Source organism: Nilaparvata lugens, chromosome 4, assembly GCF_014356525.2.
Source record: "Nilaparvata lugens isolate BPH chromosome 4, ASM1435652v1, whole genome shotgun sequence".
Classification (NCBI taxonomy): Eukaryota; Metazoa; Arthropoda; class Insecta; order Hemiptera; family Delphacidae; genus Nilaparvata; species Nilaparvata lugens.
Genome location: NC_052507.1, coordinates 59,860,941 through 59,933,029, shown reverse-complemented (window position 1 = coordinate 59,933,029; position 72,089 = coordinate 59,860,941). Strand labels below are relative to the sequence as shown.

General features: G+C 34.0%; 3 protein-coding genes across 5 annotated transcripts; all 3 read left to right on the top strand.

Annotated features, from left to right (window-relative positions):
• Positions 1 to 24,541: 24,541 nt before the first annotated feature.
• Positions 24,542 to 45,190, top strand: LOC111054584 (glucose dehydrogenase [FAD, quinone]). Of its 3 annotated transcripts, none has more exons than XM_039426043.1 (2): positions 24,542 to 24,815; positions 42,066 to 45,190. In XM_039426043.1, exon 2 carries the CDS (start codon positions 42,121 to 42,123, stop codon positions 43,999 to 44,001), a length of 1,881 nt encoding a protein of 626 aa, XP_039281977.1. In that variant the 5' UTR covers positions 24,542 to 24,815; positions 42,066 to 42,120; the 3' UTR covers positions 44,002 to 45,190. The 3 variants fall into 3 exon arrangements, with proteins under 3 accessions (XP_039281977.1, XP_039281979.1, XP_039281978.1); XM_039426045.1 differs by lacking the exon at positions 24,542 to 24,815 and adding an exon at positions 30,455 to 30,581; XM_039426044.1 differs by lacking the exon at positions 24,542 to 24,815 and adding an exon at positions 34,279 to 34,432.
• A 796-nt stretch (positions 45,191 to 45,986) lies between these two features.
• Positions 45,987 to 51,929, top strand: LOC111054583 (glucose dehydrogenase [FAD, quinone]). Its single transcript, XM_039426046.1, has 4 exons — positions 45,987 to 46,168; positions 47,103 to 47,107; positions 48,476 to 48,958; positions 50,235 to 51,929. Exons 3-4 carry the CDS (start codon positions 48,548 to 48,550, stop codon positions 51,615 to 51,617), a joined length of 1,794 nt encoding a protein of 597 aa, XP_039281980.1. The 5' UTR covers positions 45,987 to 46,168; positions 47,103 to 47,107; positions 48,476 to 48,547; the 3' UTR covers positions 51,618 to 51,929.
• A 3,867-nt stretch (positions 51,930 to 55,796) lies between these two features.
• Positions 55,797 to 60,772, top strand: LOC111064011 (glucose dehydrogenase [FAD, quinone]-like). Its single transcript, XM_039426042.1, has 3 exons — positions 55,797 to 56,022; positions 57,869 to 58,355; positions 59,287 to 60,772. Exons 1-3 carry the CDS (start codon positions 56,005 to 56,007, stop codon positions 60,654 to 60,656), a joined length of 1,875 nt encoding a protein of 624 aa, XP_039281976.1. The 5' UTR covers positions 55,797 to 56,004; the 3' UTR covers positions 60,657 to 60,772.
• The last annotated feature ends 11,317 nt before the right edge of the window (positions 60,773 to 72,089 follow it).

Genomic DNA, 72,089 nt, shown 5'->3' with positions numbered 1-72,089 from the left:
GGATTTATAAAGAAGAGGTACTATTTTTATCGTCACCAATATATAAAAAAAATCATTCTCACAGGAAAAAGAATAGAAAAATCTATGAACTGAATATTTTTGTAAAATAAAACAAATGAATGAAAACCAAGCATTGAGTTTGAGTGAAATAGAGACTACAATGAATGAAACCAACACGGAGAACACTCACACATCCACGTCCACATTTCCACTTTCATTGAGATGACAATAAGCAACAGGCTTGATTTGATCGTACACACTTGTTTGCCCGTACAGTGTGTCCAGCCCTGAATCGGTCTTCAGATTTGGTCGGCTTCTCCTCCGACCTACCAACCCTACAGCAGCAGGCTAATTCAATCCAAATCAGATTGATCGCAGATTGCATTGCGCACGGGTCAAGTGGAAGGAATGTGTATTATTGCTGGCCAACGAAGTTCAGTGCTAACTGTCAGCATTGATTAAATTGGAAGCGTTGATGTTACTTATGAGGAATGCTGTCAGTGAATCTGACTAGCAGCAAACAGAACACAGCAAATACCAAATAGGTAACGTGGAAGCAGTAGGTCTAAGTACACACTCACAGATCAAGTCATTCAAGCCATCATAAGCGCCCTCTATTTGCTGCCCAGCTATGATCTCAGTATTCCGAGCTTGCTTGACGGTTAAACTAAGGGTGAAGGGTTGGTCTAGGCTAGGTTCAGTGTCCGTGATGGTTGACCGAACGTTTGACTGTTAAGTCAAACACCGCCAATCCACAAGGCATTGTGGTCGAATGCTTGCTTACCGTGATCAATCTAATCACTGCTGAGTAGTGAGTGAGTATTCCTGCGAAATCATTCGATCTTGATTGAATTGTCGATGTTGTCTACTGTTGACAAGATTGTTCGGATGTGTGGATGTGTAGATGATGATAATTACCGAACACACAAGGCGTTTTTTTCAGACGTATCGGCACAGCACTACAGAAAGGACAAAGCTCTCCCATAGGTTTATTCACGATACGCCAACCCAATCAGCAAATCGGAGAGCTTCCTGTCCAGTCGTGCCGTGTGCCGAATCGTTTATAAAAAACGCCTCGAGGTTTCGACTCTAATGATTCGGCCTCTTCAATATAGGCTACCCACTTCTTGACGTTAATCACTTTACTACTGGAACTTACTATTCACTAATAGGCTACTGTATGAAATAGATGGAAACTTGAGCCTCCAGCCGTCCAAATTATGCCAGCTTTGTCAGATTGTAGGCTATGAAATTACGTCTTATCGGAATACTATCAATGATAGTATGAAAAATGTTATCTTCTATATTCTAGTATAATCAAACAGTTTTTGGGGGTTGGAAGTTGGAAAAAGTAATATCATTACGGAACGTCTAAATAACTAGTTTGTACAAACCTACTGTCTAAAGCGAGCGATTTTGACGTTTTGTGATTTTTGACATTCATTTGTGATTTTAGACATTGTAAAATGCCATCACATTGTCATCTGTGATGAGACAACTCTTTTCTGTGACAGTTGATAGATACGATAGATACTGTAATTTCAAGTTCAAATCGCCTTCTACACTATAAATCAATTTGGTGGAGCTTCATCATTTTTTGTCTGTACATAATCATGTTAGTCTTGTCTGATCTCACAACATTTCATTTGGGTTTATAGATGTCTAGTCTATATTCACGAAGCAAACACTGAACGAAAACACTGACCAACTTCGACGTCTACTACGATTACGAAAGTGGATTTAATCTCCATAAGTGATGGTTATATGCATTTGGCCTACCTACCCTAATATCGTCATTGACAATTAGAAAAGTTGAAGTTGATTTGATTTCGACTTCATTTGATGAACTTTCCACTCAAATTACAGTGTAATTCAAGGTCGTACCTTGAATTAAAACTAGATATTTTATGTTCACTAAAAGTATGTAATTATTATCTGGAAAGTGTCCAGCTAGAATGAAGGCCGCAAACTGAATTTATTGCTATGAAAATTTCTGAATATCAAATTAATTGTCTGATCAGTACTCCTCACTACTATAAGTACAAATTAGTAAAACAGCAATCTCAATGACTCTGTAATAACTGGAATATCTTGCTGATTTCATCATTGCTGCTAAATACAGTGCAGCTCTTGATATGCTTTTAGCAAGAAATCATTGCTTATTATCATCATCATCAACGTAATATTATTATTGTAAGGAATCAGCCGCTTATCACCATTATTATCTGAATTACATATCGATACATACCGTACACATATTATTACAAAAATAAACATATTCTTTCATAATGTTTTTTCAAATCTTTAGTCAAAAAACAGTTGAAAGATTTGAATAAATTTATTAACGTGAAATTGGAAGTATAAATTGACGTAAGAGAATTTGAAATTGGAATTGATATTTGAGCAGCACTCAACACTTCTCTATTTGCGATATATAATTCCCAAATATACTATAATAATGATTTAGAAAATTACTCTCTGTTGTGATTTGAAATCAAATCAATTCATGATTGATTTGAAATTTGTTTTCAATACAAGTATTGGAAAAATAATGTATTTTATAAATTCTGCTACTTCTCTAGGACAAGATCAAACATTGACCCTGGTCTAGAATAAATTAATAAACCTTCGGTCAATCTGACTAGCAGCAAACACAACACAGCAATACCAAATAGGTAACGTGGAAGCAGTAGGTCTAAGTACACACTCACAGATCAAGTCATTCAAGCCATCATAAGCGCCCTCTATTTGCTGCCCAGCTATGATCTCAGTATTCCGAGCTTGCTTGACGGTTAAACTAAGGGTGAAGGGTTGGTCTAGGCTAGGTTCAGTGTCCGTGATGGTTGACCGAACGTTTGACTGTTAAGTCAAACACCGCCAATCCACAAGGCATTGTGGTCGAATGCTTGCTTACCGTGATCAATCTAATCACTGCTGAGTAGTGAGTGAGTATTCCTGCGAAATCATTCGATCTTGATTGATTGTCGATGTTATCTACTGTTGACAAGATTGTTCGGATGTGTGGATGTGTAGATGATGATAATTACCGAACACACAAGGCGTTTTTTCAGACGTATCGGCACAGCACTACAGAAAGGACAAAGCTCTCCCATAGTTTATTCACGATACGCCAACCCAATCAGCAAATCGGAGAGCTTCCTGTCCAGTCGTGCCGTGTGCCGAATCGTTTATAAAAAACGCCTCGAGGTTCGACTCTAATGATTCGGCCTCTTCAATATAGGCTACCCACTTCTTGACGTTAATCACTTTACTACTGGAACTTACTATTCACTAATAGGCTACTGTATGAAATAGATGGAAACTTGAGCCTCCAGCCGTCCAAATTATGCCAGCTTGTCAGATTGTAGGCTATGAAATTACGTCTTATCGGAATACTATCAATGATAGTATGAGAAATGTTATCTTCTATATTCTAGTATAATCCAACAGTTTTTGGGGGTTGGAAGTTGTAAAAGTAATATCATTACGGAACGTCTAAATAAGTAGTTTGTACAAACCTACTGACTAAAGCGAGCGATTTTGACGTTTTGTGATTTTTGACATTCATTTGTGATTTTAGACATTGTAAAATGCCATCACATTGTCATCTGTGATGAGACAACTATTTTCTGTGACAGTTGATAGATACGATAGATACTGTAATTTCAAAGTTCGAATCGCCTTCTACACTATAAATCAATTTGGTGGAGCTTCATCATTTTTGGTCTGTACATAATATTGTAGTTTTGTCTGATCTCACATTTCATCTGGGTTTTAAGATGTCAAGTCTATATTCACGAAGCAAACATTGTGAACGAAAACACTGACCAACTTCGACGTCTACTACGATTACGAAAGTGGATTTAATCTCCATAAGTGATGGTTATATGCATTTGGCCTACCTACCCTAATATCGTCATTGACAATATTAGAAAAGTTGAAGTTGATTTGATTTCGACTTCATTTGATGAACTTTCCACTCAAATTACAGTGTAATTCAAGGTCGTACCTTGAATTAAAACTAGATATTTTATGTTCACTAAAAAGTATGTAATTATTATCTGAAAAGTGTCCAGCTAGAATGAAGGCCGCAAACTGAATTTATTGCTATGAAAATTTCTGAAATATCAAATAATGGTCTGATCAGTAGTCTTTACTACTGTAAGTACAAATTAGTAGAACAGCTATCTCAATGACTCTGTAATAACTGGAATATCTTGCTGATTTCTTCATTGCTTCTAAATATAGTGCAGCTCTTGATATGCTTTTAGCAAGAAATCATTGCTTATTATCATTATCATCAACGTAATATTATTATTGTAAGGAATCAGCCGCTTATCACCATTATTATCTGAATTACATATCGATACATACATACCGTACACATATTATTACAAAAATAAACATATTCTTTCATAATGTTTTTTCAAATCTTTAGTCAAAAAACAGTTGAAAGATTTGAATAAATTTATTAACGTGAATCACTTTACTACTGGAACTTACTATACACTAATAGGCTACTGTATGAAATAGATGGAAACTTGAGCCTCCAGCCGTCCAAATTATGCCAGCTTTGTCAGATTGTAGGCTATGAAATTACGTCTTATCGGAATACTATCAATGATAGTATGAAAAATGTTATCTTCTATATTCTAGTATAATCAAACAGTTTTTGGGGGTTGGAAGTTGGAAAAAGTAATATCATTACGGAACGTCTAAATAACTAGTTTGTACAAACCTACTATCTAAAGCGAGCGATTTTGACGTTTTGTGATTTTTGACATTCATTTGTGATTTTAGACATTGTAAAATGCCATCACATTGTCATCTGTGATGAGACAACTCTTTTCTGTGACAGTTGATAGATACGATAGATACTGTAATTTCAAGTTCAAATCGCCTTCTACACTATAAATCAATTTGGTGGAGCTTCATCATTTTTTGTCTGTACATAATCATGTTAGTCTTGTCTGATCTCACAACATTTCATTTGGGTTTATAGATGTCTAGTCTATATTCACGAAGCAAACACTGAACGAAAACACTGACCAACTTCGACGTCTACTACGATTACGAAAGTGGATTTAATCTCCATAAGTGATGGTTATATGCATTTGGCCTACCTACCCTAATATCGTCATTGACAATTAGAAAAGTTGAAGTTGATTTGATTTCGACTTCATTTGATGAACTTTCCACTCAAATTACAGTGTAATTCAAGGTCGTACCTTGAATTAAAACTAGATATTTTATGTTCACTAAAAAGTATGTAATTATTATCTGGAAAGTGTCCAGCTAGAATGAAGGCCGCAAACTGAATTTATTGCTATGAAAATTTCTGAAATATCAAATTAATTGTCTGATCAGTACTCCTCACTACTATAAGTACAAATTAGTAAAACAGCAATCTCAATGACTCTGTAATAACTGGAATATCTTGCTGATTTCATCATTGCTGCTAAATACAGTGCAGCTCTTGATATGCTTTTAGCAAGAAATCATTGCTTATTATCATCATCATCAACGTAATATTATTATTGTAAGGAATCAGCCGCTTATCACCATTATTATCTGAATTACATATCGATACATACCGTACACATATTATTACAAAAATAAACATATTCTTTCATAATGTTTTTCCAAATCTTTAGTCAAAAAACAGTTGAAAGATTTGAATAAATTTATTAACGTGAAATTGGAAGTATAAATTGACGTAAGAGAATTTGAAAATTGGAATTGATATTTGAGCAGCACTCAACACTTCTCTATTTGCGATATATAATTCCCAAATATACTATAATAATGATTTAGAAAATTACTCTCTGTTGTGATTTGAAATCAAATCAATTCATGATTGATTTGAAATTTGTTTTCAATACAAGTATTGGAAAAATAATGTATTTTATAAATTCTGCTACTTCTCTAGGACAAGATCAAACATTGACCCTGGTCTAGAATAAATTAATAAACCTTCGGTCAATTACAAGCATTCCAAACAACCTTCTCTTAATTATGAAATAACAAATTAAAATAGAGATAGGCATATAGGCCTCACAAATCAAACAGAAATGGTAAACTACTATCACAATAATTCTTCGTCATCGAGATAACATCAAATAAGTTCGACTGCTGAATTGAATAAAAGATAAAAGTAACAAGAGCGGTAAAAACTAAGGTGAACCACATTTTGGAAAACGAGTTTTTGACTCCTCCATTCATTTTCATACGAAAGTTTTATCAATTCAACTATTACTATCTTCTTCTTCTTCTCACAATCAAGGATTACTATTTGATTTGAATTCAAATATCCAATTACTCCTGGAATAATAAAGAAGAAAATCGACTAAGCGATTTAGAATGAATGATATCAATGTAAAATAATTATGATCAACAGTGGATTGGTTCTCATCCAATTCATGATTTCCCAAATCGTCAGAAACAAGAGGTACTGATATGATAAACAATGGAATAACACACTCTGATAATCATGATACAAATTGATAGTGAGCTGATATCATATAAACTATAATATTTTTCAAACTAATATGTTACAAACTATAAGCTGCAAAAACTGTTGACAGATTTGCAATTCACCCACTGCAATAATAGTAAAACTAGGTCGCAGCTTCGTTGTATATCTATATAGATTGACGATCTAGTGATAAAAAATCCACTATCATCAAATAAGAATATAGTTATACCATGGAGTACTGAACAATGATATTGTTTCCTTTTTATGCTGTTATAGGTTGTAAACTAATATGCAGATCTCTATCTTTAATAGATCCATAGTTTAGGCTGTACAATTTCATCTCATATTATATAGTTATAACTGCAGGAAGTTTCAAGTGACAATCTCTTCTCGTTGTCTAATTAAGCACGCTTTGTCTTCAATGGAACTCATTAACTTCGTTTTCCTTTGCCGACAGAAATATTTTGATTACAGTATTTCTCCTTATCAACAATAGTGATCACGTGTTGTATTAGGAGAGTAGATATGAGAACGGGATGTGCTATTGACAATGAAACAATAGATATGGAGGTTACTGTTGCTTAGTATTTTGAGGGCTGTGAAAGTGCTTCATATTGAATCAATAGAAGCTGAGATACTTTCTATAGAAACTTACTTGTCATTTGATGTTGAAAGTTTAAACTACTGTATTATTAGGTACTCTATCAGATACTGTATTATTAGAGTTTGTTAATATGCGCCTATTGAAAAGAAATTTAAAAATGTGTCCTCCAATGTTGTTTTCCATCACGAACTGCTTATTATTAAATCACTTTTTGCTTTTAGAAAAAACGACTAGCAGTCAGATATTTTACAATAAATGAATTAATCATTCACTGTGACGACAAGATCTTTCGGCTGTTCTGCCATCTTCTTGGTACTCATAGACAAGTAGAAGGATAGGTTGGCAATTTTTTAGTGTGCTGTTGGTGTCAATTGGATTAGTGTCTGTTGGTGCTGTTGGTGTCTATTGGTGTCTATTGGGTTTGTTGTGGCTGTGAAGGTAATCAAAGAGGATGTGGGATTTGAAGTTGGGTTGTTCGTTTAATATAAATTGTCTATTGCTTTTAAATTGGGTGCATTTCAAATTGTTCTATTGTGTCTAATTCTGGTCCTTTGTTTTACAAAGGTACAAGTTTTACTGGTACAAATCATACACATAAAAAACAAAGGACCAGAATTAGACACACTAGAACAATTTGAAATATACACCCAATTTAAAAGCAATAGACAATGTATATTAAATGAACAAACCAACTTCAAATCCCACATCCTCTTTGATTACCTTCTTAGCCACAACAAACCCAATAGACACCAATAGACACCAACAGCACCAACAGACACTAATCCAATAGACACCAACAGCACACTAAAAAATTGCCAACCTATCCTTCTACTTGTCTATGAGTACAACCAAGAGGATGGCGGAATTGCCGAAAGATCTCGTTGTCACAGTGAGTGATTAATTCATTTATTGTAAAATATCTGACTGCTAGTCGTTTTTTCTAAAAGCAAAAAGTGATTTAAAAATTTGGTTGAATAATTACACTTTAGATGTAACATAATGTAATTCATTACTAATGTATTGTATTGTTTTAATTCATTCAGTTTTATTTTTGTATGTAAGTTCAGGTTGACTATTCATTATAACACTTTTGAGATTAAAGAGAGCTGAGCCAACAATTAATTAGTTAATATCATGATAATTTTAACTGTTAAGCAATATCCGTAGATAAATGCAAAGTCCGTAAATATCAATCCGAAAAGAATTCAAATTCTTATAAACGTCATAATATTCATAATGGTAGCTACAATAACTATACATATAAATAAAATTGAAAAACATAGACATAAATACATAAACATGAAAATCATAGATCATGCACAATACAATATCATATATGTATTCTTCCAAACTTCTTCTTCTTTCGGTTCTTTCTACTATCTGTAAATCGTCACAGCGATTCTCACTTCACTAATTGCAGTCCAGGAAAGTCAGTTTGTTTTGAGTTGCAACACGGAATAAGGATACCGAAGATTAGTGATAAGAGATGTTCTCCACTCTGTGGTTGCAGCTATATCAAATCTCTCATATTACACAGCCAGGATAGTCCTCTATGTTCTACACTTCTATTACCCTTGAATTTACCCTTGCCCTTCATGATAAGCCGTACTTTCGTAAGTTCGTACTTCTCACCTATCATTATACAATAAATTGAACTGAATCAATAAACTTTCCTCTGTGATGATTACTGGGCCATTCATTGATTGAGAGAAATGTCCATCAACTTTCAAGTTTGAAGTGAATGATCATAACAATTTTTTTTCTTAGGGTGCCTATCCGGTTCGGATGTTGACGACCATCAATGCAATTTTGACCCTGTTGGTTGCGATGCGAAAAAGATCTGCGGATGATTTGTCATACCACTGCCTCAGGTTTGCCAGCCATGATGTTCTTCTTCCTCGGCCTCGCTTGCTGTTAATTTTGCCTTGGAGTATTTGCTGCAGCAGTGTGTATCTCTTCTCATTCCGCATAATGTGACCCAAGTACTGTAACTTGCGACTTTTTACGGTGTTCATGATTTCCGTCTTCTTATCCATGCGACGCAGGACCTCTACATTAGTGACCTTTTCTTTCCAAGAGATCCGCAACATTCTCCTGTACAGCCACATTTCAAAGGCCTCCAGCCTCTTAGAAAGTTCTTGTGTGCCTGTCCTTGCTTCAACTCCATATAGCAACACAGTGAAGACATAACATCTGAATCATAACAATAGACTATCATAATAGGATTGTATAACAATACTAAGACCCGGTTTCTGGGACATTTATTGAATTTAATGAACCATTTAACCTAAAGATTAGTGAAGCTTTTATGAGTTTATCAGATACAATAAGTTTCCTAGAAACCGAGCCTTACAAACTTGAACAACCCTTCAGTATATAAACTAAAAGAAGATTTCTTAGTGAGCACCTAGGGTAAAGGGAAGCTATATTCTAAGTTATGTTTGCAATCATGCTGTAGTTTTGAAGAATCGTGATCAGTGGGTTTAAAAATGCATTGATAAGTGTGACACTATAGTTAGTATACTATATAGATACTATACATAGATGAGTGTGATACTATGAATATGGAATATGAATAGCAGTGATATTTATCTAATAGGATACTAGAGTCGTAAAAACGAATGAATAATCTTCACATAAAAATACCTACCAAAAAGTTATCAAAAGTACTTTTAGATTCAGATAAACTCCGAATGCTACCGTTCCATTAAAACTAATTAATGACATATTTTCATTTGGGTTTTGTTCACCACAACTTTTAACCGTTTATATATTCTACTCTCTCACACACACTCGCACTCTGTATCTTTCCCTCTCATTGTTCACCGTTGACTTCCTCTCTCTCCCTCTCACTCATTCTCTTTCCCTCCCTTTTTTTCTCTCTCTCTCATTTCACTCACTCGTTTTCTTTCTCTATCTCTATCTATCTCGCTCTTCAAACTCTTTTCATTCTCATTTTTTTCTCTAATTAATACGCATTTTTATCTTTGAGCAGCAGATTGTGATGTGACAGAGGATAACATTTTCACGGTTTTCTTCGTGACACGCCCGCGTGACGTCATAATGTGGTGAGGTGTCACCAGCTCATGAAATATTTTATGTTGGTTAACAGATGACGGGCCATCAGATATGCACCGCACTTTGAATTTCGGGTTCCTTTATTATATAGAGAGATTCACTTAAAACCTTCACCATTTCTGAAGTATGAATAATACAAAAAATGATGACCTCTCAACCAATGATGACAGTAAAGAGATGTATTGGAAATTTTCTGCATTTCTTGTAAATAAAATCACTATTGCAATAACATTAAAGTATACATGTATTTAACCTGCATTATTGTTAGTATTGTTATACCTGTTATGCCTTGATAGGTATGATTTTTTATGGATACTAGAATACTAGTTTTCAGTATTCTGTAAACAGAATACTAGGACATATTTGTTAGTTGGTTTTTTTGATGTGTGATAGATAATTATTTGGCTTGTCTATGGTCAACGTTTTGGAAATAAGTGACTTATGACTCGAATGATTTAAATACTCCACTGTATCTCAAGTGAGATTCATGTTATAAAGTCAGCAAATGATCATATTTGTTTGCTATCCTTGTCAGTCGTTGAACAAAGCAGACAGCTCTATCCTTCTCTACCTCCGCATCGTTGCCATTATTTATAGGTTATTAATGAATTCAATAAAGTACCAAAAAATTAAATCTCAAATATAAAAATTTATTATTAAATCATGGAAAAATATATTCTCTCAACGAATAAAATATATTTGATCAATATTATCAAGAAACAACAATACATGATATTATATAAAATATACCGGAATCACTTGAATCAGGACTTCCTATATATTGGACCTGCGCCTACAAAAAAAATGGCCGCTGTATGTGGTGGCCGGCATTGATATTTTAAACGGGAACTAGACGAACTGTGATTTTGACAGACTGAGACGCTCTCTAACGCTCTCTATTAGTGATTTTTTCTCAGTAGGAATTTCTATAAGACCACCACATACGGCGGTCATTTTTTTTCTAGGCTCGGGTCCGGTAGTATATAGGAGGTCCTGCTTGAATCCCATCTACCCACTAATATAGCAGGCGGTGGAAAAAACTTGTCAGATATGCATGCCGTTCATATAATAAATTTCCACTGACTTTGGAACGTGGATCTCCCTAAAGTCAAATTTAGTACTCTGAATTCCTTACCTTGAATCTATGTTATACAATACTTGGCATTTGGGCTAAGTTGCGTGACTACACTAGATAAGCTTGATAGGCTTTTCAAAAATGCACATCTCCATTCAGAGGAAGATTTATCTAGCGATGATCTGGATTGTTAATCTCGAATATTACGTCAAGGACTCGTCTATAGTGAGGTCCACGTTATAATGACAGTATTTGATCAACTTTGGTTTTGCTATCCTTGTCTATCATTTGACAAAGCCGGTGGTACTATCCTTTTCTAGGCCCACAACGATGTCAATTATGTTTTTGACAGTGTAGAAATATAATTAATTAATGCAGAGAATCGGCATCGCTATCTTCTATCTTTATCCACTGCCATTATAACGTAGACCTCACTATATTTATCAACTTGGGCATTTTTAGTAGCCTACTCTTGGTTATTTGAATTGAGAAAAAGCTAATTGTCTGTATCACTCCAAGACTTGAAGAGAAAATACATACGGTACATGTTGAGTCATTCTCAAGATGAATAAATTATTTACACGTATCCGAATTATTTGGGGCCATCACGATGATTTCCCCTCTCAACTCTCATGATGAATCGTACAATTCAGAATATAGTCTTGTATATGTAGTATGAAATGAGCAGCTAATATGTAATATAATTGATAAAAACTCCTTTTCATGAGAGAATTCAATTGTTGTCCATGTCTACCGGTAGGCCTATGTCATTCTTGAGTTTGAAGCTTCTCAAGAAGCAATATTTTTTGTAGACTATACTATTATTGTATGACTATGAAGCTCAATAACTTTTACTCTAACTTAATATTGTCTGTATAAGTTACTTATCATTTCAAGCGAAATTTATAACGGAGACGAATCCAATTTTTCCTGTAGAAATCGTTTCTATCACTTCAAAATACAGTGACTATAATTGATAACCAACGTTCATACAAATAACACTTTACGTCTTGTTTCTATGTTTACATCACGTAAGGCTTCCAGCCAGACAGTGTAAATACAAGGTGACTACTGAAGGACTTCTCGAGTTGGAGAAATAATGATAATGATTTCACTGACAGTCAAAAAATAAGCCATCTGAAAAGTGTGCATGGGATGCTAAATGATGTAATGATATAATGGCTACTGGTTGCTCGACGGGAACCGGTCAGTCAACACTTAAAACGTGAAAGCTGAACTTATCCAAAACATTAACTTATTGGAACAAAGTTGGTGTACTGCACCTTGAACTTTTTGGAGTGTCTACCTCAACAACATGAAAAACTTGTGGCTCCACTTTTTCCATTCAGAAACAGTATTATATGTTAGTTGAGGACAAAAATTTCAACTCGACCAAAAAAGTGGATATTTGACAATTTTATATTCTGGAATTGTTTAATGGCGTAGATACACACGGAGGACCTTGAAAGCTACTTCATGGTTCATATTAATTAACAAACTGGGCTTAATTAGAGGAGCTATGTGTTTCAAGAGTAGATTTTATGCTAAAATTGGGACATCTGAATTTCCTGATGTGAAATGTTTAGGTCAAGAGTAGAATGATGGAATTATAAGAGCACTCATCGTTACTGTGATCCTTCAGTGACTTAATTTGGAAAATGGATTTTATAAGTTGATAATATTGAACTATAATGGAATCAGAACGTTTTGAGCGGTATTGAGCAGCCTCTACCATCTCTATTCTATTCTACCTCTCCTCCATTTCTACCCCAGCCTTCCCTCTTTTAGTGTGAAAACGACGAATAAACTATCATCCACTCCCACTTATTACTATAAAATCAAGAAAATAAATCACTCAATGATTTTCGTAGAACAATTTTCAAGTACCATTTTTGTTAACATTGGTTGATTAAATGATGTGTTTTGTGTTCAATAGAACCTCACTGTGAAATGATAAATTAATCAATCAGAATCAGTCAGAGTATTGTAAATTAGTAGGTATCTGACCTTGAATAGTAAAAGAAAATTGAATTTCCAATGAATCAGAATAACGTTTCTTTAAGAATAATGGCTGAATCTTTGGAATGGAGACTCTCATCTACCAAAGAGAGAAAAGATTACTCTTCGGAAACCCCTCTCAGTTACAGTACAACCCGCACCATAAAACCCATCACAATAATCAAATTAGAGCCGTTTAAATGGGGTGGCCAGTTCATAATAGAATCATGATATCAATTCAAGTCGGGATTTGAGTCGCCGATAAAAAAGAAGATCCAAGTCGGCATAATAATAATCTTCTTGGAAATTTTACTGAGCTCTCGTTAAGTTTTATACTGCACTCCAGGTTGGTGGATAAAGAAATTCTAGAGATATCCTCCTCGGGAGCAATATAATTCCCTTATTCTCTTACATATTCCTTTCAGCTTTTGCTCACTACTTCTCCTTCTACACCTCCTCTTCCTCCTCCTCCTCCTTCTCCTCCTCCTCTTCTTCATCTTCCTCCTCCACGTCCTCGTCCTTTTCCTCTTCTTCTTCACGGTCGTCTTCTCTCGCATCTCCGGGTATTCCCAATTCGACCCTCTGCAGTCAATTTCTGCTCGAGACCCTCTCTTGGATGTACGGTACCTCACTACTGCGACCCCCTTACCCCCTCCTCCACGTGTCCCCCCACCCCATATCACGTGTCCCATCGGGACCTAGCAAGCCGGCGTGACAATTCCGTGCTTATTTTAACATTCATATAAGCTGTTGTACTACAGAATACTGTTTATATAATGCATAATCTGCATATCTTCTGCGTTGTCATAATAATCTGAGTTTCAAATTAACATTTTACTCGACTTGCGCTCCGTTCTCCCTCTTTGTTTCTCTGTATTGTTAGAGTACAGCCCGGCAACTGTCACTGGGTATTTTTTTGTTCTTTCAATTTTTAACTTGATAGAATATTCAGAAAGTTAGTCGGTAGTTATTAGGTGGAATGACATTATTTTTGAGGGAAATTATAAGTAAAGAAGCTACTAAGTTCAAGGGTAGCAATTGATTAGGAATCAGGTTTTGTTCTTTTAATTTTTAACATGATGGAATATTCATATAGTTTTTGGGAAAGATATTCAGGAGCTATTGGGTTAGAATGACATTATTTTTGAGGAAAATTATTAGTAAAGAAACTACTAAGTTTAAGGATACTTGAATACAGAATTTATTCAATATACAATATCATTCACTCAATTATTAATACTCAATATGATTCAATCAAAATATTCACTCAAATTTTATGATAAATTCACGAAATTCATTTCTATGAAGGATGATGAATTTATCCACTCAGATTTGTATCAAATCCATTTAAAATTGAGTGATCATGATTGGCAGGTTATGATGATAGGGGACAGCATCAAAATTATCCCACAAATCTATCAGCTTCGTGAAATCTATAACAATAATATATATTAGGATGGCAATGAACATAATGATGCTTTGATTTTGATTAGAGAAAATCATGTGAAGAATGTTTATAATTATTTTGTTTTAAACGATAATTTCGTAACAAACACCTGAACCTGAACTGAATAGCTTCTAACTCCTAATTACAGTAGCTCTATACCAAGGAACCTTCCAGAACAACCTTATCTTCCCCTCTCAATTCAGTTGCAGATAAAATTAGGCTCATGTACGTCTATGATTATTTCAAGGTCTTGAACTTGAACATGGTTTGAAGTTTACGGCTTTAATGCTAATAGAGGAAGTCTACCACACCAATATCTTGATAATCCAGGTTCAATGTTCTCAGTTTAATAGCGCTTATCGTGCTAATAATAGGAGGCTGAAAATCAGCACCAGAACTCTGTGTTATTATAAAATTAGCATCTGTCTCAATTAAACGAGATATGTTCTCTGAGATCGCGTTCAGACCACTCATAATAATTTATCTTTCAGCCATGGAATTTCGCTGTTTTGCAAAGTTTATTGGTGCTATTATCCACTTAATTTTGGAATTTTGATTCAAGCAAGACATTGACCTTAGTTACAGTGAAATTATGGATGGAACTAACCGTTAGAAATCAAATTTTAAATTTCTTGTATATATCCAGGGGTCGTGAATTTATCTTCAAGAGTATCTTTGTTGTGGAAGTTCATAAGGGAACTAAACAGTTTAATAGGCTAAGCTTATGAAGTTTAAGTTCTTGGAATGAAGAATTATGATATTTTAGAATGATTAGTTTTCGAAAAAGAGCCTGTTTTGTGATGAAGAGGAGAGAAAAGATGAAACAATTGTAACAGGATTTAGAGAAATCCAAGAGTTGAAATGTATATAAATTCAGTTTTAGTTTCATTTGAAATATTTATGACATTGTGCTACAAAAAATACATATCTTCAAGTAGCCTGGAGTTTTTCTTCCAAGATTTTCATTGGATTCCTATAACTGTGGTATTTATTCTTCATTGAGTCTAGAGTTTTCATATAAGATCAGTTCTCTTGTGAATTTTGAAAACATTGAAATACTGTAACTGTAACACAATATTGTGAAGAGAACAATCCTACAAGTGAAATAAGTTATTTTAAAATAGTCAATAATTTGTTATAAAGATTCGATCATATAAATAAAACAAGGCCCAATTCAATAGCTATTAGCGTTGCTAGAGGTGTTTGGAATTTCTAATTAGATAATTAAATCCGTTATTGATAAGTGAAAAAATCAATAAATCACGGTTGACAAGAGCATCAAACCTTGACAATGAAGCCGAAGAATAATTAGTGAGATTTCCTTATTGGCCTAGTTTCTGCTCCCGGTTAATGACCGCTATTTTCCTCATTGAATACCTGGGCTAAAGCTCTTTAACTTATAAGCTCTATGTAATTCAATATCATGACTTGATCAAATGATTAAGCTACATAGGCTTACGTTAGCGACTATCTCAAATTGCTTCAAATTTCTATTAAATTAACATAAGGTAAATCTGTTTCTAAGTAATCCAATATTGTGAATGGATAACAACTGTTACAATGTATCATTTAGTGACTACACGATATGTAGTGAGCAAATAAATATTCGCTCAAATTGTAAACAAATAACACTGTCTGCAGTATTTTCATGGAGTTTAATAGTTTAGTAGTTTTAATAGTTTATGAAGTAGATCATACTTTCGTGAGATTGTAGATTAGTAGGCAATATATCCCACTCTACTCACCATAGTCATCTATATTCATGAGCCATTTTTTATTATAATTAATAAACACCGGATATTGTTTGTATTATAGCTAGCAATAAATTATTGCACCATCATACAATTTTCTCAAGGTATACCAGAAAAAATGCAAATTGACATTCCAGTTGTAAAATCTTAATTAAAACTTCATCCTTGGTATCAGAGCATCATCAAAATTGAGATTGCTTAGTTGAATAGATCGTAGCCAAGTTTTCACTTGACTCGGAAAGATAGTGATAGGTAGTTGATTAAGCTATTCATTCCAAGGTTTTCACACCATCTTTTATTAGTACTATTAAATGAGTGTGTGTTTACAAGTCTTTTAATGATGGATCTGAATGAATATTTCAAAATTGTTTATAGTTTTCCTTCGATGGTTAGTCTCCGACCTGAAACTGAAGTAAGAATGAATAGTAATAATGTTCTTAATTATTTATTACAGACTTCAAAAGTAAAATTTTGTTTCTGTCATTATCAGGTGGTTCAAAATGATAATATCAGAGGCTAGTTTTTTGCATTTTCACTTTCCTTGCCCTATTACCATAGGTAAGGAAAGTATTGCTTTCCGAAAAAAATTAAGGTACCCCAATTTCTAAATTTCTATACGTTTCAAGGTCCCCTGAGTCCAAAAAAGTGGTTTTTGGGTATTGGTCTGTATTGGTGTGTGTGTGTGTGTGTGTGTGTGTGTGTGTGTGTGTGTGTGTGTGTGTGTGTGTGTGTGTGTGTGTGTGTGTTTGTGAACACGAACAATTTCGATTAAATGCGATTCAAGATGGCGGCTAAAATGGCGAAAATGTTGTCAAAAACAGGGTTTTTCGCGATTTTCTCGAAAACGGCTCCAATGATTTCGATTAAAGTTATACCTGCAATAGTCATCGATAAGCTCTATCAACTGCCACAAGTCCCATATCTTAAAAATTTCAGGAGCTCCGCCCCATCTATGCAAAGTTTGATTTTAGATTCTCAATTATCAGGCTTCAGATACAATTTAAACAAAAAATTTTGAGTGGAAAGATTCAGCATGAGAATCTCTACAACTAATGTTCAGTAACATTTCCACCTAAAATTGAAAATAAGCTCAAAATGCGAGAAAATGTGATTATCCAATTGCAAGCTGTTGGCAACTCTTGATTCTATTAAATGATTAACTATGAAGAGATAGCACACCTCGTGTGTCTTCAGCGTTATTGCCCTGTCACCAGCTGACTCAAATTTTTGAATAGTTGACTTGAGATGCGCGGGAACACTAGCGTCAGGTGATCAATTTTCATAACGGCAAGGAAAGTTGTGTGAGTGCGCCACACCAGATTTTTAAAATTATTTCTTGTACAACTTCAGTTACTCTAGTTTAACTAATTTCCATTATTCCTACTACAGATTCAACACTTCTTGTCAACTTTAATAATCAAGGTTGATATAATAATTAAACTTTAATAATAAAATAATTATTATATTACTATTTCTTGCAGTTCGGACTTGTTCGAGCTTGAACCTTCTTAAAGATCACTTCTAGCTTATTCTTAAAATTTTATATTACAAAAGTAACTCGGTAATGATTGTAATTTTCTTCACTTTCAACGGCACCTCAATAGCCAAGAAATGTCTAGGGTCAGTTAAACCTGAGACCTGGAATTTGCATCTTCAAACCTGGCAATCCATCTTCAGGAGAACTGTAGAAACCTGGTTAGTATGCTCTTAGCATATCATATGCTACAACATATAAAACGAGTTTTTCTAGTTAGCAATCGAGTGCTCCTCTGCTGAAATCTGTCCAGGAAGCAGTTTATTCAAATAATAATCGCGTAACACTTGAAATAACTCTGGAAATCTTGTTTTCTGTTGAGCAGTCTTGTGAATAACTCAATATGTGCCAGTACAGAAAAGGAGTTTCAATATGGTATATTTAATAAATAAATGCAAATATGGGGCAGAATATTATTGTTTACTTGTGGTGCGTCATGTCATGATATTAATACGTACAAATAAAATGGAGAGTATAATATTTTTCATCTAGTAACCTCAACTAGGAAATAATTTTATAAATCCTTTTCAGTATGTAGCCTATGTGATCACTGCCCATCAATAATATATTAATCAGAATATTCCTATGTTTGAAGGCGGAAGATGACGACGAGAATATTCCTGAACTTGAATTGAAATTCATGTATTTATAGGTTTTTATTCTCAATGATTATCCTAATGATTATTAGGAAGCTACATACTCTACAAAGCTTAACTACTCATTGATCATTCTTACTGATTATCCCCAATGAAACTTACATACTACTGATAGTTTACAAAGCTTACTGATAATGCTCATATCTACGATAAGTAGATTATGTATAAATTATAATTTTTTGAATTGAAACAAAGTTGTACTGAAGACTGAACAATGTAAACTGAAGAAAGACGATGCGTTTTATGAACAGGAACAGGTGAGTCTTAATAAAATACTCAACAGTTAATTTCATCACCAACATCAAGTTAAGGAATTAAGTTAATAACATGGCTTCAATCACTTAATAATTATTTTGTGTGAACGGTTCTCAACGAAAATAACAAGGAAATGACGGTTCACTGATTCAGCTATCCTCGATGGAAGTAAGCTAAGCAAGTGGCTGCGATAAAACTGAAAGGAAACGGTAAAACAACAGAACACTCTCAAAACCGCATCAGCATTGATGGTCCGGTCAAATCATTATTTCGTCTTAAACCTAATTACCTCCACTTATTCCGAGTGTTATTGAAATAATAAACCTGAAAATATTTGTTAACATTGACCCACTTGCCATTATTTTCATTATCCAACGCGACCAAAAAATGTACTGTGATACGTTACTACAATGTTATTCAGAATTATTTCGATGCTAATAATATATATTCTCATATCTCAATAGTGGGCTTATAATTTGGATGTGAATAGTTGTTGCTTGCAAAGTGCGGTAGTGGGCTCATATCTAATGCGGAAACATGTTATTAGATGTTAGATAGTATCGGAATAAATTACATGAATTGGTTTTATAGCATTGAAGGTTGTGTTAATAAGATCATTGATGAATTAGCGAATTCAATTTCGGTGGTAAAATTGAACTTTAAAGTGGTAGTTCCCTATGGGTAACTTTCCAAAAATGATATTCCATCAGATGATATTGATGTTTTTTGGTAAGATTTCGATGCTCTATTATAAGTTTCTTAATCATATTAATTTGGAAATGAGTTTGTGTATTATTGGTTCCTTTGATTCTATGGAAGCATAGCCAGCCTATCCTGCCCGATACTGAGTTGAGTAGGCTGTTGAGCAATATTGTTCCACTATCATTATGAATTTTGATTCGAGGTCTACCAAATTAATGAAAGATGGAGTGGAATAATGAGTAAAAAGACTCTGACGTCAAGAATGAATAATTATTCTGTTGATTATTATAATATCTTTCTTACTCAGAGGAATATTGATGCAATTATCTTGATTCTTCCTAATTTTTATCAAGAGGATTAAAATTTTATAGCTCAATTATACATCTTATTTGCTAAAATTTTCCCCCTAATTATTTATCTTTCATTCATCTCCAAGAGGTATTGTCCTTGAATAGTTTTATTGATCTGAACAAAATAAACGCTGTCCCTATTGGTCCTCCAGTTGAAAAGTGTGTTCTATTTGAGGACAGCTACACAGAAAAGATTATGAGCGCAAAATCCATTTCAGTGGTTCAAAGTTGGAAACCTGTCTAAAACTGTAGGTTCCCTCATCTCACACTATCATCACGGAAACACCAACCCAAACCCCTTTATGGGAATCATCCGATGAAAAAATCATATCAATGTTGCATATTATCTATTATATCCTACACTCGGCTTTTTACATTACTCACAATCCATCCTTCTTAGTGGATAAAATAAATAACAAATTGAAATACTATAATAATTATTATTCTTCGATTTCCACCAATAATCATGGAAACCTTCCCTATTTATCATAGAATACCGTGTTTCGGATGGCATCGGTCTCAGCTACCTGAATCATGTCAGAGGCCCTCAAATTGATCAGCTGTGACATCGGAACTCTAACATCAGACCTTAGTCAACCAGGTTACTCGATATTACCAGACCTCCAGAATCTGGAATCCATATCTTCCAATTTGAACTAAGTTCATCTTTTGATCATGATTTTATTTCCTCTCAATGAACGATCTTTATCTCCCGATCTAGAGTATTTTCCCTTTTGTAATGGAGCTACATATCAACTACTAAAATATTAGTAGTTGACTAATGTTCTCCATTTAAAGAAAAATATGTATATTTTGACAGAGGACTTTTCTATGAAGATGTGCCTCCTAACAAATTTGAAAAGGAAATAAAAAATAACTATTCAGGTCAATATTTGATTGAAAAGATGTTGAGATAAAACATTTTTTAAAATATTCTCTCTTTTATCTTCATGATTTCTTTCACGTTTTTATCTTATTTTTCACTAATATTTGAATAGGAGCACCCAAAAGTTCCCAAACGTTTTAGCCCCCAAACATTCAGAGCCCTCAGATTGTTCGAGCTTCTATTCGAATACCTCATAGTTTATTCAGTTCTGACCCGATAAATGATTTTTTGTGTGAGTTATAATATTACTATAGAAAGTAAAATAATATACTTACGTCCATCTCCAGTAATATCTATCTAAATAGGTAGACAATTGAGATTGATAATTTGAATCACAGGAAATCATATTTGCTTGAAGGGAAATGCAGATGCTTGTTGATTTTATCAATCAATCTTTGAACTTGAATACTTCATGGAACAGTAATTGACTCCTTCTTAAAAAAAGACTCTAGGCTTTTTGTAATTATTGTAAACTCTTTAAAAAAATGCTACGAAAATGCAGTCAATTAATAGCGTTCAATGTACCGTGAAACATTTACTATTGACCTTGTCAGATCACCTTCAATATTGAAATAGTGATGCCTGTATTGATAAGATGGATTCGTAGTTCAATGCTGAAACCCTTTAAACGACTGAAATTGGAATAGTTTGGCGTTATTCAAATTTTTTTTGATTTTAATGTACTATGGATGGATTTATTCGTGAATTAATTGAGAGAAACTATTGGGATTTGATTCAACAAAGCATGAGCTATTCCGAATAACATTAATATATTCTCAGTAGAATCTAGTCTTCAGAAGACTTCTATGAAGTAATGGCAAAATGCTTATGAACATAGCTTAGTTACTATAAAGTTAATAAGTAAAGGAAATTATCAACTATTGATCATAGTAAGAATAAAATAATGAAACAATCAAGCTTACAATAAAATTTATTGGAAGTTACAGGTCTCGAATGAGCAAAACTTTTTCAAAAGAAAAGAAGAAAAATATTAGCACTGTCCACTGTTTGAACATTTGAATTGACCTGCAGAAATGGAGAAAAATAAATAGAAACTGGAATCCGCTAGAGATGAACAAAGGTGGATGGCCATGGAATTGTATAGAATTACGAAAATAAAGAAATTCAAATCGATTCGGTCTGAACTTTGAGATTAATAGCTGTGAGAACTTGGTTGTCATCTTTGTCCAGGATTTATTAGCAGACATCTTCGTCCAGGATCTAAACATTCGAGTTTGTTTTATTTTTTAGTCACATCCAATTTTTTTGTGGTTGTCAAGTTGTTCTCTAGTTTGAATGATCCTGAAATTGATCCAAGATCAGATAAGAGTTGCAATGAGATGAATGAGGAATGAAGCATGAAGAGCTCGCAGTGTTTTTTGTGGTAAAAGCTTGTAATTGAATCTATTGTTTTCAATTACCAAAGGAGAGAAGATAAAAACGATTTGAAACAGATATATTAGAGAATTGAGAATGAACGTGATTGAACTTCAATCTTATCGACTTTCAAATATTGAAGTAGGCCTATTCAAGGATCGTCTCAGGAATATAAATATTTATATTCATGTCTGCTTCATTCTCAGCCATATTCAAATCAAACTTTTCAAAAATATAATACAATTTACCGAAGGCACCCTCCATCACACTCCTTGTTACTGTAGAATCGTTTCTAATATTTTTGTTTTAGATTCTTGTACACTTGCAATAAGTTTGCCAAAACGGTTATAAAATTTAACCATTGTTTAATGACTGTTTTTTGGTTCTCCTGAATTGATGAAGGTTCTAAATATTGCATATATAGATAGGCTGTCTCCATTTCAGCCTGGATGGTGAAGTTGGATATAGTTGGATGACATAATGTTACGTTGTTTAATTTGAATAGACATGCGGGAGTTCAAATACCGAAATTGTTGTCTACTGATAAAACAAAATATATTAGGAAAATGAATTCAGATACTTTGATACTTTTTCTCATCATGTGAAATGTGCAATAACATGTTCAAGGTATCCTCCAGTCTTCACGGACGAATAACCCAGTTGGAACCTGTATTAATATTATTATCATTTGCGGTTGATCACAATATGAGCCTTAGCACCAGCATTCCAGATCTTGAACTTTCATTGGTTGACTGGTTTCAGAAATTTCAAGATCATTTTATTGAAGTACAAATTGCTACATTGGCGGACCGGATCGGAAAGTAATTATCGATCAGATCAGTAAAGAAGGAGAACCTATCACTCTCTTTCTCTGTCTTCTGTTGATGTAGATGTTCTCTTGCATTCTGTTCTTGAGCGCGAAGATAAGTTGAAGACGAAAGAAGTAGTGAGAGTAGATGACTAGAGAGAGAGGAGGTTCTGAATGAGGTGAAGAAGGGGATGAATGGAGAAAATTGGAACGAGAATCATAAATTGAAAGAGAAGATGAAGAAAAGGAAGCAGATGAAGAAAAAGAAGCAGATGAAAAAGAAGGAGAAAAATAAAGAACTGAATAAAAATATACTAAAAAATTGTCGAAAACCACAGATTTATTAAAACCAAAGACCGGCTTCGGTTGTTACACCATTTTCAATCTCTGATGAACTAAAAAAAACAAAAACATGGAGAGTGATGTTCATTCCTACTTTTGCACTCTTTCGTGCTCTTTATGGAAGAAGAGAATGAATTGCAAAAACATAGAAAGAGAAGTCGACTGGAAAGGAGAGAAGAAAATAAAAGTGAAGAGAAGAAAAATGCGAGAAGGGAGAGAACGAGAAGGATGATGATGAGAAGCAGAAAGGGGAGAATAGAATAGCGTTGAAGAAGAAAGAGGTGAGAAAATGAGATAGGAGTTGGAGGAGGTGGAGTCGGATAATTTGGAGGATAAGGATGAGAAGTAGGAGATAAAGAATATGCAGAAGGAGGAGAAGAAGAAAGAGGGAAATTAGAAGAAGGAGAGAAATAAGAAGTAAAAGAAGAAGAAGATGATGATGAAAAAGAAGAAGAAGAAGAAGAAGAATATGAACCTGAAGAGTGGGTGTTTCTTGTGTCTTGAACCTTCTCTCCCTTTCTCACACTCTTTCTCTACTGTTTTGTGCTCTTTTCTACTCTTTATGAAAAAAGAAAATGAATGACAAAAACTTGGGAAGAAAAGTAGACAGAAAGAAGAAGAAGGAGAATGAAAGAAGGAAGAGAATGAAGAGAAAAAATGGGTTTGAGAAAACTGGAGAAGAAACAGAAGGAAATGGATAAGAAGTGGGGAAATGGAATGAAGTTGAAAGAGGAAGAAGTTGAAGGAGGTTGAGTAGAATAAGTAGTATTATAAGGATGAGAGATAGAAGATCTCTCATGATAAAGAAAATGCAGGAGAAGAAAAAGAAGAAGACTGTAAAATTCACAAAAATATACAGAATAAAATACTGTAAACAAATAATACAAACAAATGCAAAGAGGATGATAAAATGATAAGAAATATAAGTGGCGGTAAAAGTAAAAGTGCTTGTAGAGAACACAAGCTGAGAAGGAGGAATGACAATAAAATTGCAAGGGGGGGGGAGAAAGAACGAAAGAAAAACGAAAAACGGAAAACTAGAAGAAAGGAGAAATAGGCAAGATTGTATGTAGTTGAGCCTTGTATAAAATTTCCCACTCACTCACACTCTTACTCTCTCTCTCTCTCTCACGCCTATTTTGTGCTCCCTCTCACTCTCTCCTCCACTCTCCCGATCTTCGACAGTGTTGTTGGGCACTTGTTGATTCTTCAGCAGATCGGCTTTCAGTGTTTTGGCGGCTTGTCTCTCTTTAACACTGATTGGTCTCCTCCTGTGAATATTAAGACAACGCTCAATGCAAAATACCTTAGACACGTGATAACAGCTTTAGCGTTGACATTATCATTTTATAGATGAAAAATAAGAATGTTGTGAGTTTGGAAGATTTTAAATTTTAACCGAAATTTTACGGCATTGCACTGTTGGATACGCGTTTTTTGAAATGGTGTGCCATGGGAGTATAGATGGTGTGTTCTGGTAAGAAAAGTTTATCCTTTGTAACCATGAATTTGTATTAGTTGTAAATATATTTAATCGGTGATTTCACATAGAAAATCCAATATTTTTAATATTTAAAATGTTCAAGTTTTAAAAAAATATATACCATTTTTATTGAAGCTAAGTATTTTGGTAGAATCTTTGTTTTATTAATTTCATATTCCTCATTAATCACTGGGTCTAATAAACACCTAGGAACTCTTCAACGATACATCAGAATCATCCATAACATTTCAAAAACATAATACACTACATAATTACAGTTTTTGATGTGAATAAAATAAATTTATTTTCAGATTCCTCTATAATTTTATTCAGTTCTTGTCTGTTTGAACGATTGGCACCAGGACCTCCTAAATACTTAGGTATTTAGGAGATCCTGTTGGCACACGTGACTTAACTTTCAAAAGCTTTATCGCCCGCCCCAAGGTGATACAAATAAACACTTCAATCAATACAATCAAGTTGAAGATTGTAAATGTGATGCATGGAATACAAAAACCTTATACATTTTTGAAAAGCATTATAATGAATTTATCACAAAAATAGTTATTCCATTATCGTGTCTAGAATTTTTCTCCTTGAAATGAGTGAATTTGTTTATCACTCGAAAATTACAAATGCAACAACAAAATTGAATGAAACAAAATTAATTGCTAATACATGAATGATGTACCACATTTCATGTACCACACAGAAATGTACCAAATTTTCTCCGAATGTTATTAATGTTCTTGAATTACAGTTTGTAAATTCGAACCTTCAATATTTTTGAGTATGGTCTACAATTTTGTTTACAAAAAAGTCTTGATTCAATTCGATGTAAACCCATTGAAGAATGAGATTGCAATGGAAAGTCTATTTATCCATTATTTATGGTCTGAAATACTTGAACCAAGTCCATATCATATAACTAATGTACCAAAATCATAATATTAATCTCATTATTCCACCTTTATCATGATCTATTTTTCTTCAACGTTATCTTTCTCACATGACTCATTTCCAAAAGCATCCAATTTAATCAAAACCTTGAATTTTTCTCGAACCTTGAAAAGCCAGTACATTTCAATTGAACTCATTGAGCCCACCAGCCGTGAGTATAGCGAAATTACGCACGCGTTTATTACGAAACTCAACTCTGATTAGTTGGCTGCCAATTGAAAAGTGAACGTACTCTCGCCGCAGAATAATTTATGCATAATATCGGAGCTGTTTGTTGTCCTCTGAATGCGAATTAGAAATTAGAAATATCCAATAACACATTACAGCTGACCGATTCCATTTAAGGTCACGGCTCCTTCCACGCTCTGTCCTGTCATTAATAATGATTAGCTTATCGGTAGCCGATACAGTATTGCTGTTTAGGAAATATGGAATGAGCGTTTTGAGGAGTTTGAAATTGTTGGATAACACGACACTATTGAATATTGTAGTTGAGTACTATTGTAAAGTTGCAGATCTTTAGCTTTGGATAACACGAAATTATTGAATATACGAGTAGTAGCTTAGGACGATAGTTATGTGTTATTTGATACATCGAGAAAAGATAGAGTACTACTTGTATCAGTTGTTTCTGATAATATGTACTACACTACTGTATAGTAGTAACTAGTCGTCAGGCTCGCTTCGCTCGCCATATACGTCTAGCCAGGGGGCTCCGCCCCCTGGACCCCCGACTGGATCGTCCAAGAATGAGATCAGCAGGCTCGCTTCGCTCGCCTGCATTTTCATTTTTCATTTGAGCATTTTTATTATATGTTAGAACAATCCAGTCGGGGGATCAGATATCCCTTTAGATACCCCAGATACCCCAGACTAAACGTCTGGCTAAACGGATATGGCGAGCGAAGCGAGCTGACGGCTAGTAATATAATATTCCAGGATTGAAGTAACTTAGCAGTGCCCAATCATTTTTCCGCGATAAATGCATTAAATCTTCAACTTGGTGCCAACCTAACAAAGTCAACTCAACTTAATGCCAACCTGACAAAATTATTAATTTAGTTGCCAGTTAACAACTGTTTCGAAGAGGTACTCTATAATTTTATTCAGTTCTTATCTGTTTGAACCATTGGCACCAGGACCTCCTAAATACTTAGGTATTTAGGAGATCCTGTTGGCACACGTGACTTAACTTTCAAAAGCTTTATCGCCCGCCCCAAGGTGATACAAATAAACACTTCAATCAATACAATCAAGTTGAAGATTGTAAATGTGATGCATGGAATACAAAAACCTTATACATTTTTGAAAAGCATTATAATGAATTTATCACAAAAATAGTTATTCCATTATCGTGTCTAGAATTTTTCTCCTTGAAATGAGTGAATTTGTTTATCACTCGAAAATTACAAATGCAACAACAAAATTGAATGAAACAAAATTAATTGCTAATACATGAATGATGTACCACATTTCATGTACCACACAGAAATGTACCAAATTTTCTCCGAATGTTATTAATGTTCTTGAATTGAAGTTTGTAAATTCGAACCTTCAATATTTTTGAGTATGGTCTACAATTTTGTTCACAAAAAAAGTCTTGATTCAATTCGATGTAAACCCATTGAAGAATGAGATTGCAATGGAAAGTCTATTTATCCATTATTTATGGTCTGAAATACTTGAACCAAGTCCATATCATATAACTAATGTACCAACATCATAATATTAATCTCATTATTCCACCTTTATCATGATCTATATTTCTTCAACTTTATCTCTCTTACATGACTCATGTCCAAAAGCATCCAATTTAATCAAAACCTTGAATTTTTCTCAAACCTTGAAAAGCCAGTACATTTCAATTGAACTCATTGAGCCCACCAGCCGTGAGTATAGCGAAATTACGCACGCGTTTATTACGAAACTCAACTCTGATTAGTTGGCTGCCAATTGAAAAGTGAACGTACTCTCGCCGCAGAATAATTTATGCATAATATCGGAGCTGTTTGTTGTCCTCTGAATGCGAATTAGAAATTAGAAATATCCAATAACACATTACAGCTGACCGATTCCATTTAAGGTCACGGCTCCTTCCACGCTCTGTCCTGTCATTAATAATGATTAGCTTATTGGTAGCCGATCCCGATACGCTGTTTAGGAAATATGGAATGAGCGTTTTGAGGAATTTGATATTGTTGGATAACACGAGACTATTGAATATTGTAGTTGAGTACTATTGTAATTTTGCAGATCTTTAGCTTTGGATAACACAAAATTATTGAATATAGTAGCTTAGTACGATAGTTATGTGGTTATTTGATAATACCATCGAGAAAAGATAGAGTACTACTTGTATCAATTGTCTCTGATAATATGTACTACACTACTGTATAGTAGTAGTTCATCATTAATACTGTTAGTTGATATTGATTCATCAATTGATCTTTTTTTAAATTCATTCTAGGAGAGAATGAAAAATTATCAAATGTACAAATGGAAATCAAGATTTCCATTGTAATATAGCCTGATAGAAAAAGTATACATTCTAATTGATACCCCTATCATAGAAAAACAACTCTAGTTCCTAAAGTCTCTCTCTCTCTCTCGCTCTCTCTTTGCTAAATTCGTTGAATAATTACCGATACCGTCATTTAATGTGAATTAGTGTATGAGCCAGTAAATATTGTAACATACATAAATATAAAAGAACTCTTCTAATCTCTCTCATACGTAAATAAAAAACTCTAAACTGTTCTAATCGAACCTCACTTCTCTCTGAAAATTGAAACTAAAATATTTCTCATATGCTCCTAAACTTGAATGGATGGTGCTCTTGAACTAGATCGGCATAAAAATGAGCCTTCTTCAGCTCCTCCAATAAAAAATGTTTATCAATTTGAGTTTGTGAATCAAAATTTCGATAATTATTCAACAATGAAATTCTCAACTAATAACAAATGACAAAAGTAGGCAGCGTATTCGAGTTGATAATTTGAGATAGAAACTCCAGAATTATGTATTTTCTTGCAATTAAGATGTGCAATGTGAATGAATGGAATAAATATATTTCAAAAACATCAGATGCAACATCAGCATGCAGTTTCACATCACCTTTATTACTATAAGTGTCATTACGTGCTCATTTATTGGATGTTCAGTAAATATTGCTACCATATTATCCATATGATTAAACTGCCGTGTCTTCCACACTCCATTGTTGGATCGTTCATGGTAGCTTTTGAAGTTTGAATAAATTTCATGTTCAAGTCATGAGATTATGGTGCTACTTGAAATTGATTGAGTGGAAAATATCATCATGAACTTATCTGAGAGCATGTTCAATTTTTGCTATTTGCATGTCTAGTGACCATTGAACTTACAAATTGCAGTACTATATTCTCAATAAAGAATGATTAAGCAGCATGATGAAAGGTCAAACTTACTTGAGTCAAAGTGTTCTCTTTTAATCTCAAATCGGTGAGGAGCAACTCATGATTATCATGTAAATTAAATTGAATAACTGTGAAAATCAGTACAGTACTCCTATATAAGGATGTATCTTATTTTACAAGGACGGATTACACTCAAATTAATGGAACTTTAAGATTCTAACTCTGTCTTTCTCAGTTAGAGCATAAATCCAATTATAACTTCTGGAAGCTACTGTAGAATCAGGTACTTAGAAATTTTGTGAAAATTGGTTTCAAATTTTTTGATTGAATCCCTCCCGCCCATGAATTCAATTGCTACTCAATAATGATGATCATTATTAAACTCCACCAATATTGTAAGTTTCTCAGCTTATTGAACTGTTCAAGGTGAATATATTAAATAATTGAAACCCTCACACGATCTTCATTAGCTCTGTTGTGATTTAGGACATTTTATTGATTAATCAAACAGTGTTGTCAAACTTGCAGACAGCTCATTTATCTGCAAGCAAATTCTTTTTCCCATGTTTGAAAAAGTGTTAATACATGAAGGTTGATTGATCAATCTCCATCTTCTTCAATCAAACTTCAGCTGATTTTCATATTTGAAGCCTATTTGTAACTCAATCCTTGAACTGTTTCGACATGAGATGATACCCGTTGTAAATATGTTCGATGATGGAATGTTTCGGCAATAATACGGGTAGTAGGCTATCCACACAAATATTTCAAACCCAATTAACGCTTCGTACCCGTACGCAAATAATATGATCGATGTTTTTATTAAGACAGTAGTAGCTGTAAACATATTTTTGGGACATGTATATTACCACAAATGATCGATGTTACAAAGGTAGCAATTGATGAAATTTTTAGGACATGTGAATTACTGGACCCTGGTAAATGATTAACAAGTTTTCTGTAAGTTCAGTTTGGTCAAAGTTATTACATAATTTTTTCTTACTCTCAACACTCTTCTTCTATCTCACTTATCACTTTCCATCTCATACACACACAATCTCCTACTCATCCTTTCTCACTCTCTTTAACTCTCTCAGTAACTTACTCTCTTTTCCGATTCAACTATTTACTATGTTGTATACCTGCAAACAAGAAACAGTGTTTGTAAATAGAACTAAATGTTCACTAGCAGAGAGTTAAAATACGATTTGTTTGTTCTGAATGAACTTAATTTTGAACCGATAACGAACTAAAACTAGTTGCCGCCTGAACTGGTTTGGATGCTGCGGGAAAGTGTTGAAAAATTGGTTGGTGGTCCTTGTCAAGTGATTACATATTGGACGCTTGTTTCGATAACTGAGTATTTTGATAATGTGACAAATACGTTTGACACCGCGGATTACAGGTCTGACCTATCATTTTAATTTATTCGTTGTGTTGAATATATAAAGCGATCAACACAATTCACTAGTTTCTTGGGAGCTGTAATATTATTGTAGTGGTCTATACTTATAAAATATACAGTAAAGATAGCCGAGTTTGTGCGAGTTTTCATATATGCTACAAGTCTCAACCTTCATATACTCATATTGGATTATTATAAGTGTACTCATACAACTGAGGCGTTAAAATTTGTTAAGGTTATTCGAATGTCAAGCAATTGCATTTAAAGGATTTTTTTTTGAATAATATTATATTTAGAAATGCAGTGCTCTATAGTTTCATCAACAATTATTGGATATCCACTTGTTTCATCAATCACAAAGTCAGTCGATAAGATATTTGTGAATACATAGATGTTTATAATATATATATTCGAGTAGATAGATATTTAATCGTGTTAATTGATATTGACGGATTTCCAAGTTTTCCAGAAGTATACAGCATTTAGTGGAGATATAATCCAAAATTATGCTTCTAGTATGGATGAAAAACAATATTAAAAATTGGAAAAATGCTTTTTACTAGTGCAATGTTTAAGTTACAATTACTTTTAATATATACAATTTATTACTCACAATCTCTACAATTTAGTACTCATATTTAAACTCATAAACCGCATTATTTTGAGTGTTTTATTACACAATGCTCACATTTCCCTTCTATGACTGATTCAGTAGTTCGTTATTTTGATGATGATTTGTAGTAGACGATTAATGCGTTAATAAATAAGTTATTGAGATCACTCAAATGACCCAGATTCTTCAAGTCCAGTCTTCGTAAGAAGAATATCAGCTTGGATAAGAAAAACTTTACACTCTCTTGGGAAATTCAACAAGGATATCACCTTGGAATATTAAATATCAAAACAAATAGAACAGACTAATTCCATCAGTCAGCTCATTAGCTTCTTGATGATGATTGGACAATCAATGCCTAACAATCAACGACAAAAGTAATACATTTTCAGTTCTCCATCAAACTTTCAATAGTTAAATTTTAAGTATCCAATGTAAATTTCCATTTAACAACTCAACTTACGACTAGTGAGTTGTAATAAAATCAATTCTAGTAATTATTACGACCTGTAACCTTACTAAGTTATTCAAATTATCATGAATTTGATAGCTAATTTTGTAGCTAACTTTATGGTCGTCGCTTTGAGCGTATAGTATATTGATTATTATGTGGATTTAATGCAACATAAAGCTTTCATCACATGTTTCAAATTAAATAATATAAATTCATAGTGAAGGCTGTGATTTATTCCAAACTTTGAAAGTAACTTCAGATATTGAAGACATATTGGAGTAACTTCGTTATTGATTTCAATAATCGAATTTCACAAGTTATTACTATACATCCTTCACAATCGAATATATATATAAATATCTTCCATAGGGATGTTCATTCAACAGAGATTCAACATAGATTGGCATTGAATAGATTAACGTAGATCAATTACATAGACTAACGTAGATTATGTAGATTGACACAGATCTACTGACTCTGACATGGATCATCTCATATTAACTTCATAGATATTATTTTTCAAAAGTAAGATTCTAAAGCAATCAGTGACTCTTCAAGAGATTTTCAAACTTTTTGCTCGTTTGAAAGTAGGACATATTATTTGATTTCAAGGAGACTCAAGTTATTATAACGTAAGCCTCAACTTGTTAGATTGATTTCAATAATGAAAACTAATCAAATATCATTATATGAATGAATAAGCACTGACAAATAGAAGAACGTGAAATGTTAACAGCATCAACCATAAACATGGAATCGTTTAGACGCTATTCAAAGTGGTTGAAGGCTATCATAAATTATATAAATCATCCACTATTGATTGATATTAGCTGTTATTATTTATGATTGTTACAATCATTAAAGATTGGTTTGTATCATCGAATAATATTCCATTTCTCTATAATATCAAGCAAGAAGACTCAATAACAGATAAATAAGATTAAACCTAAATTTATAACAGAAGCAAATAAGATGAACACCGTGCAATATGAATAGCATGGATGGATATTCGTAGTAGAGAACTTGAAGGCTATCGGTTATTTGTGGTTTGGAAGCAATCTACTCAAACACATTAGAAAGTATCCATTGACAAGAATTCAGCTTCTTCTTCAAGCGAAAATGAAGATTTTCCTTTTGAACGCATGTGATAATGTGAAACGCATGTACTTCTAATAGGTATTGGCCCTAATTTTCTAACAAAAGCTCTAGGATGTTACCACATTGGAAATAACAATCAATGTAGGCCTAAGCGCACTGTTTGTTACGGTACTTCAGAGGTTGTTAAGTACTGAAAACAAGCAACATTCTTCAAGAGAGTTTATTACGCTTGAAACGTGAGATATTTTTATGGTTTTATGAGAGTATGTGCATTTGCACTTATCTAGGTGCATAATGCAGTCACAATTACAGAAACATAATCATAAACTCATCAGGATTTCTTGGGAAATTGCAATTTTTCCAGATGTAAACTTTCTTCGTCGTAACGTTTATATAATACCTAAAGTAGGATTTGATGAGACTGCGATGAGTAATAATAATATTATTTGACAATTTAAGTAATCCTTCTGTTTTAAGCAAATTTGTGCTGGTAATGTCAAGTATTATTTACAATTACAATTATTTTATACAATATTATTGTAACACTTATCACAATGATGTACTGTAGAAAATTATTTCCATCAGAAGAGTCTATTCAAATCAAGTAGGTTGAACAATGATGATCACTGAATAGCTTGACGATGATTTCTGAATCGATCTGACTCTTGGAGAACTCAATAGTCGAGTTATATCCAGTTGATGTTGAGGCCAGATTCATAAACTGACATTATTTATAAAAATTGAAATCACTTTTTGGATGCTTGGAGCCCATCACCCACCTGAAACTGCAGGCTCATCTATACATCTCTCGAAGATCATTATTCCCATTTCATCAACTACTTTACTAACAAGCCTATAGGACTAATATGAGCAATGGATGAAAATTATTTGATTAATATTTTTTTCAGTATTTTGAATTGTGAAATGTTATGAGTTTAAATTGTGTCACTTTGTGCAGATGTAGAAAATTGTACTCTCAGCAAGTACTATATATAATTCCTAATTCATGAATTAGTCATGTTATGATATGAAATATTCAAAGTTTTCGTCTAAAATTATTGTTTAATGATATTATCAGTTACTTTATTGGTAGCTTACTATTTTCTATTATGTTGAGCTGCGTGATCAATTTTTGCTTATCTTTTTTCTTATTTTTTCTCTTTCCATATCAGTTTGGTGATGTTCTTATTGTATGAATGAATGCGTTGTGAATATTGTAAATTGGAATTAATAAAATTTGAATTTGATGTAATTTACATTGTTCCAAGTAATCAACTTCATCTCATTATTGATGGTCTGCTTCAATTTCATTCAATGATTGTCAAAATGATTTTTTCAATCAATCTCAAAATAGGTTTGCTGATACTACTAGTATATAAGAGAATATGATCATAGAATTAGTTCATATTCACAGGTTCTCTCAAATTTTGAGAGGATTGGTGAGTTGTGTGAGAGGGTTTATTGATTTAGTTTCCGCTTTTTCCGCTAGATATCGCAGCCTGACGCTTCACTTGAAATAATATGAACCGCGTTTTCCACTTGTAGTGACGAAACGCGACCTCTCACATTTCCTCAACACTTTCCCGTTCTAGATTTTCCGGCCAAATAAGTCGCGTTGAATTTTCCGATAATAAGCTATGACCTACGATAATGGCCTACAATATTATCAAATATGGGGTGACCATGGTGAGTTGACATTCAGAGTAACTTGAATTGTAATTTTACGTTTGAAAAAACTATAATATGCCAAATTGTTTGGCGAAAATTATTTAGGCTATAACTACACTTATACTGAGCAATAGTAACGTTGATTGATGATTGTCTATGAATGATCATCGGTATCAAAATTTATAGAGATTGATTTGATTGAAATTAAGAGTTCATGCACATGGAGGAACTGAATTTGATTGCAACTATAACAAGTAGAATTATCAATGTAGAGCTTTCGTTTGAGAAAATTACCCACTATCAATAGACTATTGTTCAAGACTACAAATAATTCCGAATGCATCTGAACTTTCTACAGATATGACTTGGAAAATATGCATATCATACCTTTGTTATAACATTTAATCTTAGAGAGGAATAAAAGCTTAGCCTATAGCTCGTTATTGTCTCTGATTTAAACAATTTTCTGCTAAAGCTTCAAACATTTTGAAAGTTCATTCCATGACATGATTGTGATGAAAATAATTCATTTTTCTACTGGATAGATCTTACACATTGCACAATGAGGTGGACAGGCTTTCGCCTAAATCTGCTATCAACATTTCCAATTTAAAATACAAACCTCTGAAATGATTCATGTAAATAAAACCATTATGATTATGAGGTAGACTTTTTATTCAACTGGGTTCTCATTCTCTAATCTTTATGCGAGAAAGTATAAATCCTACATTGAACACTGAGGGAAGAGTCGGCTATTTGCACAATGATTAATGAATGTCCAACTCAAAACGGAAACTTCTAATTTCTCCTAATGTTTTGTTATCATTTTTCATCTATTAATTAGTATGTAATTATTTCCTTATTCCTGATTCTTGATGCATGATTGCAACAGTTTTTTAAATCATGAGTTAAGCAGTTACTTGACTAAAATTATAATATAGTAAGCAATATTCTTCATATCCCACAACATTGATGGTATCTATTTCAGAAAAGTGTTATGTATTTTATTTGTTTTTCTGATTGTAACAAATCTTCATTGAGGACGTATAACTGAGGAAATTGCTATCATAGAATTTGAAACATTCCCCCACCACTGAGAACTGAGAACTAACATGTCACTAGCTTTTGTCAGTTGAATTGAATTTGAATAACACATTTTCAGCGCTGAAATGTTAAGTTGAAGAGGAGTAAATTTCAAAAACAAGTAACATATTGATTCATTGATGCAAAATAGCAATGACTTCTTCAATTTAAGAAATCCATATTGCTTGGTTGATACAGTTCAAAGAATTGTTCGACAAACCATTTAATTCCCATACTTGAATGGGACCAATTCTTCCTACGGGAAACCTTATTGGAGATTTGAAGTCATATTCTCATTTCTTCTGAGAATCTTGACTTGAATTTGCATTTTTTCAACTATTTCATATCCTATTTCCTTTACTGTTATATCCGGATTCTTTCGTTCATTGGAACAGATGCCATATATAATCATTATTCCAACAGACATTCCTGTGAAATAAATCAACATTTGTTGTAAAATAATGTAATTCATCAACAAAGTTTTGCCCGTTGAAGGATTTGGCCACATCTCTGCACTAACACACTCACACCACTCATTCCACTGTTCTCTGCAATTTAATTAACACATTCACGTGTGTGTGCTTGTGTGTGTGCGTAGGGGCGAGGGCGTTTTTAACATGCGCTGCTGTTTTGAGAGCCGGCGAGTAGGCTGGTCGTAGCATGCTTAACACATGCGCAGTACTAGTCACGAATTAGCCAAGACTTGCGCATTCCTGATGTGTTGTGTAATTCTTGCGCACAGATTTGCAGCTGGAAAATTTCGACTATTTTCTGTGTCAGGTGGGAAAACCCCCGTAGGCTATGGAGGGAGGGGGTGCTAATGCGAATGCTATGACCTCTTCAGGGAGGCTGGATTAGTGGGTGGAGGGTGGGAGGGTTGGAAAGCTGGAAACGAAAAGGGCGTTCAGAATTTACATGTCATTAAATAAAATTTCATCCCTTTTCATCGGGGCATTGGCAAGTGAGTTATGTCGAGGTGAAAGAGATTAAATATTTAGATTTGACCTTATTCGGGGGTTGCACCAGCCTGGGAAGCATTATGGATTATCCGGCTGAAGTGAAATGAAGTTGCTGAGGTTTGACCTTATTTCTTTCTCCTGCAATGGAGAAATGATGAACCACTGTACCAAAAATTATGAGGTTTTCATGAAATTCTACACAGCTAATTCTATTCAAACTTGAAAGTACACCACAGATCCTCGTTACACGCAAATGCACAGTGCTCGAATCTTGAGTATTCTATCCAAGTTGACAATAATATACGTATCCAGTTTATTATAGCAATAATATTATTCATGATTCAAATAAATCATGTTTACTTGTGTGCTTCCACACAAAATGATGTGAGAAATCTTTGGATAGTTTCAAATCTAAGATGAAATTGTTGGATGTCAGAATACAACAATTGTGATTGGAATATCAAAATTGACTTATCATTTTCCCTCATCTTGTGTCAAATCTGAATGAACAACATTCAACGAATTTTACTCAACTGCCATACAAAATAGCCCACTAGAACCTACAGTTTAAGAGAGTCAAAAAATGAAAAATTGTTGGCACAAAAACTATTCCCTAAATCCGATGAGTTTGTTATTACTTCAAGGATTATCCACCTGATAAACTGTGAACTGATTAGGATAATCTGGATAATCTAGGATAATCTGATTAGATAATTTGGACTCCTTGGATAATAAATTTCCTTCAACCTCTACACTTTGATATTTCTTACATTTTCAGAAATGTTGCATCTAATTTTTGTAAAGATTCAGAAAACACAAGTCTGATAAATGGCAATCTCGTTTTTTAATGCTAGAAGTGTTAGTTGAACACATGAGTGGAATTTCACTATGATTCCAAAATGATAAGCATTGCTATCTACCGGCCAAATTGAAAAGCAGGTTAGCAACTTTTGTACTGGTTGCTTGTGATTGGTTGGAGGCGTGGCTTGTTATTGTTAGGCGACCAATCATATTGCGAGATAGGTTTAATGGCAGACTTATTCTTCTTTAATTGGCTGAAATTTCAATGAGATTTCAAGTAGTTGCTATTCTACAGTAGTTGACGAATTTCAACATTCTATTATCCTTAACATCCTTAGTTCACTGAGCTGAAACATGTAAGCGGGAAACATATTGTTCTCTCCTTTGTGACTGAAATTAGACAAATAGATAATAATAGTAAAAAGACGTTGACGATAGATCATAATGTCAGACTTGTATTATTCATCACACCAATTACTGTCATCTAAAGAATTTTCCACATTCTTGTATAATAAATGAGTAATTTTTTTCTTTGGGAAGAATAAAGTAATTTAATATCTAGAATGAGTCCCGCTACAATATGAATTCAAATTTTTAGATGGTAATAAATTAGGATTAGAGTAGTCTTTGTATATCTCATCTGCTTGAAAATATTGCGCTATCAATATGATTTACTTAAGTAACTTTCAGAAAATTATTAAAATAGGCATTTATCATATACTACCCACCAATGAATTAATTATGGCGGAATACTACCAATAAATCTTGAGATTCATCATGCCAGATTAATTATCGTTGAAAATTCATTGATTTGATTCTTTTTTCCTTATAGTGTCAGATACAGAAGCTATAATATATATATAACAAAATTCTACTCAAGAATTTTTTAATCGTTTTTTGGATAATCACAATTGATATTCGAAATATCTAAACGAGAAGCTACTTAGGTCTTTTAAGCTATTATGCATCTTTTTCATTACCTTGATCTTCAAGAGTTGATTACTGTTCAATAAATTCGTTCATAATAGATATGAAAATTCATGAGAAAGGCGAGTCGATAAACAATTCACATGCTTTGTGAAGCTTGAATGAGGTGATGCATGATACTTACGAAGTAACAGTCTTTGTTATTCGAATAATTGTGATGACCTCTCAATAACTCGAGGAATCTTACTAATCTCCAGGAATCATAGCCTTTTTTGGCTAGCATTATCCACCTCTAGTACAAATAAGTTGAACTTGAGGTATCCAAGTATGTTGTCACAATAAATATCCTCTGGAGCTGAACTTGAGGTCTAGAACCTGATTGCTTGACTATTCCTGAATACTCTTTGACGTAGGCTACATGAATAATTTGCATGGTTGAGAACAGAATAAATAAAATGGCATCGATCTTCAATATCGTTAGTAGCACTACAATGTAACAAAAATTCATACAGTCAAATATTTTCTATTCAATATTGAGGGCATGATAGGCCTTCACCCAAATATTCAACTCATACTGAGTGAATACTTGAAAATTGTCCAGTGAGTACTCAAATAAACTCCTCAAGGATTACACTTGGAAGATGTCTCAAAAGCACCTTGTTTTAGTAGCATCTCCATACACAATATTATCATTGCTTCCAGAAATATTCATAACCTTTTAAACACGAAATTTCATGAAACAAACATCAACATTCACTTTTTGAAATCAGAAAGGTGAACAAGCAAACTTTGCTGGGCGGTAGGCGCATATATATTTGATAAGTCAAAAACAGCTGTTATTGACTTACACTTGTAGACAATACTTCTAAGTAGACCTTCTGTTACTTATTGTAGACAGTATCTATTCAAGCTTGGGTCTTACAGTCAGATAGCAAGTCGATACTTTTTATGCCAATCAGTAATGACTTATCAAGGCGTTTTGTCTTTTTTGTGTCTGGCAAGGCAATGATAATGCACTCTATGAAGAATGGATCTGCATACAGGATATCCATTTTGATAGGAGGTACTCTTGGATGACATTCAAAAATGCATTTTAACTGTTCAAACAACGATGGATGAATAAATGATTCATGCACTTCGATACGATTGAGAGATTGCTGACTTCAAGGTTAAATTCATTACTGAACTAGTCGGTCAGTATATTGTATATTATTAGAGTGATATCCAATAGCTCAGATTAGATAAGCGACATTATGATTTCTGTACTCATGGTGAGAGCTCGACCTGTACTGGTTGTTATGAGCCTCGATCAGAATCACTTCTGGGGGTTTCGGAGCCCACCTTGAAAAAATTGAATGAATCTTAATCATAATCATAACAATCACAATCTTATTTGACTTTATAAATCTTCCATTACAAAATTACTTATATTATGATAGAGGTAACCTTTAAAGCTCATGAGGCTATGAAGTATGAACTCATAAGTTTTTTCATTCATGCTCTCACACGCTCTCTCTTTAGATGAACTTTGATCCAGTTCGAATTACCATTATAACATCTCTAGTCTCATATATTATGTTCTATTATCAAGTTCAAGTGGAATGATTAGGAATAGATTAGTTAACCCTAAAGAGACAAACTGGGGTGTTTCACAACCCAGGGATTTTTTTTCTGTTTTGCAGTTGACAATATCAAACAGATGGAAATTTATGCCCAGTCTAAATTAGGTTTGTAGTATTGTCAACTACTCTCCACCACTTCCAGTCAGTAATAGCATTCTACAAGGTCACCAGCTCATCTTGTTCTTCGTTTGGGGTGTAACACCCCAGAGTGTCTTTTACGTAGGACTTTTATCAAACACTTTTATTACAAAGATTTACTTGATTGGAATAAATGCTATGTTTCTCTACAACTTGAGATTCAAAACAATAAGATGAAGAGACGTGAGTTTTTGATGAAGTTGTCATTGTCAATGATCAAGCCATTCGTTCAAACCAGATCAGGAGCTCCAAAACTTAGGCGGAACAGACGTACTTCTAAAATTAGTATAAATATTGATAAGCAGTGCTTTACTTTTGATTTCTGTATGCACTTGGAACAAAAATGATAAAGAAATGACGAAGTATGGTCCAAGTACTTGTTTTTTCATATTTTGCAAAGAAAAATGCAAAATTAAATTGGGGTGTCTAATACCCCAGTGTCTCTACTGTGTTGACATAAAGTAAGTGTGTCTCTGTAGGGTTATTACATTGGAGTTTGGTTAGACACCGTGGTCAGAAGGTTAAATGTTGCAACTCTGATCCAAAATCTGCTACCTATTTGGCTATTTGTAACATATTTTTGTATTATCACTGATGGCTTGAATTCCTCATCTGCTTGACATTTGCATCTTCATTCCACCCTCCAAACTGAAATCCCAAGTACTACGATAAACCTAAGCAACTCAAACTCGTCTTCAAGTAAGTTCTTACAACTTAATTCAGCAACCTCTATATTTTGGTAGACATACCTAACACTTCAAATGCGTGCCATTGAAATTTTGAATTCAAATCAATATTATTGATGTTTTCCTTATTCACTGAGGAATAATAATCATGACTGCGCATAAGTAATGAGAAAAGCAGTGCAAAAATTTTCTCAACTCTTGACTAGTCGTCGGCTGCATGCTGCTTAGCTAGTCAATACAACAATATCAAGTACTATAGTGAGATTTACTTCCAATCGTCAGCATTGAATGAATGGGATGCATTGGTGTTGTTCGTGAGGAATTCTGACAGTATAAAGTGAATCCCATCATACACGATCTTGCACTTCACAATAAGGAAAAGAGCTAACACTACTTTCTTCCAGTAGTTCAAGGTCGTTCAACTGCCTGTAGTTCGCTCCTGCAACTGTGATCACTCAAAACAGCTGATCGGCTAGTTCATAAAAATGCTAATAGTTTCCCCATTATTGGGTTAGATAGTTTGTTGTGGCATGTGGCATGCATGCAGCTGGGAGGCAACAAACTGGTCGAATCTATAAATTATTTCGAATGAATGAGATTATTCAGTATTTCATCCTTATATAACTGTTTTATAACATCAAAACGCGTTTTCTTCCGATATAAGTTTCGTTCGACCCATTCACCTCTTTCTCTTCGCTTTCCTCCTTCTCTCTTCTTCCTATTCTTTTTCTTTCTTCCTTCTCTTCTTCTTCTTCTTCTCATTTTAAACTTGCTTGAGCGTATCCTTCTCGAGAACTGACCATTGGCCGTTCTACAACTTATATAGGCTTCCACTTTCTCTCAAAATATTTATGGCCCATTTGTCGGAAATTAATTATTGATAAATATGTGCTGGAGAATGGAATATGTAAGAATGTTACCATTGAGTGGGCGTTTCAAAGTAGTATGAGAATGGTAATTTTCTTGTCAGAATTTTATGCGCAAATAAGGATATTGAAAATTGTTGTTTACTTCCTCTATAGTTTTCTGGAATATTCAATGCAATTTGAAGACGTTGAGAGAACTGTGTATAGGAATATCATGAGAAACTATGAAATGTTACTATATATTGAAATGTTACTATACTGTATAGCCTATGGGATAACAGTTCTCAAGTACCCCTTTGATATATTTTATTTATTCTCCACGTCATTTCAAAAGGGTACTTGAGAATTTTTATTCTATTGTAGCATATAGACTCTATTTATATATTTCATTGTAAATTCGGATTAATAATAATTATTATTATATTCCAGCAGTCGGTCAACTGTAATTTCTGATAAATCTTCCACCACCAAATAGACTTTTTCCCATTGTACAGTTATAATTACCTACACTATGTATATATATTCTCAAGAGATAGATTTCCAAACGTTTCCTTCTCTTTCTGTTTCAGAGCAATGACCTCACCTCCATCCCTCGCGACCAACCGATAGCAGCAAAACTCCACAATGCAGCTGAGCTTGCGATTGGCTGTCTGCGCCTGCCTGCTTGTGGCTGGCACGTCCGAGCCCACCACGCTCCTCGAAGCTGTCGTCAGGTTCTACAAGAAACTCGGCCTCCAGTATCGCGAGGACCGATTCCTGGGCAACAAACCAATCCTCAACGAATACGACTTCATAGTTGTAGGAGCAGGACCTGCAGGATCAGCAATCACCAACCGGTTAACCGAGGTACCCTTCTGGAACGTTCTTCTCCTAGAAGCTGGGGCGGATGACAACTTCTACACAGACATCCCACTACTCAGTACCTATTTGTGGTTTTCCGAGTACAACTGGAACTACAAAACTGAACCCACAAGGAACGCGTGTTTGGGGTTGAAGGATCAAATCTGTCCCTGGCCAGCGGGGAAAGGGGTGGGAGGGGGCACCATCATCAATGCCATGATCTATACACGAGGAAACAAACGAGACTATGATGGCTGGGCAGCTATGGGTAATGATGGTTGGAGCTATGATGAAGTCCTGCCTTACTTCAAGAAATCAGAACATGTGACAATACCAGAACTATTAACCTCACCCTACCATGGTAAACAAGGTCCACTGAACGTTGAATACCCCAGGTTCAGTACACCACTACTGGGAGCCTTCCTAGAGGCAGGGAGGGAGTTGGGCTACAAGTGGAATGACTACAACAACCCGTTCTCTCATATCGGTTTTTCCAAGATCCAGGCCACTGTCAAAGATGGGAAACGTGTGAGTGCCTCCACCGCCTTCTTGAAACCAATCAGGAAAAGGAAAAACTTCCACATAAGTCAGAAAAGTCAAGTGACTAGGATACTGATTGATCCTGAAACGAAAACTGCGTTTGGTGTCGAGTTTTTCAAGAAGGGTAGAAAAAGGGTGGTTCTAGCTAGAAAGGAGGTGATCATCAGTGCTGGTGCATTCAACTCTCCACAACTTCTGATGCTTTCTGGAATTGGTCACAAGTCTCATCTGGAATCCCTAGGTATCCCAGTTCTACAAGATCTACCAGTAGGTGACAATCTGCAAGAACATCTAGCAATGGCCGGTTTAGCATTTCTGGTGAACAGCACTTCAGCAACAATAGCCAGAAGAATCATGTCCAAACTACCATACCATTTGGCACAGTATTTGAAGAGCGGTGATGGTCCATTCACAACTTTGGGTTGTGAAGGTCTGGGGTATGTGAGAACCAAGTATGCAAACCTCACAGGTGAGGATTACCCCGACATTGAATACATTTTTGTTCCCATTGGACTGAATTCAGATGGTGGTAGTTCCTTGAGGAAAACCATGGGTGTGACTGACTACTTGTATGACAGTGTGTACTCTGAGATAAACCACAAGGATGCATGGAGTATCTGGCCGATGCAGTTGTATCCATACAGTAGAGGAACAGTGAGGTTGGGGAGCCGTGATCCCTTCAGACAACCTGTGATAACTGGAGGATTCCTGGACGACAGGAGAGATCTGGACACAATTGTTGAAGGACTGAAATTAGTAGTGGAGCTGTCGGAAACAAGTGCCTTCAAGAGATTTGGTTCTCAACTTCACCGGAAACCTCTCCCTCAATGTGCGGACCTTGGGTTTGGTTCCGATGAGTACTGGGCTTGCAGTGTGCGTCACATTACTACTCAACTGCATCATCAATGTGGGACTTGTAAGATGGGACCTCCGGGTGATCCTACCGCAGTGGTGAATCCTCGTCTCCAGGTTTATGGGATTAATAATCTCAGGGTAGCAGATACGTCAATCATGCCCACTGTACCTGGGGCGCATACCCAGGCTGGTGCCTATATGGTGGGTGAGAAAGCAGCCGACTACGTCAAGGAGACCTGGTTGAGTCAGTTTCCCGGCAAAATCTATTGAGAGACTTTACTTTCGAATTGATTCAGTACAAATAATTGATTTTGAGTGATACAATATTTGAATCCGTCTTTTGATTGATAATCAAGCTTCAAATATTATAACATTTGGATTGATTCAATCTAATGTGAATCTTGAGAGACATCCAATTAAAACTTATTTGGAGTAAATTAATCAATAGATCAATAAAGTGAAGTGACACAAGAAAGATTCGTGAAATAGTGCAAGAAAGTGACTAGATTTATCTATTGATTCAGTGAGAGATTTATTTATAGTAAAAAATATTGTAGGCTACTAGAGCCTATGCGAGATAAGAATACAGTATCTGTAAAGATCACCTTTGATGATACATGATTATGAATAGTGTCACTTTTGATGATACATGATTATGAATAGTATGATATTATGAACATACATGATGATCAGTACCGTATGGAGAGTAATTATACTCAGTATATTGTATATGTATATCTGTGCTGATGAATATTGGAGTTTTCTATTCAATTGTTGAAATAATATGTAGATAGTAGGCTACGCCCAAACTGTCTATCCACAGTTTAAATTGTTCAGTGATTCGATATGATTATCACGGTTAAGTGTTTTGATGACAATGAACTTTCAATATGGACCAAAGAGCATGAGCATGAAATATGAATAATATTAGAGTGATCTATTATATTCAGGTACATAATTTATATTGAACTGCTCAATTACAGATTACATTTTTTACATTGATAATTTTTTTTATCCTCACACGACTATCATGTATAAATGAAACCAATTTTTTCACTTGTAAAAAGTATGTGGTGAATGTGTTAACATATCAATAACAATGCTGGTGTCTCAGAAGAAGATACAGAAAAATCATTACTACGAAAGAAATTGAGGCTTTGATTGAGATGTTTCAATCAAAATTAGGGAGAGAACAGTTTTGGGTTTATCCTGTTGATTATTTCCCAATCATTAATTTTATATTGTGATTGTGTAATGTGATAATAATGTAATGTTGACTGTTGTGGAGACCGTGCGGTCAAATAGGATATTTGAAGAAAAAGAATAGTTAAGACTTTTACTTACATACTTATTACAAATAGAGTCAAATTCTAATATTGATGATACTTTTGAAAAATTAGGGTTTTGAAACTTGAAGTGAATATAGAGAACTATAGAGAAGTGATTATACAGAACTAAAAAGAACAGGAAAATATCCAATCCATAAAATTGATGATGAAATTTTGTCTTTATAAATACCTATCAAAAGAATTTTATGACTTACTTATCTCAACTCAATCATCTTACTGTAATTCACTTATCTTAGCTAACATGATGATGAGAAGTAACATTTTGAGTGTGAATTGCAGTTTGAATAATTTATTGAGTTCAAATCTATAGAATAGAGAACAGGAATTTATCAAATTCTGATGGTTTCAAAAGAGATGAATAAAATTACTTTTTACACTACTTATCAATCAGTTCCATCAACAAACAAGAAAACCCAACATAATCTAGATGAAAAATCGATTTTAATGTAAAGTACTCAGGCCTATTCATGTGTAATCAATATTGGAAACTGGAGTAGAAGTCCACCATACAGTAGCCCAATAAAATAGTTAATAATGAACAGGGTACGGATATCACAGAACTTGTAGGATATTATTCTTGTCCAATTTATTTTGCTTATATTTGAATCTATAATGAATCATTTTCATGAACGATACTACCTAAGAACAGAGAGTTATCGAAATAAACTATTGGATCCAAATTTGGTGCTTTTACCTAATATAACAATAATCAGGATATTGCATAAGAGTAAAGCGTACAGTAGTAAACGAGAGCATTCACTATGAGCAACAATACTTGCAGTTTTACCAATGCTGACAGCCTCAAGTGATTCTCACTACAGAAGACCATCAAAAACTGCTTACCTGTAATTTTTGTTGCAATTCAATTTAACCATAATTTGCCAGGTATTCAATTACATCATTGTGCTTGTGTTTTAATTGGGCCAGTCTAGTTGAACATTGAAATCGTAATAAACAACACTGGAGTACGATGTATCTTTATTGAAACTAGTTCATTATATTGGTGAATAATTTATTTATCAGAATGATTTTCTAGTTGTGTAATAAATCGATTTTTGTTAGATCTTGGCAACCAGGAATCAAGGTGAGTTGCAATTATTGATATTTCACTTGATAAATAAAGCTATATATTTTATATTCAATTTTTCATTACTGAGAGCGGTATATTAAAAATTAATCATAATTCAATTCCTTTACCGTATTTTACTTTTTTGAAGTGAATTTTATATATTGAAATTCCTCCGACAATATCATTAGAATTGCATCATATTTACAATCAGTTGCAGTATCATTCTTTGAGTGCATTTACATAGAAGTAGATACATTCCTGATCATCAACTTATGAGATAAGAGATTAAAAGTAGGCTACTCCTATTGTTCAATATTGTTGAGAGAGATATTGTGGAGTGTAGAATAAATAACTATTATCATAGACTAATTATTAAACATAGATCCATGATATTATCTACTGCAATTGGAGATTATTTTCATTTTGATCCCTTCATTTCCATTTGAATGATTAATGAGGATTGGTGAGAATAGAAGGAGTAGGCTATATTGGAAGTTGTATGCCACATTGCACTGATAGAAAGAGATCGATTTGAAAATTATCTGAGTCCAGAATATAATTCCAGAAAATAATTTCCAGAATTCAGAATCATAATAATCTCTTGTTATAAAAAGGAATTATTATCACGCTATCTTGGAAATATTAAACGAATATTGGTCAAAACATTGATTTAAATTCCACTTACATTATTATTAACAATGAGTGTTCTATTCCGCTAAATATATTGTCTTCAGTCATTTCATGAAATAATAGGTATACCTTGACTATTACCTTGACAAAAAGTGTATTGATGAGTGTTGTTTTTACTAGTATTTACTTGATTTGTTGACAAATATCTTGTGCATACTTGATATTACCATACTGTTTTGAAATTAACAAGTTTGTAAATTTTTACAGTATGATGATAATTATTGATTTCAATATTATTGATTCTACATGATTTTAGAACCAAGAGTCCACACACAGATCACAGCTTCTCGAGAGTTTATATTGAATAGTAAATGCTCTTCAAGAATAAAAAAAACCAATATGGTGTCTAAACAACAATTTTTCTCTTTCCCCTATGATAGTTCAAATTTTAATAATATTTTCTGCAACAAGTATTATTCGAGGATACATATCTATAGTGTCTTAGTATATTAATAGGGAAACTTAAATTGTTCAATTATTATAGGAATCACCAGAACCCTCTTCATATTTTTATAAAAAAATAGTTTAAAAATGGCATGGTGCTCAAAAATAGTTATATGAAAAGTATCAAGAGGGTTTTAGTAATTTCTTTGATAATTGAAATATCTATAGATAGAAAATATTAATAAATTGAATTCGAAATATAATATTATGATATTCAATGAATATAAATGAGAGGAATAGATTTTGATATTTCATTAATATTGATGAATACTGTCATAGCCACCTATAATACACCTGTATTAGAGGTGGCTATGATACTGTATACAATTTAGTTGGTTCTGATAACAATAATAGATCTACAGATCAGAATAAATTTAAAGTTACATTTCTTGTTGTCAATATTTGCAGTAGAAGAAGTCATCGGGGTGATTTACAGCTTTCAATTGGAATTTTCGTTCAATAATTACTATAATAGATCTATTTTATTTTCTAAATTATTTATTATCCTATTGAACAAATAGAGTATCAGACAGGTGTAAATAGCCCTCAAAGATTGAAATAAATGAATTTTTGGGATTAATCATCGGAAATTGAAAGAAAATTATTTTCAAATCTTACAAATGCAAATTGAAAATCACGAATTAAATCGACAATCCTATAAGAATAAAGCGTATAAACTATTCAAGAAAACTAGAGGCATGAAAATATCAATTTTCATTTATCCTTTAAAAATGACACAACTCACATAACTTACAGGTTATTCTTTATAATTGAAAATGAAACAATTGTTTTTTTGTGAAATATTCTATAAATTGTTCAGTTTCACATTCAATTTGCAGAAAAGTAGAATGACCACTCACTTGAAGAAACACATGAATAAGAAAACGTTTTCAAAAATCACACAAAGAGGATACAGTAGCTCACTATCGGCTCCTTCTAAAGTAGTTATTTACAATAATTTATAATTTAAGTCAATGATGGTAATAAAAAATCAATTCCCAATGAAAGTTCCTTTTTCTGAGAATAATAATCAAAGAATATGAATTTTAAATATATTTTTTCGTTAGTGCTTCTTCTCTTAAATATAATTAAAAAATAATAAATCAATTTATTATTAATAGTTAAATCTTTTACAAAAATTATTGCTTTTTTCGAATGAACAATTAGAAAAAAGGATACTTGAATTTAAAATAATTCACACCTCCTCCTAGCACTCTTCGCCGTTGTACAGCCCTCGCTGACGCAGGACAACTCCAACCTCCTCATGGAGCGGCTGACCTCTGAGTTCCTGAACGGCTCGCTGCCAGCCTACAACGAATACCCTGAGGTCAACGTCAACGGACGCGTGTTCGACTTCATCGTGATCGGTGCCGGACCGGCGGGGTGCGCTCTCGCCTCCCGGTTATCCGAAATGTCCAGTATGCAAGTACTACTCCTCGAAGCAGGCGACGAGGAATCGCCAGTTGGTGAGGTTCCTTTCCTGAACGAAGGCATGATACTCACCTCGTACAACTGGGGCTACAAGATGGAGAAGGAGGAGGGGGTGTGCAGGGGCGGGGAGGAGGGGAGGTGTATTTGGCCAGCGGGCAAGGGGTTGGGCGGAGGCACGCTTATCAACGCCATGTTGTGGACTAGGGGGGACCCCAGCGACTTCGATGGATGGGCTGCTAAAGGTTGGTGATAGTGATAAGGAAAACGTGATAATTTTCAGATCATTATTTTCCATTAATTAATTCAAGAATATGGAAACTGTCCAAATACTGAAACGAATCAAGTGCTTAGAGTGCACTCTAAGTTCTGGGCCAGGTCATTCTTTATAATTTGTTTTTATTAATTAAAACTAATTCAATAAACTAACTCAATTTAAAATAAATTTCACATGGGAACTTATTATGGAATTGATGGGAATGGATATTTCTCCTTCTGATTTATCACTTTATGAGTAAAGTTTATAGTGGATCACTGGATTTTTGAATAAATATAAAATAGAAAAATTATAAAAATTATAACGAAAAATTATAATGAACTTTAATGATAAGATCCTCAATAAGATTCTTGAATAATTTCCTCAACTGATAGATGAATTACAAGCCTCAATTGATTTTTTCAGATACGGTAGCTGAAATGAATCATACATGAATGAATGATAATTTTATATTTTTTTTGAATATCTCATTTAAGTTTGAAATGTTTGGCGTTCAGTAATTTATTATATTAATAACTTTCATAGAATTTATTCGTTATTGTTTTATATGTTGTACATTACTTCTGTAGACTAAGCTTCTAAGCTTCTGCAGGCTATTATTTCCTCATCTTCAGTCTTCCTAGTGGAACTGTAGAATTTCAAATACCGTGAGTCAAGAAAGAATTTTTCTAATGATGTACTGTTTTTTTTCTGTGATAAGGATGCACAATTTAATTTGTTCATCAATAAATTAACATACCTAATATTCCATACTGATTTTATGATTGCTAATATTAGTTAATATTATCTTACTTTCCATTTTCATTATAATATTATTGAAAATAGAAACTAAATTCTCTCTAATTAGAAATAATAATCTGTTGAGCAAGAACATATATGCTGCTCAGTCAATGTTCAGGATAGGCTTCTACGGTGAGAAGATATAGCAATAAGAATCGACTATTAACCCTATTCAACCCTAGAGACCAAAACTCTTATCTGTGGCTTGAAGCATAGTGCTGACTCTCAGCAGTCCGTTGAAGAAATATCAAGCAAGCTCCTAGGCGTCTACATAGACAAAAAGTTAACATGGGAGCCTCATTGTAGGAATCATGGTGGTAACCTCTTGGTGGTAAGTCTATTTACCTCATAAGATGTCTCAAGAGCTCTTGGAGTAATTACGGTTTACAACCAATATAGGGATTTATGTAGTTTCCCAATATAAATCATAAAAATAAGAGTAAAATGAACACAAGAGGTACGGTTCATCGATGATTGGAGCTATGCCAAGGTGCTCCCTTACTTTATCAAGTCTGAAGATATGGACATCGCTTCACTGAAGTTCTCCCGCTATCACGGCACAGGGGGACCCGTACATATCAACAACCCAAGCTACGAAACAGATCTGATGAGAGCTTTCCTCGAGGCTGGAAGGGAGAAAAACTACATGGAAGTCAACTACAACGACCCCAACCAAAGGATAGGGTTCTCCAAAATGCAGGCCACCTTAAGGAAGGGGCGCCGTTGGTCAGCTGCCAAGTCCTATTTGAAGTCGGCACAGTTCAGGAAAAATCTAGTGATCAGTAAAATGTCGTTTGTTACAAAGATCCTTATCAGAAACAAACATGCGTATGGGGTTGAGTTTTTATCAGGGAAACAGTTGAAACAAAAGAATGTAGTTTTTGCTAGAGAGGAAGTAATTCTTTCAGCTGGGACTTTTAACAGTCCAAAACTGTTGATGCTATCTGGGGTGGGACCTAAGGAACACTTGGAACAACATTCTATCCCTGTTGTACAAGACCTTCCAGTAGGAAACAACCTACAGGAACACATTTCTACATCTGCGTTAACCTTTTTGGTGAATGACACCAATGCAGGTTTGAAATGGGGACAGCCTCTGATAGAAGCTGCTGGGGATTTTACTGAATGGTTAGTTAAAGGTAAAGGTCCACTGACATTGTTAGGTTGTGAAGGGTTTGGGTATGTGAGAACAAAGTATGCCACAACTGAGGCACCTGATATTGAATACATATTTGTACCAGCTTCCCTAGCTTACGACTGTGGAGCCATCTACAGGAGGGCCATGGGACTTACAGAAAAGTTCTTTGAAGATGAGTTTGGGGAGATTTGTTATAAGACAGCTTGGACAATTTGGCCAATGTTGTTATATCCTAAAAGTAGAGGAACTGTGATGTTGAGGAGTGGGGACCCTATGGATCCACCTAAGATCCATGGAAATTTTCTGTCAGATGAGCATGATTTGAAAGTGTTGGTGGAAGCGCTAAAATCTGTAATTTCCCTAAGCAAAACTTACGCATTCCAAAAATATGCTTCTGAACTATATGAGAAACCGATTGAAGGCTGTTCCGATTACAAATTCGCTTCAGATGAGTATCTAGGGTGTGCAGTAAGGCATGTCACAACTCAGCTCCATCACCAGAGTGGAACTTGTAAGATGGGTCCTGACAAGGATGTTGAAGCAGTTGTTGACCAGCGTCTGCGCGTGCGTGGGTTGACAGGACTCAGAGTTGCTGACACATCAATTTTGCCAAGTCTGGTTGGTGGTCATACCATGGCTGTGGCTTATATGATTGGTGAAAAGGCTGCTGCAATCATTAAGGATGATCTGCTAGCTAAGTATGGGCTATGAGGTTTATAATATACAGATAATGTCATGGGATTCATCAGTTTGTGAAAAAACATTTCCCATGCAATCTATTTAATAGCTCACGGTATAAAATATATTATGTTCTCAGAAGAGTAAGTTTTTGTAATTTTTTGATAGGATCAATAACTTAATCTCTAATTTTCAACTCCATACAATATATCGGAATATGCTATTAGTCATGAAGATTATCTATAGTTTTATAAATAGCCTACTTTGAATTGGCTTCCTGGATATATTTGTGGAATGATTATTGTTTTTGAAATTTATATTTTTATATTAAAAATGTTATTATGATGGGAAAAGTTTAATTTCGAATCCATAATCTGTTCAAGTGTAAGTGTAATCCAGGTAATCAGATAATACATTTCTATTTCTGATTACCTTCAAGTAAGTAGCCTAGGTACATTGGGAAATACAATAGTAATTTCTGGTAATAGTGATTGATAGTATCAATATGAGCTCAATATAACTAAAAAGTAAGTGATTAGATGAAAAAATACTAAGCTCATTATGCTATAATATTTTTTGGATTTATAGTGAAGTGAAAAATCCAGATTTTGGTTGAATCATATAGGCTGGGACAAGAACAATTTAAATCTCTTTCATTACATGTTTTGGTTCAATGATACGAATCAAACTCTTTATTTTATACATACATTGATTATGTATATTAATGCGTCATTGAAAAAATATATATATAATTTTAATACAATCATCGTCTAGCATTATAAAATCAATTATAATAATAACTAATCAATTCTATCAGGTACTTCTTACGTTTATTTTATAAATTAACTATATATTCCAATCTATCAGTCGAAACTTTGAAGAGTACCTCTGCAAAGGATTAAAAGCGTCTCAATCTAATTTGAATAAATAAGAAATAGTCTATTTCTAATGACTAGATAAAAATATAAAAATTAGTACTTGTAAATTCATCTCAAAAACTATTCTATTTTATCTATTCAATTTGAATTATTAATTGTAAATATTTTTGTATCCACGAATGCAATGAATTATGCCCACAAATATATTTTATATCAAGTATCACACTAAACTGGTAACTATCTAGCTTGAAATTTACTATAATCCATAAGGAACGAACCCGATGCACCTAGAGTATATATAGAATACATTCAACCAATGCGTTCTAGGTACATTGGAAAGAACTGATAAACTGTGGATGATCCCAAATGTAGGCTATAATAACATATTTTAGGCTATGGGTATTTTATTGCATTTCAATCAAGGAAATCAAATAAAAATATTTTGACCTTTGGGAGATAAATCTGAATGAAATACTTTCAGAGTTTGTAATTCTTGTGAATCATTTCATTTTCAACCAACAAAATTAATAATTTATAAGTGTAATATTTAACTATAATTTGGTGTCTCAATTTTTCTAAATTCAAAATTTCTAGCATATATATTTTTGTACGAAAATTAAACTTGAACTTCTTACAGTAGAATCATAACCTATTTTTTGAGCATTTCATTATCAAAATTTGGGAATGGAATAGTTTTGGGCCAAGCCTGTTGTTCCTTCCCAATCATATTCATGAGTTTTATCCACAAATACATAAAATTCAATGAGATTATTGTTAAAGCACCTAGAGTATAATATATTGCTCAGAGCAATTTATTCCTCAAGGTGCACAGTATGAGTATATTTACTCTATTTCAAATCAAGAAAATTCAATGAAAATACTGTGAATATCCCTTGAGAGATTATGTCTCACTGGCGGAAAGTGTGAAGTATTTGTATATTTATTCCATTTTCAATCCAGTAGATTCAATGAAACACCTTGCAGGCTAAAACGATGCCACGAACTTTGGCCTGAACGCAATGTTTCTCAAAATTCCCCTTGGCGGCTAAACCATGGTGGTGTGGGTAGGGGAAAGCTGTGGCACACAAAATCACCTCCAATAAATTTCTCTAGAGACAGCGCGACTTGGAGCGAAACGGCGACATGTTGACAGATCTTGCTCAAGCCTCTGGAGGACTTAGCTGCGTACTTTGTGCCCGACGCGCGGCACTTGATAAATCGCAATATTAATATCGCAGATTAATATTAAGTGCAACGCGGCTTGATATGCTCTGGTTTGAGATTCACTTCAAACTGACAGAGTTGGTTGAATGGGAAACGTTGGTGTTATTCTTGAGAAATGAATGAGAGTCTGAAGTGTAGGTAGGTTTGATAATATTAATGCTTTATAGTAAGATTCACTTCAAACTGTCAGCTTCTTACTGACCTTACATCAATGATCCCCATTCAACCAATGCTGACATAAAGGTGCGTACAGAGATATACGCGCCGCGAACATGAGCAATTCACTTTTAATCAGCTGACTATATCTGTATTTTTACAGAAACGGTAAAATACAGATATAAAAAGCTTGGCATCAGCTGATTAAAAGTGAATTGCTCGTGTTCGCGACGCGTAAATCTGTACGCACCTTTAGAGCGAAAATGGATGATGTGCTGCTAAGCTGAGGGGGAGACTTAAAATGTCCCCTGTGACGTCACACGTGACCGATTTCGGGAAAGGTTTGTAGAATAAGTTTGGAAAGATTTTAAATAGGTCATATTAAATACCGTAGTTCATAATTATACGCTTTTTTTCTTTGGGGCAACTTTTGAAAATAAATAAAAATATGAATCTGAGTACCCTTTTTAAATTATTTTGTCACGACATGTTTCGGCTACTAATACAATTTTCAACATGTCGTGACCAAATAATTTCATTTAAAAAGGGTAGCCTAATCAGATTTATATTTTTATCTATGTCATAATTATGTCACAGATGTTGAGGGTTGAAATTTGGTTTCAAGTTAAAGTTCCATGGAATAAAATAATGTTTAATTTGTAATTTGATGTTTGCTATAGATAATTATGTGTTTTGGTGGACCAAACAATGCACTGGATGAATGAAATCAGTATTATTACCCATAAAAAATTAATTGAGCTGAGCAGAGTGCAGCAGATCAACTGGATTAGATAGACATTTAATATTTTCATTCATCATTTTAAGAACTAATTACCTAAATCCAAGTTATCCATTAGAAAATCAGGCTAATAAAGCAGGCTGAACCGTTCAGAATAACACTATAAAACTATAGTGTTATTAGTAATGTAATAGTAACATTATAAAACTATTTTCATTTATCAAGTCAATATGAATAAATTTCATTTTCAACTTTAAAATATATTCAACTTCAAATTCACATTAAAATGGAGTTGAGAGAAAAATAATAAATAAGTTAGATGGATAGATTTAATAATTTGATGAATTTTTCAAACTTTCATGAGTTATGATTGCTGTTATGGTTTTGCTGCAGCCTTTAATAAATAATAAAATGAATAGAACTAATAAATAGCTTATAATGAATATAAAAAATACCGGTATAATTGAAAATTGTCAAATACTGCTTGTAGGCCTATGCGGCCTAACTTGTGAAATACTTTGATTAAAAACGACAGTCGTTGATAATTTTTCATTTATTTCATTTATTCATTGATGGAAGGATAATTGGTGGATGAGTGAACTTCTAGTGAATGGATTTTGAAAATTAAATTCTCAATTAATATTTTTTTTTAACAGTAATAATATTCCACAACGATCTTCACAGACATCTTGTAAGCTTTTATCAAATTTCAATAATCTCTGGAATCATAAAAAAACATAATAATATAGAACAAAAATATCAGAAATATTAAAGAAATATAGGCTTAAATATATAGTACAAAATTCTAGGAAACCAATTATTTCTGAAATTGAATATTGATTCTATAATATTTTATCTATTCAGTCTATGAACATCCCAAACATCATTATTCATTTATTTGTTGATATAATTACAAATCATATCAATATGATTATTAATAAGTAATGTTTACAACAAGAAGATGTTAATCAAAGTGTTACCGCCTATAGTAATTTTTGGATTTAATGATGATAAGAATATTCGAGAAATATTAGTTAATCAAGAAAATAGAAGTTGAACTTCTATATCATGAGCTTCATTGTGGCAAAAAGTTATTGAACTGTACAGAAGATTTTACAGGTGTTCATTTCATTTGTTAATTTCACCACCACATCTAGTGAAAAGCACAATAAACGGCTACAAAATGTTTTCAAAGCTGTATTTTGTTTTGAGTCTGTAAGCGTTGAGGCATAGACTTGTTTTCATTCTCTCTAAAATTTCTACAACCTTTATTACAAAAACGATCAGTTTTAAAAAGTTAGTTCATTTGCAGTTGAATTGTCCTACACGAGCTTTATCATGAAATTGAACTTTCGAGTCTACTTTTTAAGTTAGAATTTTATACGTTACAAATTTCAAGTTAGTTGTTCTTCCTTCACTAACAATGTACAGATCAGATAAGGTAAGTACAAAAAATGTGTTAATTTGGTTAAAATCAATAGCACATTTGTATGATATTTCAAATTGAGATAGATGAAAATGATATTCTCACATTCCTTGTGATTCATCCACAGATTTATACATTTCAAAAGGAAGCTCATCCACTTGAAACACGAAATTACAATTAAGTAAAATTTACTACATTTGAAAGATTTGAATAATCTTCAGTGCTTTTCAAACAATAAGGCTATTTTGAAAATGCATTCACATAACGTGAACATTGAGTTGATTATCCAATATTTTGAAAATGCATCCTGATACGCAATTTAGGCTAATTATATCCTTATTGAATAAAACTGATATTTAATTACCTGTTGATTGACTCATGAGAGTTAGGCCTACTTATATTATGTGGAAGTTGATCATTATTATACTAGATTTCAATGATTATTGATCTGATTTTGAGTAACACCAGAGACATATATATAATCTAGGTACCTATCAATTAAACTGTATCTTCACTCACTCTATGGTAACACCGAATAAAAAATAATAAGTTTTGTTATAAAACATCTATATGATGGTATTCAATAGATAATACAATCTAAATTGGTATGAAAAAAATGATTTATCTATAAAACTTCAACTCATTATTACATTATAACTCATTATAAACTGATTATTAAAACTCATTAGTATATGGGTTCAAAAATGTTAATTGACTTGAACTATAATATTATTCTTGTTCGAATTGTAATTTTAAAAATTATAAGAGTGTACGGAATGCCACTGCGCACTTGAATTATGGACTGTATTCATTTAAATTTTTAAAGTACTTACAAATTGAGTTATTCAGAGAATTAATTTTTATAGTGTTACACTTCTATATTTGTTGGGAAAAATAATTCTGCAGAACACCGGATTTCGAAATTATAATTAAATTATTATATGAAAAATCAGTAACTTGAAAATATTCGAAATATAATATTGATCTTATCTTGATCATCTTATTGATTTTGATAGGAAGGCTATCTTTAACATTCTTTCAAATCCCAAAAGTATTGTTCAATCACTAACTTATTAATACCATACTCATCAATTTTGATTTATTATATCCACCTCAAATTCATTGATCTATTAATATTCAAAATAAATTATCCGGAATTCACTCAATTCTTTCAACTAATTTATTATTTAAAAAAACTCCTTCATGGAATCCAGAAACCAACATTAGGCCAATTCTTGTGATTCATCCAGCAACTGTGAACTATTCGACCATATTTATTTGAACTAGAATGATAATAAGCAAATGATAATTTTTTTTTGGTAACTCAGAGCTGTTATAAATCAGTGTAGTTCCCAATTTTTTTTAGAAAATCAATAATATTTATGTATAATCAATTTTTGAAACATCTACTATCTCTTACATTATCTGCAATTTCATTTATAACTCATTCATTTCATTTATTTTCCTCTTTATAGTATCTACCAGATAATTGCCTGTTATCCATGTTTCTCATTTATGAACTAGATGAAAATTTCCTATTCTATTTCTCATTGTTCTTTATTATTGTATTCTTAATACACTTATCTCTTATTTCTTGTACCCTTATAAAAATTGACTGCTGACAGTTCTAATTGAATCTCAATGTATCACAAATAGTTTCTTAACTATTGCATGTGTTCGAATTTTTCGAAATTCTTATTCATCTTGAATTTTTAAACAATTTATAACAAGTGAATTTGACTATTCTTAACCTTTTTTTTTAATGATTATTCTGCGGTTGACCCATTCTGACAGTTTTGAATGCTGAAAATTTGAGGTGATCATGGAAGATTTTTTTCAACTTCTGCTTCTGTTTTTCTAGCTGAACCTGCTGTTGGCTATCCTACTTGCTCTGATGACGCTTCCCTCGCTGGTCAACAGTCAAGCCAACCCGATCCTCGACACTGGAGCCGACCTGATTATTAACGGTGCGCTTCCGCCCTACGACAAATTCCCAGAGTCCGACATCAGCTATCAGACTTTCGACTTCATAGTGGTGGGAGCTGGACCAGCCGGCTGCACAGTAGCATCACGTCTCTCAGAAATTTCCAGATTCTCCGTCCTTCTCCTAGAAGCCGGTCCCGAAGAATCGTTCATCGGAGAAACTCCTCTGATAAACGAAGCTATGATAACTTCGCCTACCTATAATTGGGGGTACAAGATGGAGAAGGAGGACGGTGTGTGTAGGGGTGGTGTGGGGGGACGCTGTGATTGGCCCAATGGGAAAGGGGTGGGAGGGGGGACGCTTGTCAATGCCATGGTGTGGACTAGGGGTGACCCCACTGATTATGATAAGTGGGCTGCTTTGGGTGAGTTGAGATTTCGATTTTTTTTTCAAATGTCTTCTAATTAGATTCGAAATCTAACTAAGATTCATAATTAGACTGAATATGATAGCAAGTAGAAATGTCAACTCTAGGACTGTAGTGAGCTCTGAAAATATCAATTTCACAGAGTATAATAGATATTAAAATTCAATTCACCATTTATTTGGGAAAGGCAAAGAATGATTAGGCAGTAAATTTTTCAAGTATGTTAAGATTTTGACAAAATTGCATCAAAGACTCCAATTTAAAACTATGAAGAGAGTTCTTTTTTGAAGACAGAGACAGTGATTACTTTCTAGGAAAACAATTGTCCATAAATGATTATTTTCATTCAATCAATTTCTTGAGAAATGTTAATGTTACAATGAATATTCTAATGAATTTCTTTGTGAGAAACATTTTTATCACTTCATTACACAATAATTGACGATTCATGATTCAGACAATAATCTATTAGAGGGAATGTTACTGATTGAATAATATTGATCAATGTATTCTATATTCGATGTTGTTTTTTTCTATTGCGGATAATGCCCACATAAGCTTTTCGCTTGTGTGTGGGTAATGGAAAGTGCGTTAGTAGATTGATGAGATGATCAAACGTCCATGTCATTGGGCGGGATTTGAACCCTCAAACCAGGCGGTGCTAACAGACCGAAGTTTGTGATGGTCCTCAACACTAGAACAACCCGGCCGGCTTTATTCCAATAATAAAAGAAAAGTGTTTTCCATGACGAAATACTTATAAAAACTCTATTGTAGTCTAGACACTGTGCTTCCAAGTTTCTGAACTTGGAAACACAGTTTGTAAATTACAACGGGGGTATCCTATTAAATACTGATTTTTGATGGGTCATTGGGTCTACAACTCAAATTTTCCAAAATAAAAAGTTTTATTTTACACTTCTTCCAGGCAATGATGGATGGAGCTACTCAGACATACTTCCCTACTTCATCAAGTCAGAAACCATGGACATACCGAGTCTCCGCAACTCACCCTTCCATGGAACCCGGGGTCCAGTCCATCTCAACTACCCCAGTTACCAGCACGATCTATCGCGAGCATTCCAGAGAGCTGGCAGGGAAATCGGACTCAACTACTCAGATTACAACAACCCCAACGAGAGGATAGGATTTTCAAGAATCCAAGCGTCACTTCACAAGGGCAGACGTTTCAGTGCAGCCAAAGCGTACCTTTGGCCTGCCAGATATAGGAGGAATCTTGTGGTACAGAAATATGCGTTTGTCACAAAGATTATTATAAAAAACCGACGAGCTGTTGGGGTGGATGTGATACTAGGTAAAAATTTCGAACAAAAGGTAAAGGTATTTGCACGCAGGGAAGTGATAGTCACCGCTGGTGGTTTCAATAGTCCGAAATTATTGATGTTATCCGGTATAGGTCCACAACAACATCTTCAAAGTCTTGGTATTCCAGTTATCCAGAACCTTTCCGTAGGATACAACCTTCAAGAGCATGTATCCACAGCAAGTTTGGCGTTTTTGGTAAATGTTACTGACGCAGGATTGCAATGGGATCTACCACTGATACCAACTATCCAATCAGTCAAAGAGGTGGCTTTATTCGGCCAAGGTAGATACTCAATTTTGGGGTGTGAGAGTTTTGCTTACGCTCAAACTAAATACGCCACTGGTAGGGTACCTGATATCGAGTTTCTCTTTGTCACAGGCTCTTTAGCGGTAGATTGTGGCAAGGTTCAGCAGAAATCAAGGTATTTGGATGAAGGTTTCTACAAGAGACAGTATTCAAACATCTGCTACAAAACCGCATGGAATATTTGGCCGATGTTGTTGTATCCGAAAAGTAGGGGAACTGTGAAACTTAGAAGCAGAAACCCTTTTGATGATCCCATAATCCATGGGAATTTTCTGTCAAACGAACAAGATTTGATAACTTTAGTTGATGCCTTGAAAATAGTACTAAGAATCAGTAAAACCAAAGCTTTACAAAAATATGGCTCCAAACTATACTCAAAACCCATGGAGGGATGTACACAGTATGTATTTGAGTCAGATGAGTACCTGGGATGTCTTGTGAGGCAAATTACCACAATGTTCCATCATCAGTGTGGAACGTGTAGGATGGGACCAGACAGTGATAGAGATGCAGTTGTTGACAATAGGTTGAGAGTACGTGGTGTGAAAGGTCTAAGAGTTGCTGACACTTCTATAATGCCTGAAATCATAGCTGGACATACTATGGCTGTTGCATATGCCATTGGTGAGAAGGCTGCTGATATGATCAAGGAGGATAATCTTTGAGGATGAATTATTTCAAAATTATCTATATTCAATTGGACATGTTGGATAGAATGTATAGATCAATGGGAAATGTAACAAATGTATATCCTAGCTCTGTGACTATCGATTGTAATACATATCCATATCCATCAAAATAATGATTACCGTATGTACATAGTCCATCTTTGATAAGTTTTTCTCCCGATCTTTGCTTTTTTCTAAGAAAATAAATAGAATGAATAGATAGATATTCAGATTCTGCATCCAACTCATTTTCATATCTAAAATAACTATAGTTTTTGTGAATTGTGTACATCTATATAAATACGCTTCAAAACTGCCACAATATTTATAGCAAACAACTCTCGCAAAAGTTTGGATTGATTTGTGAATCAACATTAACACTGTAGGGTCTGTCCAAAGTTGACAGTGTCTATTACAAAAATCCACCACCCTCCTATTTGGTTTGACAACAACGCATGCAATTGTCAATTGCGACCAAACTAAACCAATGATGCTAATTAGCCTTCCGACACTCGTCTGTCGAGAACAACATGGCGGAAGCGAGTAAACACGGGCTGCGTAATTAATAGGGAAATTATAATTAGTGTTAATAATGCCGCGGCTAGGATTAGTTGGGGCGCGAGAGCAATTTTCGCAACGTATGTCAAATTTATGTTTATCGTATGCGCATGATTTGTTGGAATGACAGTGTGGTTGTCACTCTCTCTCAATCTCTCCCTTATACACAAACATACATTCCCTCTCTCTCACTCTCGTTCTGAATTATTAAACCATGGTCACGGTGTGAATGACGACCAGTGATCCGATAATATTTCTTAAATTGAACAGCAGAGCGCACCATTAGCGCCAATAAAATCTGTCGATTCAGCACTATTCCCTAGGTTCGCCGTCATCCTAATTACGACCGTGTCATCTGAATAATTCAGGGTTCGCTCATTGCCGTACACCCTCTATAGTCTAACAACTGACATTATTGTTTGTAGAAGTGCACGGTGTCACCATTTCCTATTGACAAGTAACCTAGAATATGGATATGTCTCTCATTTCCAAGATATGATACTGAAAAAAGTTTCCTTTATTTCTTTGAAATTGCAGATGATCATAACTCTATTGTAAAAGACAAATTGACAATACTGGAAACTAGTGCTATGAAAATAATTATTGACAAAATTTCACAAGACTGGAAATTAGTATTATATGAAAATAATCTTGCCAGTAAGATTCACAATCAACTGATGGCTTTCCTCATAAATAACGCTCACGTTTCCCGTTCAACCAATGCTGACTATATCAATTATATGCAATATGAATGATCATCAATTGGATGCCATAATGAATCAATAAATTATAAGATGCAAATTGAACACGTCATAAAAGCTGACAGTTACATATTCAAAACTTCAGCTCTTATCTTCCAATAGGATCGACTGAGCTTTAGATAGTCCAGAACATGACTCTTAAATGTTCTGTTATAACTTTGAAGAGAATAAAAACTGTCAGTTACATGAATAATTATCTAAAACTGTAGTTTTCATCTTCCAATAGAACTCCACATAGTCTTATACTTCGAACTTAAAAATAGATCAAATAGTCTGAACTTAAAAATAGTCCAAAAGTCATCAATATCCTTGAATTAGATGATATCGTACTTTTTCAGGCCGGGTGGCTTACTAGTTTATTTTTTATGGTACAGACTTTAAGTTCGGTGAAATGAAATTATTATTGAAATACTGTAACTGTGAACCATCTATTCTGACAGTCTACATTTACATGAGAACTATAATAGGAAATGAATCTTGGATAGACAAACTTCTTTATAACGAATTCTTCACCTCAATGTGTCAGATTTTTCTCCAATTCCTCCTTGTTGTGCAATTTGTTTCAAACGTTATTTGAGTGAACTCCTTTTATGGGTGGAGTATATAATAATGAAGATTATACGCAGATTTAATAAAGTATTTTGTGCTTAAATGAACAATTCCTGAGTAGTATTGAGTGAAGCACGCTTTAGTAAACCAATAAGAACGATTCCAGTACCGTAGTTGGTATAACCATAGAGCAATAATAGCGTAAGTAGATATCCCATGGTATACGGCGTTTATGTCGCAACTTTTACTGTTATCTCAAGCCGATAGTCCACGTAGTACTTTCCCGTGAAGTTGTGTGACGCTCGTAGTCTCTCATACTGTGAGAAAATCGACAATAATCGGCTTGAGATACCAGTAAAAGTTGCAACATAAACGCCCTACACCATGGGATATATACTTACGCTATTGTTCCTCTATGGTATAACATTCATTATTCTGATAAGTATTTGATATTGGATGCTAAGCGATAAAAGCGTGCTAATACAGTTTTTCAATCGTTTATGAATAAGGCACTTGAAGTATTTTCTATCCTCTGATTACAAGTCAAATTCATAACTACTATCAAACTTAATTGTATTGTACTATATTGCCAACCCCCTGAGATTCGATTTACATAACCCTGGAGCACATATATCTGTATATGCAAGATTACATCATACTATTGAGATGATCTTCAATAATCGGGCAGACGGCATGCTAATCTAACTAAGTGTGCCGATCCCATCAATAAATAATGAGGACCGTCGAAATTGCCGGATCCAGTAATCAGCCAGAGTTGATCGGATTGCCTGTGAATATATAGGCTACATGATTGAATGCAACATAATTCATTAACGGCTATAGTTATGTGGTGGTGTGTTGATGTCAAATTCAGTGAGTTGTAGATTGCGAATTCAGTGAAATTGTAAGAGCGAGTTACATATTATTGTTAGTAAATTTTCATCTCATATTCTGAATAACTCTTACTTTATTTGCAAATTGAATGAGATGAGATGAAAATAGAGAATTTTAGGCATATTTCCAGTTACACTACGTTAATTAAAAATAATAGCTGAATGATTATGTCATTGCACTGTAATGCAATTTGTTAATACAATAATATTGGTTCTCCTGGCTTTCGTTAGATCACGTAATTTCACGACGATTGAATTTGATTGACATAGGTGCAATCGTAAGATAGATTCTAGAATTGCTGATACTCATAGTAGCAAATATGTAGATTTGACTGGCATTTTCATTTTCATGAAACTCAATATCGAGAGTGACAATCCTAGATTGAAATAATCTCAACAACTTTGGATAATTTAGTCGCCATACTATTGTCATTAATATTTTCAGTATGTATTATCTATCTATATATAAAAGCGAAATGGCACTCACTCACTGACTGACTCACTCACTCGCAGAACTAAAAATCCACCGGACCAAAAACGTTCAAATTTGGTAGGTATGTTCAGTTGGCCCTTTAGAGGCTCACTAAAAATCTTTTGGCAATATTTTAACTCTACGGGTGGTTTTTAAGGGTTTAAAGTTCGTCTTTTAGCATGTATATATTATTCTCTTAATTATAATTGAAAAATGTCCATACCATAACATATTATGTTAATATAGAACTATAATCTAGAGAGAGTACCTCTTCGAAACAGTTGTTAACTGGTAACTAAATTAATAATTTTGTCAGGTTGGCTTAAGTTGAGTTGACTTTGTTAGGTTGGCACCAAGTTGAAGATTGAAATGCATTCATCGCGGAAAAATTGATTGGGCACTGCTACTTCAATCAGAGCTATTCCTGGGAATATTATATTACTAGCCGTCAGGCTCGCTTCGCTCGCCATATCCGTTTAGCCAGACGTTTAGTCTGGACCCCCGACTGGATCGTCACAACATATGATCGTCCTACAAATGAGAAATGCAGGCGAGCGAAGCGAGCCTGCTGATCTCATTCTTGGACGATCCAGTCGGGGGTCCAGGGGGCGGAGCCCCTGGCTAGCCGGATATGGCAAGCGAAGTGAGCCTAACGGCTAGTGAATAATAAGAGAACTATATTGGATTGAATAATGAACGTCCACTGCGAACATCATAAACCTTCATACTAGAGAGAGGTCCTTGATAAGAAATGATTCTCTTTTCCACAACTACACTCTGAAATAAAATTGAAGTTGATCATTTCGTGGATTCATAAGTAAATCGAACATTCTATTCTCAATGCAATGTATTTGTTCACAGAGAACAAGTTTATCGATTTCTAGTTTTCATGATTAAATAATATAATGTTATTATATATCATTATATGATTAAACAATATATATTCTCTTATAATATCAATTATAAGAGAACAGTATAAGGTTAGTATAAAAAATACATCGCGCGGTTGCACTTATTGAGGGGATAAGCTCATTTCGCGGATTGGTTGTGTTTTATCTTCCGTATAAGTAGAGGTCACATAGATGAATTACATATTATTAAATAAATAAATGATTCTTGAGTTTAGAATAAGGTAAGATAACTGTATGATAAGTTATAAAAAAAGGGTAAGATAAGCGTCGTGCTATCACTGGATTTCAGAACTGCATGAGTCTAGCTCTGATAACATATACAGTTATGAGGGCAACATGAATTCATGTTTCTCGATGGTTCGAAGCCCATCTAAAACTGTGACTTATATCTGATCATCACAACTCACACACAAGTCTAGAGCTTATGTGGGTATCATCCTCATCCTCATCAAAAATAGCTCTTTAGATAAACACATCATATGAAGTAATTTTCAAGGTCATTATCGATTATTCATCAATATTACTGCATCATATTCATTGTATATTATACAACACTGCAATGATGCACTTCCATTAATAGCCAATAAATATTGATCGATATAAGTTATAAAGGAGTAGAGTTTAACTGTTATCGAGAGTGCTTGTTTGTGAAATAGTATTATACAGTTGTATATATGGATATACTGTTTAGTAGATATCATCGGAGTATACATAGATATTCTTTAACTACCAGTCGATATACGGTAATAAAGTAGATACTGGACAACGCTAGTCAAGAGTGATAAGGCTAGCTCAATAGGTGAGATAGCACCATCCCCCTGGGACCTTTGTTTAATAACAAGGGGTTCCCCTCCACCCACTCTTCTCTTTTAGGGGAGGGTTACCCCTTCGGACGATAATTTAAAAGCCAGAGGACGTTAAGCGATTTTTCGCTGCTCCCCTCTATCGAATTCGGGGATCAATGGTTATTGCCATATAAAAATGAAAGTCATCAAATTATTTTTCGGATTCAATTTTTCCCCAATTTTATTGTTTATAGCCGACAACCGCGGATTGTGAAGCGTTTAGAGGATGTGTTTTAGAATGGCCGTAAATTGACATTGAAATTGATTTAATTGTTTGAAAAAAATGTGGTGGCCTGTGCGCCTGTGTCATCAGTGGTTGTTTGTCTTCGAATTTTGGGTATAATTGGACAATTGACAGGTAGAATTATTCTATATTACATTTAATATTGTTTATTGAAAATTAAGATGGAAACACTCGTCTATATATCATAATGATTTTTACATTTTTTTTAAAGGTGTGATGAATAAAACTTCCAGAGAATAAAACGTCTCAACATTTTGTCAGGTTGGCTTAAGTTGAGTTGACTTTGTTAGGTTGGCACCAAGTTGAAGATTGAAATGCATTCATCGCGGAAAAATTGATTGGGCACTGCTACTTCAATCAGAGCTATTCCTGGGAATATTATATTACTAGCCGTCAGGCTCGCTTCGCTCGCCATATCCGTTTAGCCAGACGTTTAGTCTGGACCCCCGACTGGATCGTCACAACATATGATCGTCCTACAAATGAGAATGCAGGCGAGCGAAGCGAGCCTGCTGATCTCATTCTTGGACGATCCAGTCGGGGGTCCAGGGGGCGGAGCCCCCTGGCTAGCCGGATATGGCAAGCGAAGTGAGCCTAACGGCTAGTGAATAATAAGAGAACTATATTGGATTGAATAATGAACGTCCACTGCGAACATCATAAACCTTCATACTAGAGAGAGGTCCTTGATAAGAAATGATTCTCTTTTCCACAACTACACTCTGAAATAAAATTGAAGTTGATCATTTCGTGGATTCATAAGTAAATCGAAAATTCTATTCTCAATGCAATGTATTTGTTCACAGAGAACAAAGTTTATCGATTTCTAGTTTTCATGATTAAATAATATATTGTTATTATATATCATTATATGATTAAACAATATATATTCTCTTATAATATCAATTATAAGAGAACAGTATAAGGTTAGTATAAAAAATACATCGCGCGGTTGCACTTATTGAGGGGATAAGTTCATCTCGGATTGGTTGTGTTTTATCTTCCGTATAAGGAGAGGTCACATAGATGAATATAAGGTAAGATAACTGTATGATAAGTTATAAAAAAGTGTAAGATAAGCGTCGTGCTATCAGCTCTTCCACTGGATTGCAGAACTGCTTGAGTCTAGCTCTGATAACATACAGTTATGAGGTGCAACATGAATTCTTGTTTCTCCATGGTTCACAGAACCAATCTAAAACTGTGAATTATCTCTGATCATCATCACTCACACACAAGTCTAGAGCTTATGTGGGAATCATCCTCATCCTCATAAAAAATAGCTCTTTAGATAAACACATCATATGACGTAATTTTCAAGGTCATTATCGGATATTCATCAATATTACTGCATCATATTTATTGCATTATACAACGCTGCAATGATGCACTTCCATTAATAGCCGATAAATATTGAACGATATAAGTTATAAAGGAATAGAGTTTAACTGCTATCGAGAGTGCTTGTTTTTGAAATTGTATTATACAGTTGTTGTATATATGGATATACTGTCTAGTAGATATCATCGGAGTATACATAGATATTCTTTAACTACCAGTCGATATACGGTAATAAAGTAGATACTGGACAACGCTAGTCAAGAGTGATAAGGCTAGCTCAATAGGTGAGATAGCACCATCCCCCTGGGACCTTTGTTTAATAACAAGGGGTTCCCCTCCACCCACTCTTCTCTTTTAGAGGAGGGTTACCCCTTCGGACGATAATTTAAAAGCCAGAGGACGTTAAGCGATTTTTCGCTGCTCCCCTCTATCGAATTCGGGGATCAATGGTTATTGCCATATAAAAATGAAAGTCATCAAATTATTTTTCGAATTCAATTTTTCCCCAATTTCATTGTTTATAGCCGACAACCGCGGATTGTTAAGCGTTTAGAGGATGTGTTCTAGAATGGCCGTAAATTGACATTGAAATTGATTGAATTGTGTGAAAAAAATGTGGTGGCCTGTGTCATCAGTGGTTGTTTGTCTTCGAATTTTGGGTATAGTCTAATTGGACAATTGACAGGTGGAATTCTATATATGTATTATTTAACATTCAATATTGTTTATTGAAAATTAAGATGGAAACACTCGTCTATATATCATAATGGTTTTTACATTTGTTTAAAGGTGTGATGAATAAAACTTCCAGAGAATAAAACGTCTCAACATTTTAGTAAAAATTTTAGACGGTAAAATATAATTGGAATGGTAGGATATCTTACTGAAAAAACTGTGTTTGATCAGAAATATTATATATTTATAATTATTACAGTCTCAATTACTTTCTTAACAGAAAACTGTTAACTTGAAAAAATGAATATATATTATCACAATGATACTTCGAGATCATGAAGTCTTTGCCTTATCTCCACGTGGCTGTTGAATAAAACAGTTTCTAAGTGATTAACAACCATTTATTCAATCATTCTCAAGAAATTAATGGGGAATCAACCTGAATGGTTAAGTTTTGCTACTGTTGCCAAATAACAAATAGAAAATTATATTTCTAGTTTTAAGCATATCACATTTTTTAATCTATATCTCATTTAAATTTATTATAGCCTGAAATTATACTTTAACTCGATTTCATCATAGAGAAACAATAGCATAAGTAGATATCCCATGGTATAGGGCGTTTATGTCGCAATTTTTACTGTTATCTCAAGCTGATAGTCCACGTAGTTCTTTCCTGTAAAACTTTATGACGCTGGTAGTCTCTCATATTGTGCCGTTCATACAATCTTACCCGGTCAAAACAGTAGAAATCGACAATAATCGAGAGTAATCGGCTTGAGATAACAGTAAAAGTTGCGACATAAACGCCCTATACCATGGGATATCTACTTACGCTATTGTTTCTCTATGATTTCATTTTCAAAGTGACCAAATCAAAATAATAGTTGCAGCACATTATTCATCCAAGATGACCAAGAAAGAGATCGTCTTTCAAGCTGTTATGTTGCTCATACTACAATATAAATAGATTCCACCTCTAGCTTTTGTATTTTTTTCAAGCTAAAATATAAATAGCTTCAGTTACATTTCTATGGTTCACGGGATGTCGGTAGCAAAATCCAGTATCCTCTGTTACAAACCCATTCCGTTTGCTATGGTTGAGGAGCTACAGAAGAGAAATCCCGTCTCCTTAGAGACCACAGTGACCCATCCGCCAGTGACGGATAACTTGGACATCCTTGTATACTGAACAGAACCGACGGACTTTACTACGAGAGAATTGTTCCGAACTTATAGGAGGTTATATCTATGTAGATTGAAGGTTCGCGGCAGATACCATTTATATGAATTCATAGGATATAGCTATGTATAAGGTCCGTTTTGCCCCCGGCCTAATGGCTTCTTGAAGTTACCGGACCATGCTTCGACAAAATTGCCAGATGAGCAGAATTGCGGTCATCTTAATTACATCTTACTCGCGACCATAATGGATTATCGATCCACTGCTCCCTTATTCAAAACTGCTCTATGATTGCTGTCTCTTCCCCATTTTGAGTCCCCACTAATCAAACCTCCATTCAAATTTGAACAAAGCAAAGTGACCCTTATATTTTCATATGGTCAGTAAAGTTTTGTCTTATATTATATATATTTCTGTCGCTCTATATATTTTTGCTCTGATTTATTTTTGAGATATTTGTTAATATATGTATCAAATTGTTTATGGTGTACGATTTATTTTTATTCCTCAATACTATAGGATAAGTTTTATATATATATATTTTTTAATAAATTATCAATATTATTGTGGAAGCTCGTATCTGGGCCTATAAAGATTTTTATGAGACTGTATCCTATTAAAAACCACGACCTGATTTTTATAATTATTAAAATATTTTCATGCTCTACCGATTGATGCCAAGCAGGAGGCTAATCGTTATTTAATTATAAAAAATAACGTGACAGCCTATATTGAGATATGCTTGAAAATATGTTATTGGAATTAATTGATGAAAATTTTGCAACAATATGTCTATCAAAGCCAGCAGCCAATGGAAAAGAAGACTCCTTGTGATCAGACCGTTATGATTCATGATCACTGTGGATTGATTACTTTCGACTCAACTCACTCTCTCTAGATGTGCGACATCGTGGAGAATACTCAACTTCCAACACTGCCAATAGGTGGCAGAACCTGTTGGAGTTCTCTCGGCTCTCTCCTGATTGGGCAGCAGTAAGCTAGCTCGGAATTCTGCCAGTAGACGGCAGCAGGTGCTGGGATATATTTTCAACTCTGCCTACTTCCTTGTCATTGATTACATTTTTTATTGTGAGTAATTCTAAACTCTGTCAATAGGTAGCAGGTGATATGTTCAGATAAAAGGGTTACCAATTTACTTTCCAAATCAATTAAGAGTCTTCACAAATTTTGGAAAAAGAAGAATAACTTCCTGCTCTCAGTTAACTTTAGACCTTTCATATGCTTTTATAGCATATAAAGAAATTTGATGAATAGTTCAATACTTAATTGATTTAAATGACTATTCAAATTAGTATAAAATAAGACTATATCAATTCCATTCTTATTCTGATCTCTCTCAATATTTCTATGTGAATTTTATACTCCCATTCCGTTTTGCTCCAGGAATCAAAAATGCACGTTCAATCATTATTACCAGCAAAATATATTAATAAAAAGCCATTAAGTTCCTCATCCTATAGAAAATAAATATCATAGTTACCATGGAGAATAAGCGCTTTCACATTATTTTAGAATGAGTGAGTTTCTGACTAATATTATTCTTCCATTACAAAATTTTCAAAAATACTATGTCAGGGGGCAAAACATATTCATAACCCAAATCTCTCTAGGAACCCAAAAATCGTTAATCCAGCCCTGTGCATATGAAAGAGTCGATAGATTACAAAATAAGACATCCAATGAGTGAGTAAGCCTATATCAGAGAGTGATTGTTCGAATGAGTCAGTAAAATTTTCGCTCCTGTGTACTGGATAAGTAACTGTACGAGAGAGTTAATAAATGATACAATGAATGAATGATTGAATAAGTGAGTACATGAGAGAGTGAATGAGGCATCACTGAGTGAGTGAGCTGACAAAATTGATGAAGACAGGATATAAGGCAGGTTTGAGCAAGGGGATGATGGATGACAGGCCTGTCACCAAACTTGTAGTCTTTTACTAATTGTTCGTAATTAACAACCTTGTGACTTTAACTTAGTTAAGTTTGCCTGCTTGACAAAGTCCTGACAGTCCCAAGGCGCGTCAGAACTTCTTCTCTCCCCCTTCTTCTACCCTCTAAGCCATCAAGCTTTCTCCTTCTACTCCTCCTCCTCTTCTCACTCCATTCCGACACCAAAAATTTCTCAACACCTTCCTTTCGCTATGCAGGGTTTCCTCCTGTATTTTTTCTGCTGGCGGTTAACTCGCTTTATTATGGAATTACCGCTCGTGTTTAATAGGAAGAGACGAGCGGCTGTGATGATTTTCTTCTCAATTAGTCGCTTCTTGAATATTCTTCATCCTAATCTGATGTCATGTTCAATTATGGCCGGCTCCTTGACTGGAATAAGAGCTTCACAAGATATTATATATTATACAGAAGCAAAAGAACATGCTGAGAATATTAATTAATATGACGTTAAAATGATAAGTGATTGTTGAGAAGTGATTAAGCCATAGATTTGAGAAGTCGTAGGATAAAAAGCGATATGCATAAATTACTAAAAAGAATATACTCAACGATAATATACAACACTGTTTCCAAAAGTATCGTGTAGGATTGCTTCATAGTGAAAAATAATACTCAATACAATAAAACAGAAATAAAATCCTATAGCACCCTTTATTTAAAAAAAAAAACTTTAAAATAGTTGAACAACTAGTTTCGGTGATATTACACCATCGTCAGGATATAATTTTTTTTTGTAACCTGACGATGGTGTATAATATCACCGAAACTAGTTGTTCAACTAGTTTTTTTTATAACCTGACGATGGTGTAATATCACCAAAACTAGTTGTTTAACTATTTAGAAGTTTTTTAAAAATAAAGGGTGCTATAAGATTTTATTTTGTTTTATTAATTGAAAAGTAGCCCATGTCAATAAGTGTTTTACTCAATACTCTTACAATATGCTGTCTTTCCCTTTCTTGATTTTCTCAGACAGCATCATTCATGTAATAGATTGCAAGCTTCAATAGTCGTGGCATGTTCAA

Bases quoted from the DNA above. Each gene is read 5' to 3' on its own strand.
- LOC111054584 (XM_039426043.1), top strand. From the start codon at position 42,121: ATGCAGCTGAGCTTGCGATTGGCTGTCTGCGCCTGCCTGCTTGTGGCT.
- LOC111054583 (XM_039426046.1), top strand. From the start codon at position 48,548: ATGGAGCGGCTGACCTCTGAGTTCCTGAACGGCTCGCTGCCAGCCTAC. The intron at 48,959-50,234 runs TGGTGATAGTGA...GAGGTACGGTTC, and splicing joins ATGGATGGGCTGCTAAAGGT to ATCGATGATTGGAGCTATGC.
- LOC111064011 (XM_039426042.1), top strand. The intron at 58,356-59,286 runs GTGAGTTGAGAT...CACTTCTTCCAG, and splicing joins TGATAAGTGGGCTGCTTTGG to GCAATGATGGATGGAGCTAC.